At 45.7% G+C, this 58646-nt stretch overlaps 1 pseudogene; it reads right to left on the bottom strand.

Annotated features, from left to right (window-relative positions):
• Window positions 1–31494: 31494 nt before the first annotated feature.
• Window positions 31495–58274, bottom strand: LOC142258961 (uncharacterized; annotated as a pseudogene).
• Window positions 58275–58646: the final 372 nt, after the last annotated feature.

Raw genomic sequence — 58646 nt, 5'->3', positions numbered from 1 at the left:
AGCTTGTAATGGTTGTGCATGTGGTCGGACTATTCGTTGTTCTTGTTAGCTGGCTGAAACAAATGGTGATATCACCGTTCTACTAGGTACACTGTCAGTTTCAATAAATTCACCTACCAGACTGTTCAGTCTTTCACGAAACTGCCACTGCCTGTTGTTTGGTATTTTGTTTAGCCAAGGGACATATGACATTAGGAGTTGTTGCCATTCATTGGCAGAATACAAAGATTCTTTGGCATTTAGTTGTTGGAATTGTATATTATTTTGGGTTTGTGCGTTCAGAAACATATCTTCTAGCCGTTGAAGTCCATCCACAATAATTGAATCCGCTGTTTCTCGTGTACCTCTGCGACTTGAACTACGCTGCATTCTGAGACGTGCAGCCACACCAGTTGACACCGTTTGTCTTTCTTGCATGTCGGAATTTTCTACTGAACGAGGCTCACTACCTGCTGACACCTCGACATTTGCTGCTTCTTGGGATCCAGTCTCTCTTGACTGTTCAGTAGCTATGTCTCCATCAACTCCCAAAGGCGCTGCTGTACTACAGATTGTTCCATATTTTATAAAAAAAAAGGCTCTATTTAATATTTTAATTTTGTTATATATTATTATTGTCATTGTTATATTAGTTTTTTAGGTTATTGTTATGTAAGGTTATTATATTATATTGTTTCTAATCAGAATTTGTTGGATGATATTCTTTAATGACATTTATACAGTACTTACTGGCGTTGCTGTACACATCTTTGGAGAAACATAAGGTGGTTATAATATGCATATGGTGTAGCCCGATGTGCAGAGGATCCACTTGGAACATTCATATTTTTTTTGTAGTCACGGATGAATCTGTCTCTCATTGACCTCCATCGTCTATGTATAGCTTTTGCTAGAATTTTTAAAAAAAAAAATTAGAAGTGATTGATCATTTTAAATGTTTGGGAATATAATAACAATAAAGTCACATAATTCGAATTTGAATGGTATTGAAGAAATTTTTGTTTAACATTCTTTTGAAATTTTTCTATAATGTAATATGTTTCTTTACATAATCTTACCTATTTTTTTTTTGCTCTTTGTTAAAAGATTGCTATATTGGGGAACAAGTTGTATGAATATTTTTTCCCACAAAGCGCGTTTTTTTTGTAAGTCTGCATGATTACAATCACCCTGATCCCACAGTGACGGTTGTTCATGGACAAGTGCAATCAGTGTTTCGTTATCAAACTCTGTGGGGTCCTCATCAACTTCCAGAAGCCGTTTCCGTGATGGGCGGTTTTCCTATGAAATATTAACATACAAAAAATAATTTTTAGAGGTTTACAGCACAATTAAAACAAACTAAAAAATAAAAACCCTTTTTTCAAAATCCATACATATTGATAATAATTTACCACTTCTGGAAGGGTTTTCGATGATCCTGCATGACCCATCTTGGTTTTTTGGGCCTTTTTTCTGTGGCTAGCTTCATTCACCTAGACAATACAATACCATATAATTATTGATATGAAGGTTCACATGTGATACATTTAAAGGTTAAAAATTTAAAAAACCAAAAACATTTACAGCAGTAGAAACGCGGCTCAAAGCTTTCTTTGTCAGAGGCCTTTTTTCTTTTGAGGTCTGTAAAAAAAAAAAAATTTAAGTTCCTTGGAAATGCTATACGTATTGAAAATGACTATGTACAGTAAATTTAAATATGATTAGTAAACTTACTGTCTCTTCTGTTACATCAGATAATGAGTCTGATGAGACCTAGATGAGAAAAAAAACAAATAAAAATTCAACCTAGGCAAACACACATTTAACATGCAAACTCAATGCAGATATTGTTCATGCTGGGATACATGTGATGGCATGGTGGCTCAGTGGTTAGCACTGCAGACTTGTGGTAGCTCAGTGGTTAGCACTGCAGTCTTGTGGTGGCTCAGTGGTTAGCACTGCAGTCTTGTGGTGGCTCAGTGGTTGGCACTGCAGTCTTGCAGCGCTGGGGTCCTTGGTTCGAATCCCACCAAGGACACTATCTGCAGGGAGTTTGTATGTTCTCTCCATGTTTGTGTGGGTTTCCTCCCACGCTCCAAAGACATACAGATAGAGCCACAATGGGGAAAGCATTGACAATGTATGTAAAGCGCTGCGGAATTAATAGTGCTATATAAAAGAATAAATTATTATTATTATATTATACCTGGAAATCCTAGCCACCTATGTTAAAATTGAAACAGAAAAATATAAAAAATTATAGGTGTCAATTCTTACCGTAGGATGATAGCTGTCATCCTGTGAGCCACTGCTGTCAGTAGAGTGATTTGACGACATCTATGTAGAAAATACATTACAATAGATTGCATTTCTTTTTTTTTTTTTTTTAAAAATAAAAAAAAGGGATTTTAGAAAAAAAAAACAACTTTAATGGCTGTGTCTGACTATACAGGGACACGGTCTGACCACAGCTACTGGGTCTTGGAGGACACAAACAAGAATACAGACATTACAGCTGGGGAACACAGAGGAGTATACACACATTACACTCAAGGGGAAAATTTAGGTGTATACAGACAAAAAAACGTTGCTTTATATGGAGATAAAGTATACAATTCACGTTTAACACACTAGTGTAAATAGACACATAAACACACAATGGTACTTACATTCCTCAGGTAGCTGTGATTTGTTATCGGTCCAATGTGCACTGTGCTAGCAAATGGCCGCCTGAACACTTCCGGTCACGTTACAACATCACATGATGGGTCACATGTCTTTCCTTATATTGACAAGGTTTCTGAAACGCAATAATAACGTAGACCGCAAATATGTGCAATCATGGATCATACGTTACAATGCTTTCTCCATAGACTCTAATGTTAAAATAAACGTAAACATTTAGTGTACGTTTTCAACAACGAACAGAAAAACGTAGTAGTATACGTTTTCAGGTACGTTTCAAAAAACGTACTTGTACCAAACGTATGCTATTTTTCACATGCGATCGCATACGGTTCTTAATGGAAGTCTATGGAAGCGTTAACGTATACGTTTGGGGTGGATTCAAACGTAGACGTGTAACGGACTGCACAAACGCAGTGTGAAAGGGGCCTAAGGCCTGACATAACAATTTAAGCTTATCTTCTGGGTTTGTTTGTTTTTTATTTAGATAATATGACCTCTTTGTCCTTTTCTTTCCTTTCCTCGGCTGTTTATTTCTCCACACAATGTCCTTGATTACATTTTCTATGATTTTAAATTCTTTTTTTAATCCAAATTTTATTTAGAGTGCACAACAAAAATGGTGGGATGAAGTATTATATTAATGATTTTTTTTTTTAACAAAAATTACAGTAAAATGCCCCTCTTCCATTTCCACAGTTTCCCAATCCGTAATCCTTGTGTAAGATTATACAGAGACGACATGTACAGAAATATTAGGGGTACAGCGACATCACATATGTTATGCAGAAGAATAGCGCTGTCTCCATAGTTTTTATACAATGACTTATAGATCAGACAAGCGCCTCATATTTAGGCAGTTTCTATGTTACTCAGACTTTTTTTGTATGAATAAGATCAGTGAGTTTCATTATACTGAGTAGAGAAGCTCCAGGGACAAAGACCCCGTCTCGTACTGACACGCTGGAAGCCCAAAGTCTCCAGCCCCGGGGCCCAGATTCCCTCATTTTTGGCTCCTGCTTTTCTTTTAGAATAAATCCCCTTCTCATACCGTCCTGTAGTAATGACTTTGTTAATCACGTTTTGTCGGAGTCGTCTGAATCCATCTAAATGTTATCAATTTATGTGTAAGAAACAATAAATGTCTTAACGCAGTTTTCCCATGTGTGTTTGTGGCGCCCCTGCGGCTTCAGGCACCACAGGATACTGCACCTTACTTTGAGTGTACTACCTATATTGGGTCTAACGAAGGTCGATGCCAGTTACACCACAAAAACACACACTTACACGGTAGGTTGTTGCTCTCCCCAATGGGGAGTGGGCCAGAGTCGGGTCAAAGTAGGGGGTCACTACATCGGTTGGGTTTATAGGACGCCACTGCACCAGGGGCTCCCCTGATCCACTGAACCAGGACCCAGGGTCAGGGATAGGCAGCCATCAGGGGAAGTTAGGAGCACACGGGAGGGAAACAGGTTGACCTAGTGAGAGCAGTGAACCAGCCGGTGGCAGCGGCTGGGGGCATCAGCTTCCTGAACCGACAACACACGCAATGGTGAGTGTAGCTGCAGACACAGAGCTGAGCGGACGTGCTGGACAGCAGCTCCATGAGCCAAAGAGTCTACACACGGTCGCTGGGGTGAAGCAGGTGGCTGCTTCCACAGGACAGACTCTTCGGGGTACAGACCCCAGGGCAGATATACTTTAAGTTATCTATCAATTCTGCAAGGGTCACGGGAACTGGCTTGAAAGCCACCAGAGCTGTCTCATTTTCCTGGAGCCAAATAGCAAATAGGATCCGGGCCCGAAGTCTTCGGCTAGCTCCACATCGCTACCGCACTATCAGCATACAGGACGGGACACTTAACTGACACCGGGATCCTGAAGTGCTTCACGCCATGGGGATCCAATACTTAGTGCATCAAAGGAGGAAGGGCTCACTGGCTGTGACACTGGTATCGACCTTCTACAGATCCAGAATCGGCTGGAGCCCATTGTGGCAGGGACCTGTACTCTGGGGCAGCACTAAGACGATCTGTGAGTAAAATATCTGGAACCGAAGCCCCTGCCTCTGCCTCTCATTTTTCCGGCACTAAACGCTGCGGCGCCAACGGGGACTACCACCACCACCGTCCCTGTTCTCCATAATTTTCCCGGGGTAATCCCGCTCCACCTGCGGGCAGCAACACCATCCTGGCTGCGACCCTGACCATCAGCCCCGGATAGGAGCACTCGCAGTGGCGGCCCTTCCCTGGCCGCGTACCGCAGGTGGCATCACGATCATCTAGAGACTTTCCTCACCCGTCACCCCCATCCTCATCCACCAACTACCACCTCCATCCTTCCTACCACCCTCCCTTTCTGTACGCCTCGGGGAAATGGAACCGGACCAGGCCACCCCGTGATGACGCAGAGGATCTGCACCCCTGACCCGGCAACGAGTAGGTTAAACACACCTGCCCCATGGGGCGAAGCATGTCCAGTGTAAGTTCTTCTATATTCCCTTATATAAAACTTTGGTGTCTCCGACCAAACCTGCTTATTATGATTTTACAATTGTAATAATTTACTCCAAATAAGTAATTATACTCCGCAGCCTGTGTATAAGATCCGCAGCTTCCGCTCAGCACTTCCCACCTTTTGGCCTCTGTACGTATGCCAACCTTGTGAAGGAACAGAGGGTCATATATCCACTATGGATGAGTTATAGTTCTGACAGTCTACAACAGGGGTCTCAAACACGCGGCCCGCGGGCCGCATGCGGCCCCTCAGGCTGCTTCGTGCGGCCCCCAGGCCCGTGCCCCTGGTCACTGTCGCGGCAGGTGCAGGGGCCGCAGCCACTGTCTGTGCTTTATGTCAGATGAATTTGTTGCTGGTGCTGCGCTCTGGCGCCGACAATACAATCATCTGACATAAATCACTGACAGTGGCACTGCACCGGCCGCGATAGTGACTGGGGGCACGGGCCTGGGGGCCGCACGAAGCAGAGATGAGGCAGCGCGGGACAGGTGAGAAGAATGGTGTGTGTGTGTGTGTGTGTTGGACGTTAACCCCTTAGCGACCTATGACGTACTGGGCACGTTATGGCTCCCTGGTACTTAAGGACCCATGACGTACCCAGTATGTCACGGCGAAATCGCAGCCCCGGTGGCTAGTGGCTGCAAATACCTTAGATTCGGGGAGGAGAGGACCTCTGGAGGGGTGGTGTCTCCTCCCCGGATCTACGGAGGCTGTGATTGGCTGACAAACGCCGCTCAGCCAATCACAGCCACTAATGTTTCAGCCATTGAAAATCGCTGAAACATTGAAATCCAGCCAAGATCAGCGCAGCTGTAGCCCTGATCATTGGCTGGAGCTGGGTGACCTGTGTTTCACCCGCCCCCAGCTCTGATTGGAGAGACCGGCCTTGTAACCGATCTGTCCAATCACTGTGGATCTGGGGCCGCAGACCACTCCCCTCAGCTTCACTCCAGCGTCTGTGGAAGGTGAGTGGAGCTGCTGACCCATTACTACAGGATGGGGACACAGTGCGCACATTACTATGAGATGGGGATAAGGCTGGGGACATTACTATAGGATGGGGACATTACAAGGATGGGGACATTACGATAGGATAGGGACTAGGATGGGCACAGTACTATAGGATAGGGACTAGGATGGGCACATGACTATAGGATGGGCACAAGGTGGGCACAGTACTATAGGATAGGGACTAGGATGGGCACATGACTATATAATGGGGACAAGTCTGGGGACATTACTATAGGATAGGGATTAGGATGGGCACAGTACTATAGGATAGGGACTAGGATGGGCACATGACTATAGGATGGGGAAAAGGTGGGCACATTACTGTAGGATAGGGACATTACTACAAGGGGACTAGGATGGGAAACATTACTATAGAATAGGGATAATGCTGGGGACATTACTAAAGGATGGGCTCATTACTATAGAATTAGGACAGTACTATAGGATGGGGACATTGCTACAAGGGGATAAGGATGGGGAACATTACTATAAGATGGGGACAAGGATGGACATTATTACTATAGATTGGGAACATTACTATAGGATGGGGACAAGGATGAGCACATTACTGTGGGATGGGGACGAGGATGGGGTACAATACTACAAGGGGACAAGGATGGGCACATTACTGTGGGATGGGACACAATACTACAAGGGGACAAGGATGGGCACATTACAACAATATGGGGAACATTACTAAAAGATGTTGGTCAAAATTTCTATATAGTGCTAATTGTAAGACTATTAGTTACAAGAAAGGGATAAAATGTAAAAAAAAAATGTTTATATTTAAACAAAGAATGTGCACGCTTGCTATAATGAACAAGTGAAAATGTTCAAAATCAGTGATCCCAAGGTGTGTAAAAAAAATAATATATATATATATATATATATATATATGGTACCAATAAAAATGTCACTCTGTCCTGTACAGAATGCGCCCCCCCAAATATTTTTTTTCCTCTGTGCGGCCCATAGACCCAGCCGAGTTTGAGACCCCTGGTCTACAATGTCCACTAGGGATATAGATCTGACCCCTTCAAGGATCCTTGTCCATTGATCGTCAGTAACAGTTCAATGTCCCTTTCCCATTTACACATAATAAAAGTGGATAATTTTCCACATATTTGGCTAGAGCCACTTTATAAAGTCCAGAAATCTCACCAGACGTTCTCCGTGAATTAGATTTTGTGCTCCGCATCATGTCTGACCGCAGTTCTAGTTCTTTAATTCTATCTTGTGTAATAAAAACTTCATACAGGATCAGACCTGAATATATTGATGACAACATCTATGAGGAGGATAAATTCTTCTAATTGCTGAAACGAGCAGAAATCATTATTGGACAATGGGTGGCTGAGTCTCGTAATACCTGATGAGATCCATTTCTCACCCATCTAGATGTAGGGATTCAGAAAGGGTCTTATTGTTCCCCACAGATGTATAAAAAGTGCGACTTTTATCTCCTCAGGGTTTTATTTTAGATCACATTTAACCTTTTCACGACATATGATGTACTGGGTAGAGATAGATGAAGTCAGGTTCATCTCTGCCATCTGCCACTGGCAGCGATCGCTGCACATGTCAGCTGATTTGAACAGCTGACATGTGCGGGTATGAGGCACGAGTGGATTCGCTACCCTGTTATGCCTGTTAACCCCTTACAGCGCGCTGTATATGCTTGCCATGGTAAACATTCACATACACGGCGCCATTAGAAGTCACGTAATGTGACCACGTGGATCCGATGGTTGCCATGGTAGCACAGGGTCATGTGATGACTCCTGTAGCTATCATGGATCAGTTCCTTTTACAGCCGGCAGAGGGGAGAGCAGCTTTTGTGCAGATCAGAGCAATGCTGCTCTGATCTACAAGAAACAATCAGCGCTCAGACAGCTGATCTTTACAGTCTTCTAGGGGGACTAGTAAAATAAAAAAAGTTTTAAAAAATTAAAAATAAATAACAAAAACCTAAAAATTCTAATCACCCCCATTCGCCCCATTGAAAGTTAAAGGGTTAAAAAAATAAAAACATACACATATTTGGTATCGCCGCGTTCAGAAACGACCGATCTATCAAAATATAAAATCAATTAATCTGATCGGTAAGCGGTGTAGCGGCAAAATAATTCTAAACGACAAAATTACATTTGCGCAAATTTTGCACAAAATGTGATCAAAACTGCGCTTCGACGCAAAAATGGTACCGTTAAAAACATAAGCTCAAGATGCAAAAAATAAGCCGTCACTGAGCCATAGATCCCGAAAAATGAGAATGCTATGGATCATGGAAAATGGCGCAAGAAGTGCGCCTTTTTTGTGACAAATGTCTGAAGTTTTTTTAACCCCTAAGATAAAAATAAACCTATACATGTTTGGTGTCTACAAACTCGTACCGACCTGAGGCATCACACCGACACATCAGTTTTACCATATAGTGAACACTGCATGATTGTTTTTGGGATAGTTTATTCGCAATCTCAAGTTTTTTGCACTTGGAGATTTTTGCTGCTTTCCAGTACATTATATGGTAAAACTTACGGTTTCATTTAAAAATAGAACTTGTCCCGCAAAAAATAACCCCTTATATGGCAAGATTGACAGAAAAATGAAAAAGTTCCGGCTCTCGGAAGAAGGGGAGCAAAAAAAAAAAATAGCGGTGAAGGGGTTAAACACAATTTCTTTCACACAATGATTTTTTTCTTTACACTTTTGTAACGACCGTTGCAGGTTGAAGTCTCCAAAGGAAAAGGAGGCAGAAGAAATATCTCAGGAGGTATAAATATATGGAATACAAATATATCATACAAAGGTTAGCGTGTAAGACAAGGTCTGAAGGAAGAAGAGATGGGGACAGGCAAACATCAGAGTAATAATGTCTACCATGGGACAAAGCTATATAGACCCATCATAATGTGCACATATATACACCCACAATAAATGAAGGAAAGGTAGAAGCAGAGTGCAATATATACAGCAGTAATACTAAAGTTATGGATACATATGTGTATAAGTATCCACTAAGTATTAGAGTATGTATAGAGTATCCAGGAGAAATAGAGAGGAGCGTACAATAAACTAATGTAAAGAGTCCGTAGATGTAGATATAACCATACATTGCAGCAAAGAACAGGGAGATATCCCTAATCTATATGGGGCCATAGTAATAATCCCTTTAGTAACACTTATGTCAGGGCCAGGCGGTCGGGCAGACCCAGGAGGTGGATCCACTGGGCCGAACTCTAAGATGGTGGTAAGGAGTCCGGTAGCTGCAGCAGTATGGGCAGTAGAACAGTCCGTGCAAGTGAAGGTACCGAAGAAGTCCCTGGGACCACGGAGTCACGGATGGTGGTCCGGGTGACGTAGCTCAGGTTCGGAAGCCGAGATGATGTCAGGCGGGGTCCGGAACCTTTTGGAGCGAGATGACGGGTCACTGCAGGGATCCGAGATGGTACGGACTGTCAGATGGCAGACGGACAGCGTGCGGGGTTCGGGATTCAGCAGGCCCGGCTGGCGAGGCAGGATCAGCTCTAGAAGAGAGATACGTGAGTATGGCAAGACGACACAAGGATACCTGACTCCTAGCTTGGAAAACACGAAGATCAGGCCCCGCCCCCTTGGACACTAACCCCCTTTATACCCTGTACCTGTTCAACCTCATTTCCTGTTAATGGACGCTGGCCCTTTAAGAAAGGGTCAGTGACCGCGCGCGCGCCCTAATGCGCATGCGCGCCGCCCGGGTGCCAGAAGCCAGGGAAGGAGGCTGAGAGGAGGATGCAGGGGAGCCGGCCAGATCCTGGGAAGCCGTCGGGCGCCGGAATCGGGCACCAGGGGGCCTGGGAAGGACGGGCACCGGAGGCTGGAGAGCGGGGAGCGTGGCAGGTGAGCCGGGGAGCGGGGGTGAGGACCCGGGGAGCGTGACAGTACCCCCCCCCCACGCCCCCCTCCCCGCAATCGGGACATGAAGGCACGGATCAGAGGAGTGCCCACGTTCTCCCTGGGCTCCCAGGACCTATCCTCAGGACCATACCCTTCCCAGTCCACCAGGAAGAACTGTCGACCACGTACGGTCTTCATGGCCACGACATCCCTTACCGCATAGATGTCGTCATCGGCTATAGGAGGAGGAGCCGAACTGGCAGCAGCGGAGAAGGGACCAAGGACAACCGGCTTGAGCAGGGAGACGTGGAAGGAGTTGGGTATCCTCATCGTGGCCGGGAGCTGGAGCTTGTAGGAGACCTCATTGATTTTGCTGAGGACTTTAAACGGCCCGTTGTAGCGAGGACCCAGCTTGTAGGATGGTATCTTCAACCGGATGTACTGGGAAGCAAGCCAGACTAGATCTCCAGGAGAGAAACACGGAGGGTCCAGACGCCTCTTGTCAGCGTGTTTCTTCATCCGCTGGGAAGCGCGTCCAAGGGACGCCTTGACAGAGTCCCAAATGGTAGCGAAGTCACGGACTACAGTATCAGCCGCAGGGACATCCGAAGAAGGGGATATAGGCAATGGGACGGAGGGCTGAAGTCCGTAAACGACATGGAAGGGAGATTTGGAGGACGACTCACTGATGTGGTGGTTATGTGAGAATTCAGCCCAAGGCAGAAGCGTGGACCAGTCGTCGTGATGGGCGTTGACATAGTGACGTAAGAAGGAGGTCAAGGTTTGATTGACCCTCTCCACTTGGCCATTAGACTGAGGATGGTAAGCAGAAGAAAAGTCCAGAGTCACTCCCAGATGTGTGCAGAGCGCCCTCCAGAAACGGGAGGTGAACTGAGTTCCTCTGTCGGACACGATGTGGGATGGAAAGCCATGCAAGCGGAAGATGTGATGTATATAGGCTTCCGCGAGTTCCTGAGCAGAGGGCAGTCCAGCCATAGGGACGAAGTGAGCCATTTTGGAGAACCGGTCCACCACGACCCATATGACCGTGTGTCCGGAGGACAATGGCAAGTCAGTAATAAAATCCATTGCTATGTGTTGCCACGGAACTGAGGGTATCGGCAGAGGCAGAAGACGGCCATAGGGCAGGTGTTTGGGCGTCTTGTTCCTGGCACAAGAGGAGCAGGCAGAGACAAAAGCAGCGACGTCCGTGCGAAGGGATGGCCACCAGTAATGGCGTACAATCGCACCCCATGTTCTCTTCTGGCCTGCATGGCCGGCTGTTTTTGAGGCATGGCCCCAGTGTAACACTTTTTGTCTGTCAGTCTCAGAGACATAGGTCTTTCCGGGCGGTATCTGGGCCAGGGTGACAGGGGCCACCGGAAGGATCTTGCTAGGAGAGATGATAGGTTGGGTAGTCTCTTCCTCCTGCTCCATGGGCATGAAAGACCTGGACAAGGCATCAGCGTGTACATTTTTGTCCGCGGGTCGGAAATGGAGCTGGAAGTCAAACCTGGCAAAGAATAAGGACCACCTGGCTTGCCGTGGGTTCAGTCGCTGAGCGGACCGCAAGTATTCCAGGTTCTTGTGGTCCGTGTAGATAATCACGGGGTACACTGCTCCTTCCAGGAGGTAGCGCCACTCCTCCAGAGCCAGTTTGACTGCCAATAGTTCTCGGTCACCGATGGTGTAGTTGCGTTCAGGTGCTGAGAAGCTCTTGGAGAAGAAACCGCAAGTCACCATCTTCCCGGAGGAGGACTTCTGCATGAGCACTGCTCCGGCTCCCGAGGAGGAGGCATCCACCTCTAAGGTGAACTGGCGGTTTAACTCCGGACGGTGGAGTACAGGAGCGGAGGCAAAGGCTCGCTTCAGTGAGCAAAACGCGGCGTCGGCCGCAGGTGACCAGTCCTTTGGATTAGCCTCCTTTTTGGTCAAAGCGGAGAGAGGAGCAGTCAGGGCAGAGAAGTGAGGGATAAACTGGCGGTAGTAGTTGGCGAATCCCAGGAACCGTTGGATTGCCTTCAGTCCAGAAGGGGGAGGCCAGTTGAGTATGGAGGAGACCTTCTTTGGATCCATTTGCAGTCCAGTACCCGAGATGATGTATCCCAGGAAAGGAAGAGAGGACTGCTCAAAGACACACTTCTCATATTTGGCGTAGAGACGGTTCTCTCTCAGTCTTTGTAGGACCAGCTGTACGTTCTCTCTGTGGGTCTGGAGGTCCGGAGAGTAGATAAGGATGTCATCCAGATAAACTACTACACAGATGTAGAGGAGGTCCCGGAATATGTCGTTCACCAATTCTTGGAAGACTGCTGGTGCGTTACACAAGCCGAAGGGCATCACGCAGTATTCATAGTGCCCATCGCGAGTATTAAACGCGGTCTTCCATTCGTCCCCAGAGCGGATACGAACTAGGTTGTAGGCACCCCGCAGATCCAGCTTGGTGAACACACGGGCTCCTCTGAGCCGGTCGAACAATTCAGGGATGAGCGGCAGAGGGTACTTGTTTTTGACGGTGATCTGATTCAGACCCCGGTAGTCGATGCATGGGCGTAGGTCACCCTCTTTCTTCTTAACGAAGAAGAAGCCTGCTCCCGCAGGAGAGGAGGATCTCCGGATGAATCCCTTTGCCAGGCTCTCTGTGATGTAGGTAGACATGGCCCTGGTTTCGGCGGGGGACAACGGATATATCCGTCCTCGAGGTGGTGTTGCTCCTGGGAGCAGGTCGATGGCACAATCGTAGGGACGGTGTGGCGGAAGTACCTCAGACTCCTTCTTGTCAAAAACGTCTGCGAAGGACCAATAGGCCGAGGGCAGTTCCGGTAGGTTCTCTGGAACCGGAGGTCGTCGGATGGGTTGTATGGACTTCAGACACTTCTCATGACAAGCAGGACCCCATCGGGTGATTTCGCCAGTACCCCAGCTGACTTATGGTTCGTGAGTCCGCAACCAGGGAAGTCCCAGCAGGATTTGATGGGACATGTGTGGAAGGACGTAGAGAGCGATGTTCTCGGTGTGCAGGGCACCGATACGCAGTTCGACCGGTCTGGTGACCCAGGAGATGGTATCAGAGAGGGGTCTCCCATCCACAGAGGCAATCACTAGGGGCTTCTCGAGTAGAGTAACAGGCAGCTGGTACTTGTCCACAGTGGCCTGCTGGATGAAATTGCCTGCTGCTCCAGAATCGAGGTATGCCTCAGCCGTGAAGCGCGTCTCTCCCGTTGACACTTGTACAGTCCACATAACCGGGTCTGAGAGAGTCCCAGCACCTAGGGAGGCCTCTCCTACCAACCCTAGGCTTTGGAGTTTCCCGGCCTTTCCGGACAGGAGCGTAGGAGGTGTGTGTCCTCTCCGCAGTAAAAGCAGAGACCCTTGGCGAGCCGCTCTGCTCGACGTTGTTCAGACTGTCGTACTCGGTCGATCTGCATGGGCTCGTGGACGGGAATCCCAGCTGTTGATGACTGAGAGACGGAGGGCTTCTGTGGGGGAGAGGAATGCCGTACCGGACGTCTCTCACGAGACAGCTCTTTGGAGCGCTCCTGAAAACGAAGGTCCACTCGAGTTGCTAGGGCAATCAGAGCATCTAGGGCGGAGGGCACGTCACGACCCGCCAACTCATCTTTGATGCGACTCGAGAGTCCTTCCCAGAAGGCGGCTGTTAGGGCCTCATTATTCCACCCGAGTTCTGAAGCCAAGGTGCGGAAACGGATGGCGTATTGGCCTACCGTCAGTGTTCCTTGACGTAAGCGGAGAAGGGATGAAGCAGACGCAGAGGCGCGTCCCGGCTCGTCAAAGGTGCTGCGAAAGGCCTGCAGGAACTCTTGAAGATCCTTGGTCATAGGGTCCTCCTTCTCCCACAAGGGGTTCATCCACGCCAGTGCCTCGCCCTCTAGGTGAGACATGATGAAGGCGACCTTGGCTTGGTCGGAGGCAAACAAGTGTGGTAGCTGCGTGAAATGAAGGGAACATTGGTTTATGAAGCCCCTGCAGGTCTTGGGATCTCCGGCATAACGAGGTGGTGAAGCCAAACGGAGTTGGGAAGCAGTCGAAGAGGCTGCCACGGGTGCGGGAGCCGTGGATTGACTAGTGGAGGCCCGGAACGTTGAAGGCGTAACTGCCGCTTGTAACGTGTACAGGCGGGTGTCCACGGAGGTCATAAAGTTCAGCATGCGGGTCTGGACTTCACGCTGGCGTTGGAGTTCCTCTTGCAAGGCCGCTAGTGCTGCAGCGGGATCCATGGCCTGATCTTACTGTCAGGGCCAGGCGGTCGGGCAGACCCAGGAGGTGGATCCACTGGGCCGAACTCTAAGATGGTGGTAAGGAGTCCGGTAGCTGCAGCAGTATGGGCAGTAGAACAGTCCGTGCAAGTGAAGGTACCGAAGAAGTCCCTGGGACCACGGAGTCACGGATGGTGGTCCGGGTGACGTAGCTCAGGTTCGGAAGCCGAGATGATGTCAGGCGGGGTCCGGAACCTTTTGGAGCGAGATGACGGGTCACTGCAGGGATCCGAGATGGTACGGACTGTCAGATGGCAGACGGACAGCGTGCGGGGTTCGGGATTCAGCAGGCCCGGCTGGCGAGGCAGGATCAGCTCTAGAAGAGAGATACGTGAGTATGGCAAGACGACACAAGGAGACCTGACTCCTAGCTTGGAAAACACGAAGATCAGGCCCCGCCCCCTTGGACACTAACCCCCTTTATACCCTGTACCTGTTCAACCTCATTTCCTGTTAATGGACGCTGGCCCTTTAAGAAAGGGTCAGTGACCGCGCGCGCCCTAATGCGCATGCGCGCCGCCCGGGTGCCAGAAGCCAGGGAAGGAGGCTGAGAGGAGGACGCAGGGGAGCCGGCCAGATCCTGGGAAGCCGTCGGGCGCCGGAATCGGGCACCAGGGGGCCTGGGAAGGACGGGCACCGGAGGCTGGAGAGCGGGGAGCGTGGCAGGTGAGCCGGGGAGCGGGGGTGAGGACCCGGGGAGCGTGACAACTTATCATGTAAGGCAGAGTGATAGTTGTGTTTCACCGCACCCTAACGAGCGTTTCACCCTTTTTTTTTTTGGTTTGCATTTTTTTTATTAACATATTAAAAAAAGAAATACAAGGAATAAGGGAGGAATTAGGGAAAGGGAAAACAGGAATAGACATAAAGGAAAAAAGGAAAAACCAACAGTTAAGTGTCGCCTTTATGGCCAATGCTTCAAAAGTATTACCATCAAACGTTTTGTCACCAACGTACTTGGAACAACAAAAACAATAATATACATGAGAAATAATAATCATTACATGTCAGGAGGCTAAGTTATATGCAGACGAGGCATAAATGTTTCCGCCCATAAAGACCATCTCAATTTGTATCTCAAAGAGTTCTTTTCTTTCAATGCAAAACTATACTCGTATGAATTATGTGATGATATCCATTCAATAATTTCTATTATGGAAGGTGCCTCTACCTGTCTCCATTTTGAAGCAATAAGATGTTTTATCACGAGTAGAATATGGCAAATTATGTGTCTGCATGGCTCTTTAAACTCTTCTATACCAATTAACAATAGTGCCAGTTGGGGGGAGAGAATGAAACTGTGATGTAACTTTATTTATTAGATCACACACATCTTCCCACATCTTTTTTACAGCTGGACAACTCCAAAAAATATGCAAAATAGACCCATTTTCTCCACACTCTCTCCAGTACGAAGGAGAGTTAGATACGGACATTTTGTGTAGCTTTTGAGGAGTAAAATACCAGCGTGAAAGCACCTTAAAGTAAGTTTCTTGCAACGTGGCGCAGGAAGTGTTAGATAATGTTAAATTCAATGATTTTTGCCACTGTTCCAATTGAAAAGTCTGGTTTCACCCTTTCTTTGTTAAAGGGTTGTGTCAAAAAAAGGGAATTGGTTTGGTATACGTAGACCTGCTAGTGGCCAGCAACCGATTATCAGTGGAAGCGTCATAAGGGTAAGTCATATGGCCGGCAGCCAAATAGTGGAAGTGTCATGAGGGTACATTTTTGAAAACTGGGGAAAGGAAATAAGTTCCATAAAAACAAAAAAACATTTCAAAGAGATCTCAATAACTATGAAACTCATAAGGTCTTCTGATGGCAACACCCCCCCATCTAGAAGTTCATCCATAGCGTCACTTTTTCTCTTGAAAGTGGATCATCTACAATTGACATCAGAATAAGGACAGACAAACTGATGTGATTACAACAAGATCAGTTGGGAGACATAAATACCATGTTGGAGCGACCTGTCTTCAGAAGATTAGACTGGAAGCCCATCTCCAGGTAGTAAACCTTTCCATGCACCTCAGATCAGCTTTTTCTCTAAAGGTCGGACATTCTCTCCTTCCAAAACCTTAGACACGTTCACAGCCATAACAGATGTCCATCCTTTCCGCAGAAAATTGCTTTTAAAGAGGAGCCATTAGAAGTCTGAGAGTAATGAAATCGTCAATACAACTCAAGAGAAAGAACCAGTAACCATTTTGGAGTCTCTCCTGTTAGAACAATCAGACTCCTAGCGGGTAAATATTTTGCTAATCACCTATATAAAAAAGAAAAAGTTCCTATCTCTATCTATACATTAATTAGACAGGAGGTGCACAAAACGTAATTTCAGTGTAACACATTTCAATTTAACCTATTAATTTCCAGAACGTGTTTATGGATAGCAATAGTACAATGAAAAAATACTTTCTCTAATGCCTATACATACACCACCTGAGTAAATACATATGGAGAAATAACCATGTCAAAACTGTTCTCACCCACAAAGCTCTCCACAGTACGGCTCCCCCCTACATCTCCACCCTCCTCTCTGTCTATCACCACAAAGCTCTCCACAGTGCGGCACCCCCCTACATCGCCACCCTCCTCTCTGTCTATCACCACAAAGCTCTCCACAGTACGGCTCCCCCCTACATCGCCACCCTCCTCTCTGTCTATCACCACAAAGCTCTTCACAGTGCGGCACCCCCCTACATCACCACCCTCCTCTCTGTCTATCACCACAAAGCTCTCCACAGTGCGGCTCCCCCCCTACATCTCCACCCTCCTCTCTGTCTATCACCACAAAGCTCTCCACAGTGCGGCACCCCCTACATCGCCACCCTCCTCTCTGTCTATCACCACAAAGCTCTCCACAGTGCAGCACCCCCCTACATCTCCACCCTCCTCTCTGTCTATCACCACACCCAGTCGCTACGCTCTGCAAAAGACTTTCGACTAACATCCACACTAATTCGAACCTCCCACTCCCAAATCCAAGACTTCTTCAGAGCTGCACCAAACCTCTGGAACGCTCTACTCCAAGAAGTTAGGACGAATCACAACTTACTCAGCTTCAGACGCACCCTAAAAACGCATCTTTTTAGGGCGGCCTATCACACTCCCTAGCCAAACTAATTTCACCTAATCCCCCCACAACGTCTCAGAAAATAACCCCACGTCAAACTCCATGGCACCCAAATGCATCTCAAGGCCCTGGCCAACTGGTCCAGGAACCCATTATCTATCCCCCATTTTCTTGATATGGCTGGATTGTCATTGTAAATAAGCACTTGTACCTTGCCCCCCCCATCTCATTGTAGATTGTAAGCTCTCACGAGCAGGGTTGTCTTTTTTCCATTTAAATATTGTATTTTCTATAACTCTTACTTGTTTGTATATGATCCTCCAGAATTGTAAAGCGCTGCGGAATATGTTGGCGCTATAAAAATAAAGATTATTATTATTCTTATCATATTATTATTAAAACTGATATAAAAACAATGATGATAATTCCACTAGTTCATTACTTTTATCTGTAATTGACATTAAATAATAAAACATGAATAAATCTGTGTCCACCATTAATAATCCGCATTAATGTGATATGTTACACTGAAATTATATTTTGTGCACCTCCTGTCTAATTAATGTATTTAGTGCACCTGTTATGTTAACATATACAGCACATGGCAAAAGTATTCAGCCCCTTTGAATTTTTCAACCTTTTCCCACATTTCAGGCTTCAAACATAAAGAGAAAAATGTTAATGTTATGGGGTGAAGAATCAACAAGTGGGACACAATTGTGAAGGTGACCGATATTAATTGCATATTTTAAACTTTTATAATAAATAACTGAAAATTGGGGCGTGCAATATTATTCATCCCCTTTAAGTTAATACTTTGTAGCGCCACCTTTTGCTGCGATTACAGCTGCAGTTACTTGGGGTATGTCTCTATCAGTTTTGCACATGGAGAGGCTGAAATTCTCGCCCATTCTTTGTAAACAGCTGGAGCTGAGTGAGGTTGGATGAAGAGCGTTTGTGAACAGCAGTTTTCAGCTCTTTACACAGATTCTCGATTGGGTTCAGGTCTGGGCTGTGACTTGGCCATTTTAACACCTGGATATGTTTATTTGTGAACCATTCCATTGTATATTTTGCTTTATGTTTGGGATCATTGTCTTCTTGAAAGACAAATCTCCGTCCCAGTCTCAGGTCTTTTGCAGACTCCAACAGATTTTCTTCAAGAATGGTCCTGTATTTGGCTCCATCCATCTTCCCATCAATTTTAACCATCTTCCCTGTCCCTGCTGAAGAAAAGCAGGCCCAGACCATGATGTTGCAACCCCATTTGACAGTGGGGATGGTGTGTTCAGGGTGATGAGCTGTGTTGCTTTTATGCCAAACATATCGTTTGGCATTGCGCCTGTTACGGGGGCTGTCTGATTATAAAAACCAAAGGGATATCAGACAGTCAGGGTCCACTGTGCAAAGTCTCTGCTGCAGACTATGGCAGAGGATAAGGGGTATCTTGTACTATGGAAGCAGTACTGACACTGATACGTCTCAGTGACACTAGAGCCAATCACGGCGTGTACTGTTAAAGTCACAGCGACTACCGTATTTAGCATTAACGTAAAAGGGATAGGTTAATGAGTGAGGAAGAGTATATAAGTGTGCCACTGTAAATAGTAATAGCACATACCTCTGTTAAACTCACAGAGGCATATAGTTAGGAAATAAAGCAATTCCTCCCTTACTCGGAGGGTGTGTGGTATGGTCTCTGTTAATGATCACAGAGACAATGAAATGGCACCTACATAGGTCTGTTCCTCTAGTGGTGCCAGGAGACGGACAGCAGCGTAAGCCGCACAAAGCTCCTACCTGCATTCGCTCCACTAGTGTGCGAGGACACGAACCACTAGATATGGCACCTGCCTAGGTCCGCTCTTCTAGTGGTGTAAAAGAGACGGACAGCAGCGTAAGCCGCACAAAGCTCCTACCTGCGTTCGCTCCACTAGTGTGCGAGGACACGAACCACTAGATATGGCACCTGCCTAGGTTCGCTCCACTAGTGGTGCAAAAGAGACGGACAGCAGCACAAGCCGCACAAAGCTCCTACCTATGTTCGCTCCCCTAGTGTGCGAGGATACGAACAACTGCCAGACGCAGTATAAGGTAACGTCCACCTACGAGTAGAATCACAAGGCCCAGCCGGACCATGTGCCTCAGGCACCTGCCTATGTCCGCTCCACTAAGATGTAAGGATACGGACTGCAGCCGAAGCTGTAAGGTACAAGAACGCTACCCTGCCGGTAGCGCTCACCTAGCATAGACAGAGAGATGCCTAGAGGGACGTGCACAGAGCGTCTACTCTCATGCATGAACCAAGTGGACTGAGCGCCGGGCGGCATGCGTCAGAGTCTTATATAGACTCTGTGCCTCATCCAAGATGGAGGACACCAGAGCCAATCCGCTGCCAGAACGACAGCAATGACGTCACGCTGGCCTATCACCGAGCAAAGCGTCACAAACACATGACCAGCGACCAATCGGCATAGAAGGTGTCAGAGACATGTGACCACGTGTCACAAGCACATGACCAGCGGCCAATCAGCTTAGAAGGTGTCAGAGACATGTGACCTCGTGTTAGCGATGATGTCACCCGCACATGTGCAATGGCTCCAAGATAGGACTTAGTCTCCAGCGCTTGCACATGTGCAGTAGCAAGAAATCCAAACATAGTCTCCAGTGCTCGCACATGTGCAGTAGCAAGAAATCCGAACATAGTCTCCAGTGCCACAGCAACCGTAACAGCGCCCAAATAGTTCGATTTTGGTTTCATCTGACCAGAGCACCTTCTTCCACATGTTTGGAGCGTCTCCCAGGTGGCTTGTGGCAATCTTTAAACAACACTTTGTATGGATATCTTTGAGAAATGGCTTTCTTCTTGCCACTCTTTCATAAAGGCCAGATTTGTGCAGTGTACGACTGATTGTTGTCCTATGGACAGACTCTCCCACCTCAGCTGTAGATCTCTGCAGTTCATCCAGAGGGATCATGGGCCTCTTGGCTGCATCTCTGATCAGTCTTCTCCTTGTTTGAGATGAAAGTTTGGATCAACGGCCGGGTCTTGGTAGATTTGCAGTGGTATGATATTAATTCCATTTCAATATGATCGCTTGCACAGTGCTTCTTGGGATGTTTAAAGTTGTGGAAATCTTTTTGTAACCAAATCCGTCTTTAAATTTCTCCACAACAGTATCATGGACCTGCCTGTTGTGTTCCTTGGTCTTCATGAGGCTATCTGTGTATTAAACAGAAAATTGAGACTATCACACAGCAGGTGCATTTATACGGAGACTTGATTACACACAGGGGGCTTATATTTATCATCAGTCATTTAGGACAACATTGGATCATTCAGAGATCCTCAATGAACTTCTGGAATGAGTTTGCTGCACTGAAAGTAAAGGGGCCAAATAATATTGCATGCCCCAATTTTCAGTTTATTCTTTTTTACAAAAGTTTAAAATAAGCAATAAATTTTGTTCACCTTTCACAATTGTGTCCCACTTCCTGTTGATTCTTCACCAGAACATTAATATTTTTATCTTTATGTTTGAAGCCTGAAATGTGGGAAAAGGTTGAAAAATTCAAGGGAGCCGAATACTTTCGCAAGGCACTGTAGATTCTAGATGTCCGGGGGTTGATTCTGTTATTCAGCATCTGGGGAAGTTTGGAGGGAGGTCCAGCGGAAAATTGGGCTCAGGGTTGCCAGAAGGGATATGTGGATAGGAGACGTTCCATGGGGCCAGTCTTTCAGGTAGGGGATAAGGTGTGGTTTTCCACCAGGAACATCGAGCTTAGGACCCAGTTTGGCAGATGGGACTTTAAGTTTATTGATCCTTATGAGATTATTGAGGTGGTTAACCCAGTTGCTTTTCGGTTGCATCTTACTCAGTCTCTACGTATTCCCAATGTTTTTCACAAGTCGTTGCTCAAACCTTTTGTACGTTCCGTTTTGGACTTACCGTCTCCACCTCCTCCTGTTTTGGTGAATCGTGAGACGGAGTATGAAGTTCATTGTCGACTCCCAGAGGGTTCGTACTTCCCTCCAGTATTTGATTCATTAGAGGAGTTACGTGCCCGAAGATAGGTCTTTGGTGTCGATGCGCTCTGTGCGAGCCGACCGACTGATCAGGGCTTTTCATCGGGGGTTTCCTGGGAAACCTGGGAGTCCGGTGGCCCCCCTTGAGAAGGGTGTACTGTCATGACCCCGGCTGTCAGTGTTTCCGGAAGTGTGGCCAGGGGGAGGAGCCCCTCCTCCATTCCTCGTTCCTGGAATCATGGTGCCTTTATCTTCAGGGCACTTCCTTTTATGCGGTGCCAGTTATAATTCTGCTCCACATTGTACCGCTTGTTCCTGTAAGTTCTGATTTTGCATCCCGTCCTTACTACATTCCTTCTCCCTGCCTCACGTACACTGTGTCTGCTCCCCACGCCTCTTGTTCTGACTGTGTACGTACTCCCTGCCTCCCGTCCAGACTTTCCGTCCCCTAAGCTTTCCATCCTGACCGCCTCCGTTGCTTTCGGACTCCTTCCTCCCTCCCCTGTTGTTCCGCCCTCCTTGCTACTACCTGCTCTCCTGGCTCCCAACTTCGGCTTGTCTATTAACTCTGTTTCCGCGCTTCCCCGGTCTTTGACATTTTCTCTTAGCTTCCTGACTCAGCTCTCCTTAGACTGTCTCCGTTTGACCCCTGGTACCTCATTAACCTCCTGGTTCTAACTTGGACCCGTCCGACCTTCCACTTCTTCCACTGGGGAGACTTGTGCCCTCCAGTGGAGGATTGCTGTCAGTACTCTCCTGGTACTTTGGCTCCCCTTGCTGGTTTGTTAAGTCTAGTACCATCTAGTGGGGAATCCCTACCTAGCATTCTCCTGACGTTCCAGCTCCCCCTGCTGGTTCATTACAATACTATATCGTAAAACTAATAATTTTATTCAAACGTACAACTCGTCCCGCAAAAAATAAGCCCTTATATGGCAAGATTGACAGAAAAATAAAAAAAGTTACGGCTCTCGGAAGAAGGGGAGGCAAAAAATCATCAAAACGGAAAATGGCCCTGGGGGAAGGGGTTAAGCCAGGTGTTGGTACTTTTGGCAGTGTGGACAGGTGCTAAGTCTTGCTAGAAAATGAGATTTCCATCTCCAAAAAGTTTGTCGGCAGAGGAAACCATGAACTGCTCTAAAATTTCCTCGTAGACGGCTGCGCTGACTTTGGTCTTGATAAAACACAGTGGACCTACATCAGCAGATGATATGGCTCCCCAAACCATCACTGATTGTGGAAACCTGACACTAGACCTCAAGCAGCTTGGATTGTGGCCTCTCCACTCTTCCTCCAGACTCTGGGACTTTGATTGCCCAATGAAATGCAAAATGTACTTTAATCTGAAAACAACAACTTGGACCACTGAGAACAGTCCAGTTCTTTTTCTCCTTGGCCCAGGTAAGACACTTCTTGCGTTGTCTATTGGTCATGAGGGGCATGACACAAGGAATGCGACAGTAGAAGCCCATGTCCTGGATACATCTGTGTGTGGAAACATTTGAGTGTATTTTGTGGCAATTATTATAATTTTCTGAGATGATTGTTGGGTTTTCATTGGCTGTAACATCAACATTAACAGAAATAAACACTTGAAATAGATCCCTCTGTGTGTAATGACTCTATATAATATATGCATTTACCTTTTTGTATAGAATTACTGAAATAAATTAACTTTTTCATGATATTCTAATTTATTGAGATGCACCTGTATCATGAAAGAAAAGATAATTCCAAGAACCATCAGGGGAAGCCCTATCCAATAACAAACACCCCCGTTGACAGAGACAAGGTGACGTCATAGCATTGAAGCAGGAGCGCGGCACCCGACTCACAAAGATGCCTCTTGTGCTTGGCTTAAAAGATGAAAGAAGAAAAATCCAGAAGGTTTTTAAGGACTAAGCAACATTTTATGGAATTTTATTTTCATTTAGGAAAATACAGATTAAAAACAACATTAACCTTGGACTAAACATTGGGTTTATCGTGGACTAAAAAGTAAATAATAAGCGACATTGCAAGTATATATAGCGCTTGTCATATCCTCCCTTTTTCCTTAACCCCTTTACGACCAAGGACGTACGGTGCTCCTCACCAAACTCAACATGACTCCCCTCACAATTGAACGAAATGTTTCCGCGGTGGCTCCTTGCTGTAACACACACCTTTAGCTTTTCCTTCTGTTCATAGACATCATCTCCAAGTCCACACCTGAAGACCAATTTGCTATTGCTATAGTAACCAAACAGACAAAGGCAGATCCAAAAAACAGCATCCCCTTGTGTGTAGTCTGCAACAATGCATGCAATGAACGGCAAATAAGCATGTTGCATTGACAGTGGCTAAAGCTGAGCAATACACCCTCATGCTATCAATTCATATCCATGTGACACTTCATGGAGGAAGTACTCAAAATTGTGAGTTTTTGCCTTCTACTTAGAGATTGTTGACAAATCTTACAGATTACATGACTTGGGTGATCCTTTGCGATGTCCAAAAAGTCCCAGGCTAGGCAAGGCTTACAGCCCATGCGACCTGCATAGCCAACATGACTTATGCTCAGAGGCAGAGTTGTGGCCGAGGATTCTGTTGACGTGTTCCAGTACTTTGTCTCTGCCCAGGAAGACACAACGTAAACTCGTCGTCAGTCGCATCCTCCTCCACCTCCTTTGCTGACGTCATCGACTGGCTGACTTTGGTTTGACAGTAAGTGGGGTCTCCAACCTCATCATCACCCTGAGTTTTTCATTCCCCTCGTCCTGAGTCCTCCGTGACAACCTCTTCCTGCCCTGACTGAATAGCAAAGTTGTAGTTACAATCAGGTATCTGAGTCTCCTCATCATGTTCCCCATTATCTCCACCAGGATGATGTACGTTTTGGAAGTGAGGGTGTACATTATGCTCAGCACCTTCTTCATCGGGGCCTGGATCCAACTCACAAAGCTTCTGGCCATCTGTGCAGATCATTTCCCCTGTCTCCTGGAACTCGCTGCCTCAACACGTCCGATTATCTTATACACCCGCAAGCTTCAAACGGAACCGGAAAAATCATCTGTTCAGAAATGACTATAACCTTCAATGATACCACCACCGTGCGTAGCTTCCGCCAAACCTACACCACACCTACTGTCTCCTCCCCAAAATACTTTATAATGTAATCCCGCAAGGGCTGGGCTGTTGTGAATGTTAGTTATGTTGTGGCTGCTGGGAGGCTCCCTCTGGTGGCCAGGAATGGTTTGGACTTGGACCAGGTGTGTTGTGCAATGGGTGTTTCCTTTGCTAACTCTCTGCTTATTTAAATCCTGGTCTGATTGCAGGCTGTTGCCGGATGTCAGTTGCTCTTTGTATCTCCAGCCTGCTTCATCCTGCTCTACACCACATCTATCCCAGATAAGTGCTTGCTCTTTATTTATTGTCTGGTTCTTTCGCTTATCTGGGTTTGTCATTTGCTGTGGTTGTTTTCAGTTTATTTGCATGCAGGGATTTTCCCCCTCAGTGGTTTGTTGGGGAACTCCCTGCAGTTCTGTGTGGAGTATAGCTCCTTTGAGTCCATGTGTTTGTGGCTTGTTGAATTTGTTATGATGCTTGTTTTCTGTTCATTGGTATGACAAGGGCACCTGGTATAGGACGGAGTTCAGATTGTGCGATCTGAGGGCCTTTTTCTACTATCAGGAAGTTGGTATTTTGCAGGGTTTTTCTCTGGCCACCATCAGTCCCTTTCCTGTCCTTTCCTATTTTAGTCAGCGGGGGCCTCACCTTTTGCTAATCCTGTCATCTATCTGTGTATTGTGTTTTTCCTATATCACCGCAGTCTTTTAATGTGGGGGGCTTGCTATTCTTGTCTATTTTCTGAGGCAGAGAGTTATTCATCTTTCCTACCTTTAGGATAGTTAGTTCTCCGGCTGGGTTCGCGGTGCACAGGATGTTAGTTCACCCCTCGGCTACTTCTAGTTGTGATGGTTATTAAGGGGATGGCGGCCAGATTAGTTGCCAATGCTCTTGTCACCTTTTGCCAATGATTTGTGGTGGTCTTCCATGGTTCCGGATCATAACACTGGGCCCTCTTCCCTCTGTACCAGTCTGTCTATTGTTACTTGTATATCTATTGTGTATGTAACCCCCTTCTCATGTACAGCACCATGGAATCAATGGTGCTCTATAAATAAATAATAATAATAATAATTTCTTTGTCTGTACTCACTGCAGCTTTGGAGCAGACCTCTGATTCCCAGGCTACAGTGTGACTGAACAGCTCTGCAGACTCAACCATCTCTGTTACCCCATACTCAGCAGGGCTGGTGGAAACTTGAGGGCTGTTATGAAGCAAGTGCGATTGGGTTGACACCACAGTTAAATGGAGTATTTGTGCTATTGAACTTGAGGTGGAGGAGAGGCCACTTTATGGCGCACTTGAGATCCATTGAAGCAGCTGCTGTTTTGGTGCCTCATCTACATTTGTTAGCGATGTCGTGTTCCTGAAAAAAGGATCATATCAGATTATCCACGGGAAGAAGTACACCTGTTATTTTGGCTATTTGTTGTTATGAATTGGTGCCGCCGTAAACGCAAGCAACCTGCTGCGGTTCCAGTTGCGCCCAGGCGTCAGCTGCCATTTAGGGCTGTGCCTCGGGTTGTCCAGCTGGCTGCTTTCTCCTCCACGTCTAAGTGGGGAGAGGCGGCTAGTGTGCATGCGTGTGCCGATTTACCCCAGTCGCAGCCTAACTCCAGTGTTTCACCTAGTGAGTATGCTCAGCCTGACTGTGCCATTCCTGAGGCTTAGTCTTCATTTCGGGCTACAGCGCATGCTCCCACACTTAGTGCGAAAAGCCTCTTTGCACAGGTACTTGGACTTCTGGCCGGGTCTAAGTCCTGTGTTGTGCCTAGACAGCATGCTGAAGCTGATAGTCTTTTTTCGGAGACTGTATTTCATGCTACTGGGCATGCTCAGGCACTTACTGCATCATAGGCTAGGTCCGGTAATGAACTCTTTGGCTCTGCCCCTGATGTGGGGGGCCCATATAGATCACAGGGCATCAAGTGTCCTGACGATGTGGCCAGGCAACTCCCAACTGGCTTGCAGAGGCCCGCCCCTATGACTTGTCACCTCATTATTGTTGGTCAGACGATGACTGGAGAGGTGTTTGGGTCATGGCTGCCATGAAGTCATCATTGAAGTGGTGGTTCCGAATAGGACGCTAGTTATGCCACTTATGACGTGTCACTCTGCTTTTGTCTCCAGGAGGTGCATTGTGGTCCACCCTGGTTTGGGGGGGACCCAGGTTATAAAAGGGGCTGGAGCCAACAAGGAGGTGCGCAGTCTTCTATTATGCTCCGAAAGAGCACACCTCCATGTGTTGAACCCATTGCAGCTTTAGGCCAGAGGTAGGCATGGATAGGGCGTCGATGCAGGCCGCCACCACAGTTGGTAACACAGAACGGTTAAGACCAGCTCCTGTCCTACCAGTCCTGCTAGTGCAGCCCAGTGGCATTAACAGGCATGCTGCTGCTGATGCGCCTGCTGTCCACAGGTGTGGCCCCTACGCACATGGACAGCGCACCCAATGGCCCCTGTGTTGTTAACAGGGAGTTCCTGGGCTGGGTGGGCGTGTGGACCCTGTGACGCTAACAGGGCTCCCAGTCTCCAGATCCGAGTGTCGTGTAACTCGGTTCAGGCTGCTATGAGTTTCAGAGTCACCCAGTATCTGTATCCTCCACCTAACCTTCCAGTTGCAAACCTCTCCTTTTCCATTTGGGAGCACGGTGGACACCGACTGGCGATGGGGATATATACCTTTCTCTTTCTTTTCTTCTTAATTTTTTCATATAGTGGTAACATAGTATATACCACCTTACCCAAATCTGCCAGTCCCACCATAACAGATGTTGTTTCTTCAGCAAATGTTACTGTTGCTTAATCACCAAACCCACGGACACAAACTTTTTTCCCCTTTCCAACACACCTGTTCCCCTTTCCACCAGCATCTGTCCTTTTTCAACTCATTTTGTATATGACCAAAAGTGCAACTCTGCAGGGACATCGTTCTCAACGCCGTCTCAGCACAGCAGCCAGCCCTCGGTCCCTCACATGTGGACAAGTAAAAGACCATTTCCTCCTATCCATGACAAAGCGTTGAGATTCACTCTGTGCAGCACTGTTGTTTAGTGGAAAAGCAGATCTAAGATTGCGTACCACCTTCTGCTGATACTCCTGCATACGTGCGTCCCTTTCTATGGCAGGAATTATTTCGCCAAATTTTGTCTTATACCAGGGATCTAACAGTGTGGCAACCCAGTAGTCAGCATTACTTCGAATTCGTACAATACGAGGGTCATGTTGTAGGTAGTGGAGCAAGAAGGCACTCATGTGTCTTGTGCATCCAGGAGGACCAAGTCCTTGGTATGTTGGTGGCGGAGAGATGAGAATCGTGCCTCCTTCCTCTGCCCTCTCCCCCCAACCTCGCACAACCGAAATGTGAGCTAGCTCTCCCTCATCTGCTGAGTCTTCCATGCCCATCGCCAGTTCGTCCCCCATTTCTTCCTGGGCTCCTGCACCTTCCTCAACAGTTTTGCTGATACTATGCGCCCTCGATAATCCCTCATCCCCACCGTCCCATGACTGCCGTCTAGGTGCCGCTGACCGTCTGGACCTTGGAGATCTTGTTATCCCTTCCGCATATGACTCCTCCTGTACTTCCTCCTCTTCCTCTTGTCCCAACACCTGACTCCGAATAATGCTTACAGTGTGCTCCATCATGTAGATGACCAGAATTGTCACGCTGAGAATGGCATCGCCAGTGCTAAACATCTTTGTCGACATTTGTAAACTGTGTAGAAGGGTGTATAGGTCCTTGATCTGACACCACTCCAGCAGCGTGATCTGCACCACCTCTGGATCAAGTTAGCCCAGGGTATACGTCATAACGTATTTCAGCAGGGTTCGGCGGTGCTGCCACAGACGCTGCAACATGTCCAGATTAAAATTCCTGTGTGTCGGCACATCACATTTCAGGCGTTTAACCACCAGACCCTAAGACTTCTGGAGCGATGAAAGTTGTTGAGCTGCTGGGTGCGAACGATGGAAGTGAGCACATAGCGATCATGCCCGCTGCACAAGGCCATGTAGGCTGGGATGGTGTTTTAAAAATTGCTGTAGAATCAGATTCAACACGTGAGCCATACAAGGCACGTGTGTCACATTGCCCTGACGAAGGCCCGCAGCCAGGTTTGCATCATTGCCGCACACGGCTGTGAAGTCACCACCAGAGTCCGCTACATCAATTTGTACTCCGGTCGCCAGGTGACGTGTTCCTTTGGGGCATAGTGCTGATGATGGGAGAGGAGTCAATGCCAGCGGCGCAGGTGGACGCAGGTTATGCTCACCCACTGGGCTGCATTACCTTGACAGATGCAGAACCACTGGCTGAATGTAGGTGGTGGGTGTCTCACAGATGAAGTACCACCATTCAGCTACAACCAATGGGAAGACACCACACCCTTTTTTAGGCCCAGCCTGTCTGCTGACCACTGCCAGACATAGCTCTGAACCTCTGGTTACTGTTACCCCCAGTTCTGTTTTGTGATTTTGTGTGCTTGTTTCCTGACTTTTCCTGCCTGCTTGCTGTTTTTGTACCTCGTTGGCCAATCCGCATTTCACCTCTGCTTGTTTTCTGATTAAGTCCTGGCCATCCCATTCTGTTCCTCTTCCTCAATTAATGTTTTGACCCTGCCTGACTATTATTCTCTGGAACTGCAGCCTTCCACAGGTATTGATCACCTTAGGCCCTGTGTAATTCCAAATCCCTGTATAGGGGTTAAAGAACTTCAGGGTCTGGGTGTCCTCCTTGGTGAGTGGCTTCCCTCTAGTCTATCCTTTACAGGCCGTCTGAGTGTGTGGATCAAGGAAGGCATTACACCGTGCTCTCTGCAGAAGGCCATGTAGGCCAGGATAATGCTTTAAAAATTGCTGGACAACCAGGTTCAATTGTCGCACCCGGCCTTCCCTGGCTGCTGGTTGAGTGGAGACAACCATTGATGAAACTCGGTCTCACTCTCCAGGGTTTACCGTCCACAACTCTTTAGCGGTGTGACAATTCACAGACATTTCAAAGAAAAGAGTCGACCGCCTCATGATGTTGAGCTCTGCTGCCAGCATAGTAAGGAGGTGTGTGGGATTCCTTGTGCGCAGTTACAATGCGGGTGGCCTGACCACACAGGGTTTGGGCCGAGGTGGAGGATCCAGACGAGGTTGAGGAGGCAGAAGCAGTGTATTAACTTCTACATACAGAGGAATGATTGACACACAACTCGTGGGGACGGCAAGACTTGTACAGCAGACCCTTCTCCATCTCTCCCCATAGTAACCCATTGCCCAGTCAGCGACATGTAACGCCCCTGTCCATGCTTACTGGGCCAAGTATCTGTGGTGAAATGCACCCTGTCACACAGTTTCTCAAAGAAGCGGTGATGTTTTGTGCGACATGCTGGTGTAGCGCGGGCACGCCTTTGTTGGAGAAGGAGTGGCGCCTGGGCATCGGCTCTTGGGGCACTGCAATGGGCATAAGGTCTTAAAAATCCTTAGTTAAAAAGGTTGGAAAGACAGCATTTCGGTAGCCAACAGTTTGCAGATGCTGAAAGTCAGCCTCTAAGCCATTTCATGCCCTTCTAAAAGCATGTAAAACACAGCAAGGGGACTCCAACCACAGTCTCCCTTGTTTCCAAAAATTGGTCCACACTCACCCCCCTTGACTGGCATCAGTTGCCCCCCATTTTCAAGATGAAAAAGATGCTTTGCATGAAGCACTCTCAAAAATACACGTGCCTTTCGCCTCCCCTGGATGACCCAGGTGAAGAAAAGTCCTCTGTGAGCCATGACTTGTTCATCTTGTTTTTTTTTTCAAAAGCGAGGGGACTCCAACCACAGTCTCCCTCGTTTCCACAAATTGGGCCACACACACCCCACTTGACTGGCATCAGTTGCCCCCCATTTTCAAGATGAAAAAGATGCTTTGCATGAAGCACTCTCAAAAATACACGTGCCTTTCGCCTCCCCTGGATGACCCAGGTGAAGAAAAGTCCTCTGTGAGCCATGACTTGTTCATCTTGGTTCTTTTTTCAAAAGCGAGGGGACTCCAACCACAGTCTCCCTCGTTTCCACACATTGGGCCACACACACCCCACTTGACTGGCATCAGTTGACCCCCATCTTCAAGATGAAAAAGATGCTTTGCATGAAGCACTCTCAAAAATACACATGCTTTTCGCCTCCCCTGGATGACCCAGGGGAAGAAAAGTCCTCTGTGAGCCATGACTTGTTTATCTTGGTGAATGTTAGTATGTCCACATTGTCAGTGGACAGACGCGTGTGCTTATCTGTCAGCACACCCCCAGCAGCACTGAAGACACGTTGTGAGAGAACGCTGGCTGCGGGACACGACAAGATCCCCAAGGCGTACTTGGCTCGCTCAGGCAATTTATCCAGATTGGAAGCCTAAAATGAGCAAGGCTCAAGTTGCACAGTAATGGCATCGATGTTCCCTTTCATATACTCATATATCTGTGTCTCCTCCTCTTTTTCTTCATCCAGCTGTTTAGTTTTCGCATGGGTATTTGTCCTTGTCACTTTCCCATGTGTTTGTGTTGTCTTGGGAGTGGTTTGTCACCTTTTGGCCAACTTTGAGGGTGTTTTCAAGGTGTTTTTAGGTGTTTGTGATTGCCTCCCATTGTTTTCAATGGGGTTCGAGAGGTTCGTCGAACGGCTCGTCGAACGGGGCACCGTTCGACGAACCGAACTCGAACTCTAGGGGGGTGGCTCATCTCTACTCCCTACCTCCCCCAAGCTATGTAATCTATTGTTTTGATTTTTACTGTATCCTTCCCTGTTAAACTTTTGAAAATTACTGTACAATACAAAAAATTGCTATTTTGTAAGTTTTTTGGTTCTTACATTTTTTTGTGGGGTAAACAAAAAAGTTACTTAAATTCTTAATTTTTGATAAAAAGAATAAACATTTAATAAATAAAACATTTCACACTTTCTGGGTATGAAAATGACTTCTCACCTATGTGAGCGCTTTAATATTTAACATGAGATGTTTTGAAAGAAAATAATTTCTCACATTCTCCACAAAGATATGGCTTTTTCCCTGTGTGATTTTTTTGATGTTTAATCAAATGTGATTTACACACAAAACTTTTACCGTATTTTGAACATGAACATGGCTTCTCCTTTGTGTGAATTCTCTGATGTTCAACCAAATTTGATATTACATTAAAATCTTTCTCACACTCTGAACATGAAATTGGCTTATCTCATGTGTGAGTTCTCTGATGTGTAATAAGATGTGATTTAGTTGTAAAACATTTCCCACATTCTGGACATGAAAATGGCTTATCTCCTGTGTGAGTTCTCTGATGTGTAACAAGAGTTGATTTATTTCCAAAACATTTCCCACATTCTAAACATGAAAATGGCTTTTCCCCTGTGTGAATTCTCTGATGTGTATCAAGATTTGATTTAATTCTAAAACATTTCCCACATTCTGGACATGAAAAAGGCTTCTCCCCTGTGTGAATTCTCTGATGTGTAATAAGATTTGATCTATCTGTAAAACATTTCCCACATTGTGAACATGAATATGGCTTCACATCTGTGTGAATTCTCTGGTGGAAACGAAGACCTGATTTCCGAGTAAAATCTTTCCCACATTCTGAACATGAATATGGCTTTTCCCCTGTGTGATTTCTCTGATGTGTAACAAGAGTTACTTTACGTGTAAAACATTTCCCACATTTTAAACATGAAAATGGCTTCTCCCCTGTGTGAGTTCTCTGATGTGTAACAAGATGTGATTTAGTTGTAAAACATTTCCCACATTCTGGACATGAAAATGGCTTATGTCCTGTGTGAGTTATCTGATGTGTAATAAGATGTGAATTTGTTGCAAAACATTTCCCACATTCTGGACATGAAAATAGCTTATGTCCTGTGTGAGTTATCTGATGTGTAACAAGAGTTGATTTATTTCCAAAACATTTCCCACATTCTAAACATGAAAATTGCTTTTCCCCTGTGTGAATTCTCTGATGTGTATCAAGATTTGATTTAATTCTAAAACATTTCCCACATTCTGGACATGAAAAAGGCTTCTCCCCTGTGTGAATTCTCTGATGTGTAATAAGATTTGATCTATGTGTAAAACATTTCTCACATTGTGAACATGAATATGGCTTCACATCTGTGTGAATTCTCTGGTGGAAACGAAGACCTGATTTCCGAGTAAAATCTTTCCCACACTCTGAACATGAATATGGCTTTTCCCCTGTGTGAGTTCTCTGATGTGTAACAAAAGTTAATTTATGTGTAAAACATTTCCCACATTTTAAACATAAAAATGGCTTCTCCCCTGTGTGAGTTCTCTGATGTCTTACAAGATGTGATTTAGTTGTAAAACATTTCCCACATTCTGGACATGAAAATGGCTTATCTCCTGTGTGAGTTCTCTGATGTGTAATAAGATATGATTTTTCTCCAAAACATTTCCCACATTCTGAACATGGATATGGCTTTTCCCCTGTGTGAGTTCTCTGATGTGTAACAAGATTTGATTTAGTTGTAAAACATTTCCCACATTCTGGACATGAAAATTGCTTATGTCCTATGTGAGTTAACTGATGTGTAACAAGATTTGATTTTTTTCCAAAACATTTCCCACATTCTGGACATGGATATGGCTTCTCCCTTGTGTGAGTTCTCTTCTGTACAACAAGGTTTGATTGACAATTAAAACACTTCCCACACTCTGAACATGAAAATGTCTTCGTTCCTCTTCTGTGACTTTTATTTTCCTTAATAGCCTGTGATGAATCAGAAGATAGGACCTGTTTAATAGGATCAGATGGTACATCTTTGCTCTGAAGCGTTGAGGATACAGCTGGAATAACGCAATGTTCTTCATATGTGTCTTGTGGCACACCAAGATGATATGATAGAATGTCTGAAGAAGTCAGAAGCCCCTCTGATCTCCTAATACAGTCACCTGTCAAGAATAACACTGTTAATACCTCTTCAATAATGTATAGTTTATTTTTTAACTATATCCAAAGTCCATTAAAATTGCAAGTCATGCTGCAAAATTTCATTATTCACTAAGGTAATGGTGACAAAACAGTTCACATTCTAACTGAAGACTACGGAGCAAGGACCACTAGAGAATGATATCAGGCCACCAGGATCGGCTCTAGCAGTTTCCCAATTCAGTGTTGAATTCAGCATCTCCCTAGGTTCATGTCTCAGAGCGTCGGTCACAACTATTTTGTAGTAAGATTCTTAGTGGAGAATCGTAAATGAGCCTGTCATTCAGTCCTATAAGAGGGGTCTGTCCGACACAATCCCTGACAGCTACATGCATTTTACTGAAGAATGGAGGAGCACTGCAATTATGTACGAAGAAGCTCTGACTTTGAAGAAAGTGTAAAACTGGAAAGTAAATTTGTAAAGTGGTTTTATCATGTGGTTAAAAATGTGGAAGATTGTGATAAATGAATATACACAGCTATACACCTCATTCCCTGACCTCACCCCTGCTGTACTACAGAACACCAGTTACTGTCTGTCTCTAGTCTCCAACATCATATCTGCTCTCTTTCTGAAACTTAACCTCTCCAAAACTGAACTTCTTCTACTCCCTTTGTCTACTAACCTCCCTAACCCTGACATCTCCCTCTCTGTGTGCAGCACCATGATAACGCCTAGGCAGCAGGTTCGCTATCTGTGTGTTATGTTTGACACCGATGTTCCCTTCACCTCCTATACACAATCTCTCGGTCAGTCTTGTCGCTTGTGTCATGAACTTTCCACTGTTGCAGATTTTGGTGACAAGTTCTGAGTCCGAGTCTCACTTTTTCTTGTGGGACTCAGTTTATTAAATGGACTCCCTTTCCTTTGGGGAGGAAAGGGTTAATGTCAGCTCCTGACCAGGTGTTTCCAGTTGGGACCAAGCCCAGGCCCTATAAATACCCTCAACTTCCACCAGAGGGTTCAGGTTATTTTCATCATTTGGAAGCTTGGCCAGGAGGTGGAAGGAGCTGTTATTTTCCTCTCTCTGAGACTTGTGTTGTGGGCTGCAGCATTGGTGTTTGCTGCAGCAGTTCTAGGTGTGCTGGTTAAATGCTATGGATGTTCCCCAGTAGTGCGTTTCCTTCCCCCCCTTTTCTGTTTATTTCCCCTCATGCACTGTTAGTGGCTCCTTTGTGTGTGGTTCCCATGTGAACGAGTAGTTGTTACCCCTGTTTATCATATTTGTTAGTGGGGTGTTTATTTTGGTTCTTGTCCCTTCCCCCGGGTGATGGATTGTGGAGGGGGTCTTAACATCAGGGACAGGGACAGGAGATATGACCTAGGTTAGAGGCCTGGGCCTCCCTACCAACAAGGGTACCTCCAGATGTTAAGGCTGAGCCCCTACGCTCACCCTAGGGCCAGTATAGGCTTCCCTGTGTACCCCTATCAACCCGTGACAACTTGCATCTGAAAAACATCTCTAGGATCCCCGCTTTCTCACTATAGAAACAACTAAAAAACCCTCACTGTGGCCCTGACCCACTCCTGCCTTGATTACTGTAATTCTCTATTAATTGGCCTCCCCCCTCACTAGACTTTCCCTTCTCCAATGAATCCTTAATGCTGCAGCCAGAGTAATCGTTACTACTAGCTAATCACTGCTCAGACTCTTTTGCTCTGTGCCAGTCATTGCTGTAACGCTTGTGGCCAATATAGAGGCAGCAAATGGGAGTAGTGAAAACACTGGATCACAGGGGGACCTGGGCTTACCCTTTAGAGGGAGGGGCTTAACTACTTATGATTGTTTGTACATGAACCTTTGAATTGTAAATATGAATATGTTAGCGTTATAGAAATAAAGATTATTATTATTATAATATAAGCATTACTCCCCTGTTAAATCCATTGCCATTTCAGGGCAACTACTCTAGTGCTCTTCTTCGATCTTGGCCTGACAATCAGGTGCAGAAAAATGCTGTTATACTCCGTACAAGAGATCTAGGCAACCATTTTAAGTAACCAAATAGTAAAACACGTGCAGGAAAACTATCGCGGGGGGGGGGGGGGGGGGTGTTTTTAGCCACCCCTGTATCTGGCCTGTATACAGCAACATTTTTCCACACCGATTCTAATAAACCCTTATCATTTAAAGGGGGTGTCCAGCACCACTCTGCTTCTAGAGGTTTTGTACATGTGTCTTATTTTAGAATATATTAAATATAGGGACCCCCATACAGCAGTATGAAAAATCATACTGGGCAAAATCTAGCCCAGGTTGGTCAATAAGAACATTGCACAGACTCAAACTGACATATATATAAGCCGGAGAACGAGAGTCAGAAGGTGCCAAAAAGGGAATATAATTTTATTGTTACAATCATAAATGTGCAACCAGCAAAAAAGGAGATAAAAGCATAGAGGGGTGTGAAAAAACATAAGCAGGACCGCCAAAATGAATGGTATTAAGGGATGACCAGTTACATGAATAGAACATACATGGGAAATATCAGAGCGAATAATGAAGGGACAATACATATAAAGTGCATGTGCATAAATACATATGAATAGCCCGCTCAGACCCCCCCAATGCATAAATAGAGTCTGGTCCAATCATTTAAATGAGGCAGCATATCCAAATTAAAGTGGCCAGTGTATGATCCTGAATATGCAAAAAGAGGCTCCCCCATACCCCACCAACGTACGTTTCGCCTATTTGAGCCCTGTGCTCAAGTTCGGCTTCCTCAGGGAGGGAGAAGGCAGCGCCGCCTATTTATGTAACTGGTCTATTCATGTAACTGGTCATCCCTTAATACCATTCATTTTGGCGGTCCTGCTTATGTTTTTTCACACCCCTCTGTGCTTTTATCTCCTTTTTTGCTGGTTGCACATTTATGATTGTAACAATAAAATGATATTTACTTTTTGGCACCTTCTGACTCTCGTTCTCCTGCTTATATATTATTTTAGAATATACCTGCACATAAGTGCTGTAATCCACTAATATACAAGAAATCAACGATTTCACCAGTGTAAATAATATGGAACATGTGAACATTCCACTATAAACTGCACATTCCCCATGTCTAGGATGTACGGGAACCTCTTACGCCTTATTTTTAGGATTAGTTATTTTCAATTCTTTTGAGTTCCACATCGTAGCAGCCGATGACTGAGAAGAATCTGTGACTTCTCTGCATTTAGTGGTCACTACTCACCTGGGCGGTTATCTGTAGGAATCTCCTCTTTACTCCGCTCATCACCCCTCACATATGTCTCTGTAGTATTAATATGGGGCAGATCTTCCCCCTGAAACAAATATTGTAAAAGTCACAGACAGATGGAGAAGTCCCATCTATGATCAGCTCTAATCCTGCCATCTCCACCGCTCTCATTACACAAGTGTAACACATATAATACTGGAGGATAAAACAAGACTGAGCACAAGACCTTCACAGCCATCTATACATCATAGGGGGATTTCATGGCCCCTTCTCTCCATCTACCTGATGATCCTGAGGAACATCGGGATCTTCTTGTTTACAGTCCTGTGGGAGAAGAGGACGGGGACATCTCTCTGGTGTTGTCCTCTTACTGGATAGACCTGGAGGAGACACATACAGGGACTGAATTCATTCCTTACATACAGATAATTATAGGCCGTGTGTATTTAGTCCTGTCTATTACCTGGTGATGTGAGGGGCTGGGGATCCTCCATCATGACGTCCTTGTACAGATCTTTGTGTCCTTCTAAATACTCCCACTCCTCCATGGAGAAATAGACGGTGACGTCCTGACACCTTATAGGAACCTGACACATACAATGATACCGTCACCCCCGATCCCTTCATAGCGTTACTGTATAATGTCCCAGCATTCCCAGCAGTGTCACCTCTCCAGTCAGCAGCTCAATCATCTTGTAGGTGAGTTCTAGGATCTTCTGGTCATTGATGTCCTCATGTATCGGGGGGTGAGGTGGAGGCCCCGTGATTGGGCTCAGGGGTCTTCCCCATCCCTCAGACACAGGGGCCTGACAGCGCTCACTAGAGGTCTTCTTCACTACTGTGTAATCCTGGTTATGGAGAGACACAGTAATAAATCTCACTCCAGACATTTCCAGAGTCCTCACCTCTCCAGTTCTGTCCATCTGTTATTCCCATAGATAAGAATGGTGTAATGTGACGTCATCAGAATCTCTCACCTCTCCAGTAAGCCGGAAGAGGATCTCTAGGGTGAGGTGTAATATCCTCTCCACCATCTTGTCCCTGTCCATATCCATCCTTGATGGGTCAATCAGGAGAATTCTCTTATATAGAAGATCTTCACTGAGAGGATCCGATATTGTAGGGACCTGAGTGGGGAGAAGATGACGATGTAATATCATAAAGAATCCGCTGTAATAATACAATTACTGGAGAGAATAAGGGGAAAAATATAATGAGAACATTCTGGGGGAACATTATACTGTGTGGGGCGCAGAAAGGGGCCGAGGACCTAGAGTAGAAAGGGGCCGAGAACCGAGGGCAGAAAGGGGCAGAGGACCGATGGCAGAAAGGGACCAAGGACTGATGGCAGAAAGGGGCCAAGGACTGATGGCAGAAAGGGGCCGAGGACCGATGGCAGAAAGGGGCCGAGGACCGATGGCAGAAAGGGGCCAAGGACCGATGGCAGAAAGGGACCGAGGGCAGAAAGGGGCCGAGGACCGAGAGCAGAAAGGGCCCGAGGACCGAGAGCAGAAAGGGGCCGAGGACCTAGGGCAGAAAGGGGCCGAGGACCTAGGGCAGAAAGGGGCCGAGGACCGAGGGCAGAAAGGGGCCGAGGACCTAGGGCAGATGGATTTCCTCACTTCCTGCCTCTCATAGATGGGTCATCTGTATCTATCAGAGAAGATGACAATGTAACATCATAAAGAATCCGCTGTAAAAATACAATTACTGGAGAGAATAAGGGGAAACATATGAGGAGACAGAACGTGTAGATTGTGTGTGGAGTGAAATATAAGGTTAATATCCAGTGAGGATGGATCCTCGGTGATTGAGGTCACAGTGATGTCACAGTCACATGAGTTACAGCAAATTGAGGGCCACGGTGATGTCACGTGTCATACATAGTGGCATCACCGCTGTGACCAGTAACGTAGCTGCAGTGATGTCATCAGAGACTAAAGGAAACACAGGAGTATCATCCCGAAAACAACAGAATCGCACTTATATAATCTGCCTGCTGCGCCCCCTGAGTACTCTCCATAACAAGTTTTTCAAAGAAATATTCATAAAGCAGTGGTGGAGGAATAAGTCTGTATCTTTCAAGAAAACTGATATTTACTGACTCGGCTCCTTCCTCACCTGACCTAAATCCTACAGAGAACTTGTGGGCTCCTTTTCTAAGGAAGATTTCTGCTGAAGGAAAATAGTCCCATCTCTGAACAGTTTATGGGAAGTTATGGTTGGTGCGGCCCAACAGATTAAGAAACTGAAAAGGGTACTTTACATGCTGCGACATCGCTAGCGATTGCTAGCGATGTCGTGCGCGATAGCACCCACACCCGTCGTTGGTGCGACATTTGGTGCTCGCTGCCGTAGAGAACATTATCGCTACGGCAGCGTCACACGCACATACCTTGTCAGCGACGTTGCTGTGACTGCCGAACAATCCCTCTCTCAAGGGGGAGGTGCGTTCGGCGTCATAGCGACGTCACTGCGGTGTCACTAAGCGGCCGGCCAATAGAAGCGGAGGGGCGGAGATGAGCGGGACGTAACATCCCGCCACCTCCTTCCTTCCGCATTGCCAGTGGACGCAGGTAAGGAGATGTTCCTTGTTCCTGCGGTGTCACACATAGCGTTGTGTGAAGCCGCAGGAACGACGAACAACATCGTACCTGTGGCAGCAGCGATAATAAGGAAAGGAGCGACATGTCAACGATCACAAGTTTTTGAACGATTTTGAGATCGTTGATCGTCGCTCCTTGTTGTCACACGCTGCGATGTCGCTACCAGAGCCGGATGTGTGTCACTAACGTCGTGACCCCGACGATATATCGGTAGCGATGTCGCAGCGTGTAAAGCACCCTAAAGACCCGATGGATTGACGGTTTATAACTGAAGAGCGGTTATATTACTATACAATTTTTGCAAATTTTGTTAGTTGTCACTGTGCTGCTCACTGGTCTCTACAGAGATTTGAGCGGAGCAGTCATATCAATGTGGCTGCAGCGCTTAAGTCGCAGTAAATAGACAGTTCAGGAGTCAGCTTCATACATAATAGGATATACAGATCAGCCGATTGTATCTCATATGATAGGATAAGATTTATGGACTGTATCTTGCATAACAGTAAATACACAGCACAGCAATCACACATGATAGGATTAGATACATGGCTCTGGCAACTGTATCTCACAATATAGGATTAGATAGATGTCTCAGCGGAATGTATAACATGTGATTCGATACACGGACTGTAAGTAGATGCTGACTTTCCTGTTACTTTCTTTTTACTGCACTCTGCAAACTGAGCTCTTCTATGTCAGTGTAAAGCCTCATTCAGATGTCTGTGCTGCATGGGTTTCTGAATGAGGCTTTAGACTAATAGAGCAAAACTGATTTCAGAGCATTGAAAAGACAGCCATATTTACCAACAAAGGTCACAATATTACCATTCATGGTGGGAATTGTTGCCAGTATTATAAATGTACACAGATAAGGCCTGTATAGGGTGTCATTCACTCAAATAAGTGTGGTGCACAGTGACTGGTCACCAGCCTTTTAGTGATGCTCATACTATTAGATCAGGCGGGCTGACCAGCACTGTATAAGTACATCCTAAAAGGACACCCAATATCTATATATATAATTGCCTTATTCTGTCTGTCTGTCTGTCTGTCTATCTGTCTGTCTGTCATGCTCCGAAATTGTGTCCTTACGGTGACACAAAGCTGATTGGCCGCTGGGCTCGCCATGGCCCCGCCCCCCCACACGGATTGGCCTCTCGCCCCGGCTCTCTGCAGGCCCCGCCCCCCTCACGCAATGCACGCTCGCTCTGGCCGCCCAACTGACACGGGGCTCCGATTCCCAGGTGAGTACACACACATCAGATCACACTCACTCTCACACTCACTCTCACACACACCTCACACATCACAACATGCTGGGATATCGCTTGCTTCTACACCGGCTCCGTCAGGATCCCGGCAGCGCCAGACATAACCTTGCGATGCTGGGATCTTAACGGAGGCCGTGAAAGCTGGTAACCATTATACACATCGGGTAACTAAGGTCCCTTAGTTACCCGATGTGTATCATAGTTACCAGTGTACACCGGCTCACACTCACTCTCATACACACCTCACACACACATCACATCGCATCCACACATCAAGGTCCTGCAGCTGCGGAACATACATAACATAACAGCACACACATAACAGCACACACACACACAAATCAGATCACACTCACACATACCTCACACATCACATCGCATCCAAATACTCACAACATCCTGGGATATCGCTTGCTTCTCGGCGGCAATACTGTGCTGTTGTGAGCTTCCAGGACCTGCCGGGGGATCACATGGCCAGAAGCATGTGATATCCCCGGATGTTGTGAGTATCAGCGCGTATGTGCAATATCGTCAGTGTGTGTGTCTTTGTGTGTGAGTGTATGCGATCGGGTGTGTGTGAGTGTATGCGATCGGGTGGGTGTGAGTGTATGCGATCGGGTGGGTGTGAGTGTATGCGATCGGGTGGGTGTGAGTGTATGCGATCGGGTGGGTGTGAGTGTATGCGATCGGGTGGGTGTGTGTGGGTGTGTGTGAGTGTATGCGATCGGATCTGTGAGTGTCGGCAGAGGAGCACGGCGTGCTGGAGGAGGCTGAGAGGAGAGAGGCTGAACCTGGGGAAGGCTGGGATGGGGAGGCTGATGCTGAGGGAGGCTGGAAGGAGAGAGGCTGAGCAAACGTGCTCCATCCGCCATACTGCGCACTCCCAAACGTGGTCCATCCGCCATGCTGCGCACTCCCAAACGTGCTCCATCCGCCATACTGCGCACTCCCAAACGTGCTCCATCCGCCATACTGCGCACTCCCCATCGTGCACCATCCGGCATGCTGCGCACTCCCAAGCGGATGGAGCATGATGGGGGGTGCGCAGCATGGCGGATGGAGCACGTTTGGGAGTGCGCAGCATGGCGGATGGAGCACGTTTGGGAGTGCGCAGCATGACGGATGGAGCACGTTTGGGAGTGCGCAGCATGACGGATGGAGCACGTTTGGGAGTGCGCAGCATGCCGGATGGTGCACGATGGGGAGTGCGCAGCATGGCGGATGGAGCACGTTTGGGAGTGCGCAGCATGGCGGATGGAGCACGTTTGGGAGTGCGCAGCATGGCGGATGGAGCACGTTTGGGAGTGCGCAGCATGGCGGATGGACCACGTTTGGGAGTGCGCAGCATGGCGGATGGAGCACGTTTGGGAGTGCGCAGCATGGCGGATGGAGCACGTTTGGGAGTGCGCAGCATGGCGGATGGAGCACGTTTGGGAGTGCGCAGCATGGCGGATGGAGCACGTTTGGGAGTGCGCAGCATGCCGGATGGTGCACGATGGGGAGTGCGCAGTATGGCGGATGGAGCACGTTTGGGAGTGCGCAGCATGGCGGATGGAGCACGTTTGGGAGTGCGCAGCATGGCGGATGGACCACGTTTGGGAGTGCGCAGCATGGCGGATGGACCACGTTTGGGAGTGCGCAGCATGGCGGATGGAGCACGTTTGGGAGTGCGCAGCATGGCGGATGGAGCACGTTTGGGAGTGCGCAGCATGGCGGATGGAGCACGTTTGGGAGTGCGCAGCATGGCGGATGGAGCACGTTTGGGAGTGCGCAGCATGGCGGATGGAGCACGTTTGGGAGTGCGCAGCATGGCGGATGGAGCACGTTTGGGAGTGCGCAGCATGGCGGATGGAGCACGTTTGGGAGTGCGCAGCATGCCGGATGGTGCACGATGGGGAGTGCGCAGTATGGCGGATGGAGCACGTTTGGGAGTGCGCAGTATGGCGGATGGAGCACGTTTGGGAGTGCGCAGCATGGCGGATGGAGCACGTTTGGGAGTGCGCAGCATGGCGGATGGACCACGTTTGGGAGTGCGCAGCATGGCGGATGGAGCACGTTTGGGAGTGCGCAGCATGGCGGATGGAGCACGTTTGGGAGTGCGCAGCATGGCGGGTGGAGCACGTTTGGGAGCGCGCAGCATGGCGGATGGAGCATGATAGGGGGTGCGCAGCATGGCGGATGGAGCACGTTTGGGAGTGCGCAGCATGGCGGATGGAGCACGTTTGGGAATGTGCAGCATGGCGGATAGAGCACGATGGGGAGTGCGCAGCATGGCGGATGGAGCACGTTTGGGAGTGCGCAGCATGGGGGATGCAGCACGATGGGGAGTGCGCAGTATGGCGGATGGAGCACGTTTGGGAGTGCGCAGCATGGCGGATGGACCACGTTTGGGAGTGCGCAGCATGGCGGATGGAGCACGTTTGGGAGTGCGCAGCATGGGGGATGCAGCACGATGGGGGGTGCGCAGCATGGGGGATGGAGCACGATGGGAGGTGCACACCTCCCCCCAACACACACACACGCACTGCACAACACACACACACTAGGAATCACAAACAACGCCCTACACAGACACCCACACACACAGACAACGCTGCACACACAAATATACGCACATACTGCACAACACACACATTGCTCAAAACATACCTCCCCCAAAACACACCACACACACAAACCGCACAACACACACACACACACACAACGCTACAGACACACAGCGCTCCACAAACAACGCAACACACGCAACACACATACAACACCGCTCTCACCCCCCGCGACACTCAGAACATGTACAGCGCCCTACACAAACACTTGGTAACTACACACAACAACATCTATATATATATATATATATATATATAACAAAAATCATACATGAACTACACAATACGTAAATTCTAGAATACCCGATGCGTAGAATCGGGCCACCTTCTAGTATGGTAATATTCATCCACAGATTACAAGTTGGACAGGCAATGAGTAGTTCTTATCTGAAAGGTGTGAGTCATCTGTGGTTTATACCCAGCATTGTCTAATCATGCAGGAGGTCAGACCAGGAGATCAGAGTTGTATATTTACATCTCACACACTGAAAAACCTAAGCTATGGTGGGAGGTGTTCGCACTCTAGGTTTTGGCTGCCTGCTTATGATTGGGTAACTCATACAGGCAGAAGACGCACAAGCCCCCACCGGAGAGTAACTAATACCCAGTTGGACATAATAAAAAAAAATGAACTCATTATGTGCCAGTACTTAGATTGCTAATATTTCCACAACAGAGAGGTGAAATTAAAAAAAAACAAACATTTTATTGCTTTTGTAATTCTATACGGTTTAACCCCTTTCTGACATTGGATGTACTGGTACGACTTATTTAGCAGTGCATTCACGCAAATGGATGTACTGATATGTCCTGGCTATGGTGCCTGTACTGTCCTTGGCTGTGTAACTGCCTAAATGCTACAATTAATTGCGATTGCAGCATTCAGGAGGCTGAGAGAGGGAATGCACTCTCTCCCACCCGATCGGGGCTCCCGCAACGTGATCACGTGGGTCCAATTATTGCCATGGCAACCCCAGGTGAAATGATGACCTTCAGATCTACCAGCTATGGTGTTGTGTTAGACCATGCCTGGAACATGTCTAACAGGCATTCTGTCAGCATCACACTGACAGGTGTAGTGTATTGCAATATGGGTGGATTGTAAAACATTATACCAATGGTCAGAGTAATAAAAGTTGATGCCCCATATAGGTACTAAGTAAAAAAAAAAAGTGGGGAAAAAGAGGATTTTTTTAAAAAAAATATAAAAAAAAAATAAAACAAAAGAAAGACATATTCTACCAATAATTACGTATATTTATGTAAAAACAAAAATAAAGAAAAAAAACCACATATTTGGTATTGCTGCATCCAGAACACTCTAATCTACAGTATAAATCTGTCACATTAGTTATCCTTCAGTAAACACCATAAAACAAAATTAAATGAATAAAAATGGAAAAAAGTAATGTTTTCTCATCAAACTGTCAGTGAAAAAGAGGAATAAACCACAATAAAATCCCATGCAACTGAAGGGTGATGAAACTCCAAATGAGATTAGGGAGCTTCCAACAATATGGCAGACGATTTTAACATGGAGAAGGATACGGAAATTGTGTGGGGCAAGCGCCTGGGACTCGCCATTCCAGCCTTTTATGGGGAACCCGAGCTTCCTTAAGGGCAGGACTCCATCACAATATGATACATTGGCGAGGCAGGGTGTGTCTATGTGGCAGACCTACTGGACCCTGGATATTTAATTCTCCCCTATGAGACACTGGCACAACGCTTCCAAGTTTTTGCTGGAAACCCTTTTTTGTTCCTCCAAGCTCGCAGTTTTGCACAGAAATGTATCGCTAATAAACCACTACTTGAGCGAGGGACAGACCTAGATAAATTTCTGAGACAAGCTAGGACGCAGATTTTCTCAACTAGTCATATATATGCAAGATTAAGATCATATTGGTGGTGGGAGACAGGAGTCAGAGGCCTTTTAAGTGGGGGGAGGTCATACCGGAATATAAAAGTGAGGATGTCTTGAAAGCAACATTGATTCAAAGGAAATTGATATCAGCTAGCAGTTACACCGACATGGCACTGATGAATTTTCATTGAGCCTACGTCACCCCCTATATTCAATCAAATATAAAACCAGCAACAAATTATGTATGCTCTAAATGTGGCGTGGAGAAGACAGAGTTATTTCATCACCTTTGGGAGTGTGCGAGGATTCGGGGGGTTTGGAGGAGCGTCCATTCAGTCTTAAACAACATATGACATTAAATTCCCATTGACGCCACAATGGGCCATCTTCAACATTCCTGAGGAAGACCAGCTAAAAATAACAAAACGTACTAAAGCAGCTCTTATTATATGGGCCACGGTCACTAGAAAAAGTATATTAGTATATTATATAAGTGGCTTAGTCCGGAACCTCCATCATTACCAAACATTCAAACAAAGGTCACGTTCATATGTAAAATGGACTGGCTTGGCGCTCTTTCAGACAAAGAAAAGCTGACAAGGAAATTTTTTGAAATATGGTCCCCGTTCATACCCATGTTACCAGATGTCACTAGAGCCAGGCTTAGATCTCAATATGAGTGCACATCGTGGTACCTGTTAGGACTTATAAGTGCCCAATTCCATAATAATAGACGGTATAAGTTAGAGGGCGCACGTAGAGAGGGGAAGGGGGGGGGGGTTAGGGACTGTTTGGGCTTATTTTGATATATTAATGTCTCAACTTTTGTTATTATCTTTGACATGCATATTGTATTTTGAATTTTAATAAAAAGAAGTTTAAAAAAAAAAAAATCACATGTAATTAAATATGGTATCCATGAAAAGGTTGTTTCATCCGGCAATAAACAAGCCACCATACAGCTCCATCAGTGGAGAAATCAAAGAGTTATAGCTCTCAGAATAGCGATGCAAAATCATTTTTTTTTCCTATAAAATAGTTTTAATTGTGTGAAGGAAACAAATCATGAAATAAATATAAATGTGGTATTGCTGTAATCGTACTGACCCGAGGAATAAAGCCGACTCATCACTTTTACCACACGGAGAAAGACATGAAAGATAAATACATTTCTGAATTGTTGGTTTTTGTTCATTCTGTCTCTCAAGAATCACAATAAAGAGTGATCAAAAAATGTGTCTGAAAATGATACAAATAAAAACGCCAACACATCCCGTAAAAAGAAAACCCATCCACATGACTCGTAGAAGAAATAAACAATTGTAGCTCTCAAAATATGAAAAAAACACCTTTTTTTAATGGTTGTTTTAGTGTGTGATAGTAGCTAAACGTAAAAAACCCGATATAAACCCTAATCACTTATACCTCACCATATAAAATAAATTCTTGACCTGCTGTTGATTTGTTTGTTCTGCCTCCCAAAGATCGCAGCAAGGTGTGACTCACAGTTATCCTGCTCTCTACACTGAGCACTTACACGGGGGTTAAATCTCTGAAATGCGAGATTCAGATGAAACCCTGAATGGAACATTCCCTATAAGGAGGCAGATGGACACACTATGTACTGTCTCTGGCCTATCATCCGGTGGTGTTCATTTTTTTTAAGTGTGCAGAAAAAGAATGGTTGGCCACAGTTTTGTGCATTTCTGAAAAAAGACAGACACCGCTGAACAGAGGCCAGACGGAGACCAGACTAACACTGCTGCTTCATTACAGTGAATGGATCCCTTGGGGGTTTCACCTGAATCTTGCCATTTGGAGATTTACATGTAAACCTATAACGCTAATAGGTCACGGAGAAGGGGCGTAGCCTCACTGCAGAAAAGTGAAGAGTGGACACAGCACCGAAGATTCAGTAATATTAAAATTTCAAAGTTTATTGGATATTAAAAATTATAAAAAGGATCCAAAAAGAGAGACCACGCATAAGGGCACCTTACGCGTTTCGGACAATAAATAAAAACAAGTCCTTAATTATAGGTGAATATGCATAGGTAATAAATGTTTTTAATACCCAAAGACAAAATCCCAAATGAAGCACAGAAGAACAGGAAAATGCCCATATCCTGCAATGGGGGGAGGGTGAAACAAATTAGCTAAGAAAGCTGGGACACGGTTGTAATAGCTATATAAACACTTGCATTTCTTTTCGCTGCACAAAACAGATTATACAAAGTGGATGAAAAAATATATATCTACAGTACATCCCTCTATCTTTCCTGTTCTTCCCTAGAGGCAGTAGTTCCCACCCCATCTTTCTCGCTGGGCACCGCTCAGCCTCTTGGTGGAATGCAACAACTAGGGACTGCCTTAAATTGGTACTTGGTGCCTACTATCTGCATAGTCAAACCTTATGGCTCTGGTGATGACTAGGTACTCACTTAATCATATCCCTTTGAGTAAGCCTGGTTAAGGTGCAGTGAGGCTACGTAAGAAAAACAAGAAAAAGATTTCAGCTTACCATAGGTCACTGTGCTCCAGGACTTGAGGGTGCTCATGTTCCTCCAGATCGGCCAGGCTGGTGTATGACTGGAGAAAAGTGAAGAGTGGACCCAGCACCAAAGATTCAGTAATATTAAAATGTCAAAGTTTATTGCATATTAAAAATTACAAAAAGGATCCAAAAAGAGAGACCACGCATAAGGGCACCTTACGCATTTCGGACAATAAATAAAAACAAGTCCTTAATCATAGGTGAATATGCATAGGTAAGACACGTTTTAAATACCCAAAGACAAAATCTCAAATGAAGCACAGACGAACAGGAAAACGCCTATATCCGGCAATGAGGGGAGGGTGAAACAAATTAGCTAAGAAAGCCGGGAGACGGTTGTAATAGCTAGATAAAGACTTGCATTTCTTTTCGCTGCACAAAACAGATTATACAAAGTGGATGAAAAAATATATATCTACAGTACATCCCTCCTGAGAGAAATAAATAAATAATGAATAGATATATGTATAAATGAAAAAATAATAATAATAGAACACCAAAAACATAAACAAGGGAAAACATATAAAGGTATATGTATAGGGAAAATACATATACATTATTTATATATATATATATATATATATATATATATATATATATATATATATACACATACATACACTAGCTGTACTACCCGGCTTCGCCCAGGTTAATAACTGTTGTTAGCAAAATAGAATGTATTAACATTCCCGTAATAGAATGTATAAATAGAATGCATTAACGCCCGGGATAGTAACTGTCTCTCTGTTTCTCTCCCATTCTCGGTCTGTCTCCCCCTCTGTATATATCTCTCTGTCTCTCTCTCTCTATCTCTTTGTCTGTCTCTGTCTCTTTCTCCGTATGTCTCAATCTCTTTCCCTGTCTGTCTATCTTTTTCCCTGTCTATCTATCTATCTCTGTCACTTTCCCTGTCTCTCTCTTTCCCTCTCTTTCCCTGTCTGTCTCTTTCCCTGTCTGTCTCTTTCCCTCTGTCTCTTTCCCTGTGTCTGTCTCTTTGTCTGTCTCTTACCCTGTCTGTCTCTTTCCCTGTCTGTCTGTTTCCCTGTCTCTGTCTTTTTGTCTGTGTCTGTCTCTTTACCTGTCTGTGTCTGTCTCTTAACCTGTCTCGTTCCCTCTCTGTCTCTTTCCCTGTCACTCTGTCTCTTTGTCTGTGTCTGTCTCTTTGTGTCTGTCTCTTACCCTGTCTGTGTCTGCCTCTTTCCCTGTCTGTGTCTGCCTCTTTCCCTGGCTGCATTGAGACACGCCAACATTCCATATAAGGGCGTGGCTGCGCATTCTTCTGAAGTTCTGGCTGCACTGTGGCTCCCAGCTCCATTCGCTTTAATGGAGGCAGGTATTTTGGCGAATAACTGTAAAGAGCAGGGTTAAAATTTCCCCTCAAAACATAGCCTATGACGCTCTCGGGGTCCAGAAGCGTGAGTGTAGCTGCGACGGTGCAGATGCCAATCCCGGACATACACACACACATACATACATACATACACACACACATACACACATTCAGCTATATATATATATATATATATATATATATATATATATATATACATATACATACACACACACACACACACATGCGTATACCTAGAATACATACATACGTATGTCCATACACGATCATAATATATATCGTAAATCAGAGCGGTAATTCAGGTCATTTGGATGTCAGCCATCTAGTTTCATGATCCACTTCGCCTCTGCATAGAGGAGTAATTGAAACCAGTTTCCCCCACGGTGTGGACGATTTATCCTTTCAATGCCAGTAATCTTAATGTGAGTAAAATCTCCATCATGATGTTCTTTAAAATGTCTTGTTAGTCCTGACATGGATCTATATTTTTTATTCTGATCTGAAACCGCATGATGTGCATATGCCGGAATGTTTTTATGTTCTGATATGCGTTTTCGGAAAGTTCTGGAAATGCAACCTATATAATATTTGTTACACAGGGAAGAAGTCGCTTTATATACGACATGCGTCGTGGTATAGTTAATGAAGGAGGTAATCGTATGTATGGTATCCTGATTATCCTTAAAGAAAGTAGTTTTATCCATATGGCAACATAGGTGACAACGGCTAGTACCGCATTTACAGTGCCTACAAGTAGTATTCAACCCCCTGCATATTTAGCAGGTTTGATAAGATGCTAAAGCCTGTTAGAGCCTGCAAACTTCAAACAAGAGCAGGATTTATTAACAGATGCATAAATCTTACAAACCAACAAGTTATGTTGCTCAGTTAAATTTTAATAAATTTTGAACATAAAAGTATGGGTCAATTATTATTCAACCCCTAGGTTTAATATTTTGTGGAATAACCCTTGTTTGTAATTAAAGCTAATAATCGTCTTTTATAAGACCTGATCAGGCCGGCACAGGTCTCTGGAGTTATCTTGGCCCACTCCTCCATGCAGATCTTCTCCAAGTTATCTAGGTTCTTTGGGTGTCTCATGTGGACTTTAATCTTGAGCTCCTTCCACAAGTTTTCAATTGGGTTAAGGTCAGGAGACTGACTAGGCCACTGCAACACCTTGATTTTTTCCCTCTTGAACCAGGCCTTGGTTGTGTGCTTTGGGTCGTTCTCTTGTTGGAAGATGAAATGATGACCCATCGTAAGATCCTTGATGGAGGAGCGGAGGTTCTTGGCCAAAATCTCCAGGTAGGCCGTGCTATCCATCTTCCCATGGATGCGGACCAGATGGCCAGGCCCCTTGGCTGAGAAACAGCCCCACAGCATGATGCTGCCACCACCATGCTTGACTGTAGGGATGGTATTCTTGGGGTCGTAGGCAGTGCCATCCAGTCTCCAAACGTCATGTGTGTGGTTGGCACCAAAGATCTCGATCTTGGTCTCATCAGACCAGAGAACCTTGAACTAGTCTGTCTCAGAGTCCTCCAAGTGATCATGAGCAAACTGTAGACGAGCCTTGACATGACGCTTTGAAAGTAAAGGTACCTTATGGGCTCGTCTGGAACGGAGACCATTGCGGTGGAGTACGTTACTTATGGTATTGACTGAAACCAATGTCCCCACTGCCATGAGATCTTCCCAGAGCTCCTTCCTTGTTGTCCTTGGGTTAGCCTTGACTCTTCGGACAAGCCTGGCCTCGGCACGGGAGGAAACTTTCAAAGGTTGTCCAGGCCATGGAAGGCTAACAGTACTTCCATAAGCCTTCCACTTCCGGATGATGCTCCCAACAGTGGAGACAGGTAGGCCCAACTCCTTGGAAAGGGTTTGGTACCCCTTGCCAGCCTTGTGACCCTCCACGATCTTGTCTCTGATGGCCTTGGAATGCTCCTTTGTCTTAACCATGTTGACCATGTATGAGTGCTGTTCACAAGTTTGGGGAGGGTCTTAATTAGTCAGAAAAGGCTGGAAAAAGAGATAATTAATCCAAACATGTGAAGCTCATTGTTCTTTGTGCCTGAAATACTTCTTAATACTTTAGGGGAACCAAACAGAATTCTGGTGGTTTGAGGGGTTGAATAATAAATGACCCTCTGAATAAACTTATCACAATTTAAAAAACAAAATAAAAAAGAAATAACATTCTTTTTTGCTGCAGTGCATTTCACACTTCCAGGCTGATCTACAGTCCAAACGTCACAATGCCAAGTTAATTCCGAATGTGTAAACCTGATAAATCTGCAGGGGGTTGAATACTACTTGTAGGCACTGTATATGATCCCAGTGTTGTAAGCCATGTGTCCTTAGGTTTTTCCGATAGGTATAGGCTAGGAGATATAATATTGCCAATGATTTTGGATCTTCTTGCCACTACATTAACTCCTTGAGACATGATTGTAGCCATCACGGGATCTTGATATAGCATGGTAGTAAATTTGTAAAAGATTTTTTTAATATTCTCAAAGTTCTTGCTCTATGGGGTAGAAAAAGTAATTTCATTTTTCCAGTCTCTGGAATCGATTTTATCCTCCAATGATGTTGCTCTAGATCTGGTATTCACAATACTAATAGCTCTATTTAATGATTTATTGGAATATCCTCTTTGTTGAAAACGTGTTCGAATACGATTCTTCTTCTGTTCATAAGTGTTATCGTCAGAACAGAGGCGGCGGGCCCTCAAGAATTCCCCGATAGGTAGACTGTGTTTAGTATGAATTACATGGCTACTATGGGCGTGTAGGATACTGTTCCCACTAATAGGTTTTCTGTATAACGAGGTGTGTATTTAAAATAATAATAATTTTATTCATTTATATAACGCTATTAATAGCGCTTTACATACATTGGCAACACTGTCCCCATTGGGGCTCACAATCTAGAGTCCCCATATGTATGTCTTTGGAGTGTGGAAGGAAACCGGAGTACCCGGAGGAAACCCACGCAAACACAGGGGGAACATGCAAACTCCTTGCAGATAGTGTCCTTGGTGGGATTTGAACCCAGGACCCCAGAGCTGCAAAACTGCAGTGCTAACCACTGAGCCACCGTGCCGCCCATTAGATCTGTTTCTGTTCCCATTTATTATTTATTTCTCAGGAGCGATGTACTGTAGATATATATTTTTTCATCCACTTTCTATAATCTGTTTTCTGCAGCGAAAAGAAATCCAAGTCTTTATCTAGCTATTACAACCGTCTCCCGGCTTTCTTAGCTAATTTGTTTCACCCTCCCCCCATTGCAGGATATGGGCGTTTTCCTGTTCGTCTGTGCTTCATTTGAGATTTTGTCTTTGGGTATTTAAAACGTGTCTTACCTATGCATATTCACCTATGATTAAGGACTTGTTTTTATTTATTGTCCGAAATGCGTAAGGTGCCCTTATGAGTGGTCTCTCTTTTTGTATCCTTTTTGTAATTTTTAATATGCAATAAACTTTGACATTTTAATATTTCTGAATCTTTGGTGCTGGGTCCACTCTTCACTTTTCTCCAGTCATTCACCAGCCTGGCCGATCTGGAGGAACACGAGCACTCTCAAGTCCTGGAGCACGGTGACCTATGGTAAGCTGAAATCTTTTTCTTACGTAGCCTCACTGCACCTTAACCAGGCTTACTCGAAGGGATATGATTAAGTGAGTACCTAGTCATCACCAGAGCCATAAGGTTTGACTATGCTGTAGGCACCAAGTACCAATTTAAGGCAGTCCCTAGTTGTCGCATTCCACCAAGAGGCTGAGCGGTGCCCAGCGAAAAAGATGGGGTGGGAACTACTGCCTCTAGGGAAGAACAGGAAAGATAACCTCTGTCACTTACTCTGACCAACCCTGAGCTCCTCGATGTTCCAAGACAGGTTCTCTCCCCTTGTGTGTCGATTCCGTGTCTATCTCTGTCTTACCCTAATTACAACCGTGTAGTGAGCAGGGCAGGAGGAACACTAGTCCTGCTTTATGATAATGACACAAAGGGAAGATCACAGACAAGTGAAAAAAAACCTGCATTCCAAAAGAACCGGTGGGTAAAAGGAGAAGGGAAGCAAAATAAGTCAAAAGGGAGATACTGAATACCACTACACCAAACAAACTTCCAAGCAACAATCTCTAGGATCAAATCCAAAATGTGTTGTCTTCCTGGCGCTCGAGTTCGGCACATCGCTGATCGGGTTGACAGATTACTGGGAGGGGCTGGGGAGGACCCAGCGGTCATTGTACACATTGGCACAAATGACAAAGTTAGAGGTAGGTGGAAGGTCCTTAAAGATGATTTCAGGGAATTAGGTTGTAAGCTTAAAGCATGGACCTCAAAGGTGGTATTTTCGGAAATACTACCTGTGCCACGAGCCACACCAGAGAGGCAAAGAGAGATCAGGGAGGTTAACAGGTGGCTCAGGAATTGGTGTAGGAAGGAGGGTTTTGGGTTCCTGGAGAATTGGGCCGACTTTTCAGTTGGCTACAGATTCTATGCTAGGGATAGGCTGCATCTTAATGGGGAAGGTGCAGCTCTGCTGGGGCAGAAAATGGCTAGAAGGTTGGAGGAGTGTTTAAACTAGGAGTGGGGGGCGAGGGTATTCACTTTATAGAAGGGGAATGTAGTGCAGATAGTGACCAGGGCACAAGTAATGAAATTGGGGGTGGTACGGGGGGAAGGGTTAGGACAGTTAATACAGTAAGCAGGAATACAGGTACAGAGTCATACGTAACGTGCATGTACACTAATGCCCGAAGCCTCACAAATAAGGTGGAGGAATTAGAATTAATATTGTTGGAAGAAAATTATGATATTGTGGGGACATCAGAGACATGGCTGGATGAGAGCTATGACTGGGCTGTTAATTTACCGGGTTATAGCCTATTCAGGAATGACCGTACAAATAAGCGAGGGGGAGGTGTGTGTCTATATGTAAAATCATCCTTAAAACCCATCCTGCGTGACAACATATGTGAGGGTACTGAGAATGTAGAGTCCCTATGGGTGGAGATAAGGGGGGGGGAAATGAATAATAAAATACTGATAGGGGTGTGTTATAAGACGCCGAATATTATGGAAGAGGTAGAGAATCTCCTCATAAAGCAAATTGATAAAGCAGCGAGTCTCGGAGAGGTAATTATTATGGGGGACTTTAACTATCCTGATATAAATTGGGGAACAGAAACTTGCAGTTCCAGCAAAGGAAATAGATTTTTGATATGAAAGATAATTACCTTTCACAAATGGTACAGGACCCCACAAGAGGGGGAGCACTACTAGACCTTGTACTAACCAATAGGCCAGACCGCATATCAAATATACAAGTTGGGGGTTACTTGGGGAATAGTGATCACAAAATAATAAGTTTTCATGTATTCTTTAGTAAGATGTCTAGTAGAGGGGCTACAAGGACACTAAACTTCAGGAAAGCAAATTTTAAACGGTTGAGAGATGATCTTAGTGCAATAAACTGGGATGATGTACTAAGTAATAAAAGTACACAAAGCAAATGGGAGACTTTTATGAGCATCCTGAATAGGGCTTGTGCAGAAAATATACCCTATGGGAACAAACATGCTAGAAATAGGAGGAAACCCCTATGGCTAAATAGAGCTGTAAGGGAAGCAATAAAAGAAAAACAGAAAGCCTTAAAAGAATTAAAGAGGGTAGGTAGTGATGAGGCATTATATAATTATAAAAAATTAAATAAAATATGTAAAAAGCAAATTAAGTTAGCTAAGTTTGAGACAGAGAGACTCATTGCAAGAGAAAGTAAAAATAATCCTAAAATATTCTTTAACTACATAAACAGTAAAAAAATGAAAAGCGATAGTGTTGGCCCCCTTAAAAATAGTCTTGGTGAAATGGTGGAAGGGGATGAGGGTAAAGCCAACCTGCTGAATGACTTTTTTTCTACGGTTTTTATACAAGAAAATGCCATGGCAGATGACATGACCAGTGATACCATAAATTCACCCTTGAATATTACTTGCTTAACCCAGCAGGAAGTACGCCGCCGCCTCGAAATCACTAAGGTTGACAAATCTCCGGGCCCGGATGGCATACACCCCAGAGTACTACAGGAATTGAGTTCTGTGATAGATAGACCATTTTTTTTAATCTTCTCAGATTCCTTAATAACAGGGTCGGTACCGCAGGACTGGCGCATAGCAAATGTGGTGCCAATATTCAAAAAGGGGACAAAAACTGAGCCGGGAAATTATAGGCCGGTAAGTTTAACCTCTACGGTTGGTAAAATCCTTGAGGGTTTCTTGAGAGATGCTATACTGGAGTATCTCAAGAAAAATAACCTTATGACAGAGTATCAACATGGGTTTATGAGGGATCGATCCTGTCAAACTAATTTGATCAGCTTCTATGAAGAGGTAAGATCAAGCCTGGACCAGGGAAATGCAGTGGATGTTGTGTATATGGACTTTTCAAAAGCTTTTGATACGGTGCCACACAAAAGGTTGGTACATAAAATGAGAATAATGGGGATAGGGGAAAATATGTGTAACTGGGTTAAAAACTGGCTCAGTGATAGGAAACAAAGGGTGGTTATTAATGGTACGTACTCGGACTGGGTCTCAGTTCATAGTGGGGTACCACAGGGGTCAGTATTGGGCCCGCTTCTTTTCAACATATTTATAAATGACCTTGTTGGGGGCATGCGGAGTAGAATTTCAATATTTGCAGATGATACTAAACTCTGCAGGGTAATCAATACAGAGGCAGATAATTTTATATTAGAGGGAGATTTATGTAAATTGGAGGATTGGGCTGAGAAGTGGCAATTGAAGTTTAATGTAGATAAATGTAAGGTCATGCACTTGGGTAGAGGAAATAACATTTATGATTATGTACTTAATTGTAGAACACTGGGTAAAACAGACACAGAAAAAGACTTGGGTGTATGGGTGGATGGTAAACTTCACTTTAGTGGACAGTGTCAGGCAGCTGCTGCCAGGGCTAATAAAATAATGGGATGTATTAAAAGAGGTATACGTGTTCATGAAAAAAATATAGTTCTACCTCTGTACAAGTCACTAGTGCGACCGCACTTGGAATACTGTGTACAATTCTGGTCACCGATATATAAGAAGAACATAGCTGAACTGGAGAGGGTGCAGAGAAGAGCGACCAAGATTATTAGAGGAATGGGTGGGCTGCAATACCAAGACAGGTTATTAAACTTGGGGTTATTTAGTCTGGAAAAACGAAGGCTTAGGGGGGATCTAATCACAATGTATAAATATATGAGGGGACAGTACAGAGACCTTTCCAAAGATCTTTTTACACCTAGGCCTGCGACTGGAACACGGGGGCATCCGCTACGTCTTGAGGAAAGAAGGTTTAATCATAATCACAGACGAGGATTCTTTACTGTACGAGCAGTGAGACTATCTCTGCCGCATGATGTTGTAATGAGTGATTCACTACTAACATTTAAGCAGAGCCTGGATGCCTTTCTTGAAAAATTTAATATTACCAGTTATGTATATTAGATTTTATGACAGGGTATTGATCCAGGGAACTAGTCTGATTGCCGGATGTGGAGTCAGGAAGGAAATTTTTTCCCCATTGGAACTTGTTTGCCACATTGGGGTTTTTTTTTGCCTTCCTCTGGATCAACATGTTAGGCTACGGTTTGAACTAGATGGACTTGAAGTCTCCCTTCAACCTTAAAAACTATGATACTACGATATTTCTCTTTCCATGACTCACACCCCCATGCCTGGAACATGGAATGGCAAGCTAACACTGGCGAATACTAAGGCAAAGAGGTGAGTTCTTAAACCAGATGGAAGTGGAGAAAATCAGAACAGCTAAGAAAACTTAGGACGGTAAGCAGAGAAAAACACAAGAGTCTGCTAACCATAGCAGGGTGAGCACAAGGATAGTCTGCACAGATAATTGGAAGGCAAAGCAGATCCAACCAGTGCTTGTGTTTGCGGCGACCTTTGGAATAGGGGCGTCCTCTTTCTGTCATAATACCCCCGTAACAGAACCCTGATGTAAGAGCTCAGCATAGAGCATGGTATAAATGTGTCCCAAAAGTCACAGACAGATGGAGAAGTCCCATCTATGATCAGCTCTAATCCTGCCATCTCCACCGCTCTCATTACACAAGTATAACGCATATAATACTGGTGGATAAAACAAGACTGAGCACAAGACCTTCACAGCCGTCTACACATCATAGGGAGATTTCATGGCACCTTCTCTCCATCTACCTGATGATCCTGAGGAACATCGGGATCTTCTTGTTTACAGTCCTGTGGGAGAAGAGGACGGGGACATCTCTCTGGTGTTGTCCTCTTACTGGATAGACCTGGAGGAGACACATACAGGGACTGAATTCATTCCTTACATACAGATAATTATAGGCCGTGTGTATTTAGTCCTGTCTATTACCTGGTGATGTGAGGGGCTTGGGAACCTCCATCAAGACGTCCTTGTACAGATCTTTGTGTCCTTCTAAATACTCCCACTCCTCCATGGAGAAATAGACGGTGACGTCCTGACACCTTATAGGAACCTGACACATACAATGATACCGTGACCCCCGATCCCTTCATAGCGTTACTGTATAATGTCCCAGCATTCCCAGCAGTGTCACCTCTCCAGTCAGCAGCTCAATCATCGTGTAGGTGAGTTCTAGGATCTTCTAGTCATTGATGTCCTCATGTATCGGGGGGTGAGGTGGAGGCCCCATGATTGGGCTCAGGGGTCTTCCCCATCCCTCAGACACAGGGGCCTGACAGCGCTCACTAGAGGTCTTCTTCACTACTGTGTAATCCTGGTTATGGAGAGACACAGTAATAAATCTCACTCCAGACATTTCCAGAGTCCTCACCTCTCCAGTTCTGTCCATCTGTTATTCCCATAGATAAGAATGATATAATGTGACGTCATCAGAATCTTTCACCTCTCCAGTAAGCCGGAAGAGGATCTCTAGGGTGAGGTGTAATATCCTGTGCGCCATCTTGTCCCTGTCCATATACATCCTTCACGGGGCAATCAGGAGAATTCTCTTCTATAGAAGATCTCCACTGAGAGGATCCGATATTGTAGGGACCTGAATGGGGAGACGATGACGATGTAACATCATAAAGAATCCGCTGTAATAATACAATTACTGGAGAGAATAAGGGGAAACATATAATGAGAACATTCTGGGGGAACATTATACTGTGTGAGAGCAGAAAGGGGCCGAGGACCGAGGGCAGAAAGGGTCCGAGCACTGAGGGCAGAAAGGGGCTGAGGACCGAGGGCAGAAAGGGGCTGAGGACCGAGGGCAGAAAGGGGCCGAGGACCGAGGGCAGAAAGGGGCTGAGGACCGAGGGCAGAAAGGGGCCGAGGACTGAGGGCAGAAAGGGGCCGAGGGCAGAAAGGGGCCAAGGACTGAGGGCAGAAAGGGGCCAAGGACTGAGGGCAGAAAGGGGCCAAGGACTGAGGGCAGAAAAGGGCCAAGGACTGAGGGCAGAAAGGGGCCGAGGACTGAGGGCAGAAAGGGGCCGAGGACTGAGTGCAGAAAGGGGCCGAGGACTGAGGGCAGAAAGGGGCCGAGGACTGAGGGCAGAAAGGGGCTGAGGACTGAGGGCAGAAAGGGGCCGAGGACTGAAGGCAAAAAGGGGCCG

This window comes from Anomaloglossus baeobatrachus, assembly GCF_048569485.1.
Source record: "Anomaloglossus baeobatrachus isolate aAnoBae1 chromosome 5 unlocalized genomic scaffold, aAnoBae1.hap1 SUPER_5_unloc_2, whole genome shotgun sequence".
In the NCBI taxonomy this organism is placed as follows: Eukaryota; Metazoa; Chordata; class Amphibia; order Anura; family Aromobatidae; genus Anomaloglossus; species Anomaloglossus baeobatrachus.
The sequence above is the reverse complement of the archived record's forward strand: the minus strand, read 5'-3'. Positions and strand labels throughout refer to the sequence as shown.